The sequence below is a fragment of the Pleurodeles waltl genome, chromosome 12 (assembly GCF_031143425.1).
Source record: "Pleurodeles waltl isolate 20211129_DDA chromosome 12, aPleWal1.hap1.20221129, whole genome shotgun sequence".
Classification (NCBI taxonomy): domain Eukaryota; kingdom Metazoa; phylum Chordata; class Amphibia; order Caudata; family Salamandridae; genus Pleurodeles; species Pleurodeles waltl.
The window spans coordinates 164,771,181-164,843,269 of NC_090451.1; positions in this window are offsets into that span (position 1 = coordinate 164,771,181).

The following is a 72,089-nucleotide window of genomic DNA, read 5'->3' on the forward strand; positions in this document are numbered from 1 at the left end:
TCGCAAGTCACCCTGCAAATGTCACAAACACTCAAGCGCATATTTCACACGCTCAAAGTACTCTGTCAAATCATAAAAGAATTAGGCCCAAGAACATGAGAGTTCTCGATAACGGCGTCGGGAGGCCAGCCCAACCACCGTCTTACTGCCCAGAACAAGGATCTCCAATTGAAGAATTAAAGTCAGATGTCTGGAAGATCAAATAGGCCACTGGGACAGGAACTCATGAAGTAGCTGCTGCTCTGCACCGGGACCTCTGAATAGTGAGCACTTGGAGCTGGGCTGGCTCCTTTTTATAGAGTCTTGGCCCAGCCCACAACCACACCCAGGCATGTTGCAGGGAAAGTCTCTAGAAGGCCCTGGAAAGGGACCACACCCTAACACACTCTGAAAGCCTGCAGCAATACATTGCAAATGAACAGCATTTGTAAGCACATTAAAAATAAGTCTTCAGGATTGAACTCTGCAATGCAAAAGGTTAAACAACAACATATCAGCACAATGCATAAATTACATTGTTTTGAGAGTGCTCCCCTCACCGCCACGCAGCCCCTGTGTGACCGCTGACCGCTGCTCCTTACCTGTGTCCTGTTGCCGCCTTTTTCGCTATCCTCACCTTCTTTTGCCCAGTCTGGTCCTGTTTCTGGGTCCCTGCGCCCAGCGTCTCCCCCTGTTTCCCGCCGCCGTTTCCCGCCGCCGCATCCCATAGCTCCGCCCCCCTCGCTCCCCATTGGCTGCCCCGCTCCCACCTCCCAGCTGCTCCTCCCTCCCTCTCCCACTCTTATGGAGGCCGCGCAGCGGTAGAGAGAGCGACCTCTGACCCTGTTCACCAGGCAGGTCGCTCCCCTCACCGCCACGCAGCCCCTGTGTGACCGCTGCTCCTTACCTGTGTCCTGTTGCTGCCTTTTTCGCTATCCTCACCTTCTTTTGCCCAGTCTGGTCCTGTTTCTGGGTCCCTGCGCCCAGCGTCTCCCCCTGTTTCCCGCCGCCGTTTCCCGCCGCCGCGTCCCGTTGCTCCGCCCCCCTCGCTCCCCATTGGCTCCACCTCCCAGCTGCTCCTCCCTCCCTCTCCCACTTTTATGGAGGCCGCGCAGTGGCCGCGCCGCTGGCTCGCCAAAGGCGTGCCTAAGGCAAGCCCGTCTGCGCCCGTCCGCGCCTGGCCCGCGCCCAGCGCCAGACCCCCTGGCCCCCGCAGAGGCCAGCCCACCCGCAAGACCTACAGCGCCGCCACCCTCCTCGCACTCAACACCGGCCGGATCCCCGGGTGCTGCCGTGCCACCCCAAGACGCACCCACGGACCCTTCACCTGCCAATCCTGCAAGTTCTCCTGCATCCAGACCCGCACCGCGCCCGCCAAACCTAGCACCAGCAGCAACCACCTGAAGTGCATCCTGCTCAACACCCGCTCCATCCACAGACACGCCGTGGAACTCTGGAACTTGCTCGATACCACATCTCCAGACGTCACCTTCCTCACAGAAACCTGGATGAACGCCTCCTCAGCGCCCGACATCGCCATCGCCATCCCGGACGGATACAAGATCACCCGGAGGGACCGCGTCAACCAGACAGGAGGAGGCATCGCCATTGTCCACAAGAACACCATCCGCATCACGACCAACTCCGACGACACCCTCACAGCTGCCGAACATCTCCACTTCCAGATTCACACCGACCCCAAGACCACACTCAGAGGCACCCTCATCTACAGACCCCCAGGACCCCGCACACAATTCAGCGAAGACATCGCAGACTTCATCAGCCCACACACCCTCCCCTCCGCTGACTACATCCTCCTAGGGGACCTCAACTTCCACCTGGAGAACAACAACGACAACAACACCACCACCCTGCTGGACAACCTCGCCAACCTCGGACTCAAGCAACTGGTGAACACCCCCACCCACTACGCCGGACACACGCTTGACCCAGTCTTCTCCTCCAGCAAGTACATCTCCTTCAGCCACTCCACCGGACTCCACTGGACAGACCACAGCTGCGTCCACTTCAGCTTCAGAAAAACCACGACTCACCACCACCCACAACAGGCTCCCCGCAGGAGCTGGAACAAGATCACCACCGACCAGCTCTCCACATCACTGAGCCAGAACCCTCCCGCCAGCTCAGCGGACCCCAACCAAGCAGCCAACAACCTCACACAGTGGATCACCAACTGCGCTGACAACCTCGCACCTCTGAAAACCCATCCCATCAGGCCCAACAGCAAGAAAGCCTCCTGGTTCAACAACGACCTCAAGAACTCCAAGAAGAACTGCCGCACCCTCGAAAAAAGCCTGGCGAAAAAACCCGACTACAGACAACATGACCGCCCTCAAGTACGCCTCCCGCAAACACCACCAGCTGATCCACACCACCAAGAAGACAGCATTCAAAGAACGACTAGACAACAACGAACACAACAGCAAGGAACTCTTCAGCATCGTCAAAGAGCTCTCCAACCCCAGCGCCAGAAACAACGACATCACCCCCTCACAAGACCTCTGCGAATCACTCGCCTCGTTCTTTCACCGCAAGATCGCCGACATACACAACAGCTTCGGCGCACAGACCACGCACCCAACCACCAAACCGACGCCCCCCAACACCACCCTCCGCGCCTGGACCCCGGTCAGCACCGAAGACACCATCCATACGATGAACACCATCCATTCCGGATCACCAAACGACCCATGCCCCCACCACGTCTTCAACAAGGCCGACTCCGTCATCGCACCCCATCTCCGGGACATCATCAATTGCTCCTTCAACACCGCCACCTACCCGGAGAGCTGGAAGCATGCGGAACTCAGCGCCCTCCTGAAGAAACCATCAGCAGACCCCACCGACCTCAAGAACTACCGCCCCATCTCGCTCCTCCCGTTTCCTGCCAAAGTCATTGAGAAGACCGTCAACAGACAGCTTGCCGCCTTCCTCGAGACTAATGGATCCCTCGACCACTCACAGTCCGGCTTCTGAGCCAACCACAGCACCGAGACCGCCCTCATCGCAGCCACTGACGACATCCGAGCCCTGCTCGACAACGGAGAAACAGCGGCCCTCATCCTCCTGGACCTCTCCGCAGCGTTCGACACTGTCTGCCACCGCACCCTAGTGCAGCGCCTCAGCAACATTGGAATTCAAGAGAAGGCACTAGAGTGGATCATCTCGTTCCTCGCCGGAAGAACCCAGAGAGTCCGCCTCCCCCCGTTCAGATCCGAGGCCACCGAAGTCATCTGCGGCGTACCACAAGGATCATCACTCAGCCCCACCCTCTTCAACGTCTACATGAGCCCCCTCGCAGCCATCGCACGCCATCACAACCTCAACATCATCTCCTACGCCGACGACACCCAGCTGATCCTCTCCCTCACCAACGACCCAGCCACCGCCAGAACCAACCTGCACGAAGGGATGAAAGACGTAGCCGAGTGGATGATGAACAGCCGCCTGAAACTGAACTCAGACAAGACGGAAGTCCTCATCCTTGGATCATCACCCTCCGCCTGGGACGACTCCTGGTGGCCCCCTGCCCTGGGCAGCGCACCCAAACCAACGGACCACGCACGCAACCTGGGCTTCATCCTGGACTCCTCCCTCTCGATGACCAGACAAGTCAACGCCGTCTCATCATCATGCTTCAACATCCTACGCATGCTCCGAAAGATCTTCCGATGGATTCCCACCGAAACCAGGAAGACGGTCACCCAGGCACTCGTCACCAGCCGACTGGACTACGGTAACACCCTCTACACCGGAACCACAGCCAAACTACAGAAAAGACTCCAACGCATCCAGAACGCCTCCACACTCCTCATCCTTGACATCCCCCGACACAGCCACATCTCCGGACACCTGAGAGACTTGCACTGGCTCCCCGTCAGCAAGAGAATCACGTTCCGCCTCCTCACCCACGCACACAAGGCCCTCCACGACCTGGGCCCCAGGTACCTCAACAACCGCCTGACCTTCTACACTCCCACCCGCCAGCTACGATCGACCAGCCACGCCCTTGCCGCCGTGCCACGCATTAGAAAAGCCACCATGGGAGGAAGATCCTTCTCCTACCTGGCAGTCAAGACTTGGAACTCCCTCCCCATCCATCTCCGTCTGACCCAAGACCACCTCTCCTTCAGGAAGCAACTCAAGACCTGGCTGTTCGAGCAGTAGCGGTCCCCCCTCCCCCAGAGCCTTGAGACCCTCCGGGTGAGTAGCGCGCTATACAAATTTCTTGATTGATTGATTGACTGGGTTTTTGCATTCTAGTCGCCAATAGAGCGCGCACTGCCCTGGTGTTGACAAGAACTTCATTTTTTGCGTCTTTTGTTTAGTTTATGACTGAATGAGGAAGTGACTTTAATTCCCAGAACACCCTTCGCCTACCTTCTCAACCAATTGCCTCTCACGGACGGCTGCCAATCCGTGCGCAACCCTTCTCACTAACCGACCTATCCCAGCGCGGCTCCAATGACGTCACACTCACACACACTGCGGCTGACAAAGTCTTGCGGCTTGTCTTCCTCACTCTTGATTCACACAAACTAATGCAATATATTGCGAGCACTAACAAAACTCAAATTTGCCGGTTTACTACAGGAAGGGTAACACAATTGCTTCAGAACTTTACAGAGATTTCACTTTAAGCCTCAGCCGCTACTCTGTACTTCACAGATCCCGCACTCGCAAGTAGAATTCGACCCGCAAGTTCTACCCTGGACTTGTCAATGGTTCATCCTAGTGCACTTTAGAACTTACCAAATCTCCATCGAAGTTTGCAGTCACTCACTTTTGACTCAACTCGACTCGTCAACCACGCCCGATTGACCTATTAAACCGCACAAATTACAACATAAACCAAGTGTCTCATACACTTACCAATATACTCCGGAGTCTTAGACCACGCAGGGTCCGTGCATCACCAACAACCACATGGACAATTTTTTAGCACAAAGCGCCACACTCACAGGAAGTTCACCAACGTCCCTACTCTCATATTGCGGAGTACGCACACTCCTACTAAAACATTACCTGGCCTACAATCCTCACAAACCTCAAAATTCACCTGCGGTATGCATAAGCTGCGCAAGCGCGAACCCTACGCCACTCACTCTATCACTAGAATGCCAAGAACATACCCAACTCACTTCGGCAGGCTCCGGGGTCCCGGGAAAGTCATTTGGGACTTAGGGGAACATCATCTCTCCAACTTGCATTATCACGAAACCCAATTCAAACACATAAGCCTTAAGTTAGCGTGAGTCGAAAACTAGCTGTGTAACTCTCTTATTAAAGCATATTTTTCTGTTTCTCCAGTGTGCTGACTTGCAAAAGGCCATGACCCAGCAATTGTTCTTTTCTCCGTTTTATGTAACATTGCTAGTTTTTCTCATCCGCATGATAGCTGCTTATTAGTATAAAGATATACGCTTTGCAACAAAATATGGACACTTTCAAAGACATTCAACCACGGAAAAGAGAACTCTTGACCCGAAGAACGTGCCAGAGAATGAAGTAACCCCAGATGTGCTACCTACGAAAAACGTCAATTATGAAGACCAATCAAAATGTTATGATTTATCGTGAAATGACAAGTGCATTACTTAATGTATAATTTGATAGGTTACAGATAGTGGGGTGTAGTGACTATCCAATAGAATTTTGGGGGAATGTATTATGAAAAAGGGATAAAAACCCATGACACAGGAGACTCGAGAGCACTAGGTAGGGAATGATACTGATTGCATCCAGAAACTCTGTCACTTTGTTTGGTGACTTGAGACTTAATAAAAGCATCCTCACCTTTAGTCGCCCCAATACACTTTCTTCCTTATGAGGGAAGTGTCCGCTACCCTTAGACTAGATATACTGACGGCGATTCAACTGATGTCCTGAAGACGAAGACTGATCCTGTATGCTGACCTATTCCGAGGAGGGTAATTATGCTGCTGCTATTGAAAATTCATCTATTTGCCTTTTCTTTCTAGGTACCAACTGCTGTGTATTTTGGATTAGAGACCTTAGTTAGACGTTTTCCAAATTGATGTTCTAAATTGTTTTGCATGAAGCCCAACATGCTGATGCTAATTAGTGGCTAGATGAGGCATTCACCTTGACTGACGTAACTGACGTGACTGACATGGTGCTATGCTGAACTAAGACATTTATAAGGTTCTATGCATTTTGATTTGTTTATCTTCATATTACTATCTTATGTTTGTGATCTTTGCATTGTTGAAAACTTATCATAGTTGCTGCATTGTGTCTATGCCCTTTTGCTTCTTGGTTTTGAGATTAATACATCTGCTATTAGATTGTAATCAATAGGGAAAAAAATTCACAAAACTTAATAAGGTGTGGTTATTCATGACTGAAAGGTCATGGTTGCGTTAACGGTCTTAACTAATGTCTAAAGTGAAATATATTGTGGTGATATATGTTGATGACATTATTGATATATTGATTGACATATTGATCAGTTACTTCGTCTTACGGTGTCTCACCACTGGGTCCAAAGATTCATCGGCCTAAAACGAGTCCTAAAATGTATAAACTAACATAGAAGGACGCGTTAACAGTACATTATTGATTAATCATTAGTCAATTTCATTAATCATCGTATACATTGGTGGCCTCTCCCCGGGGGCACATTTCAGAGGCACACATTAATTTCCTTCTATCACGTTTTCTATACAGCTTCATTATACATTATTTTGCAAGCTTTTCATGATAATATTGAATATAAAAGCTACACTCCAACAGGGGTCAGGGTAGTTTTAGGGGTAGGTGGGGGGTCGGGGTAGTTTTAGTATTACGGGCTGGTGTGGGGGGTCGGTCAGGGTTGTTTCAGTTTTTAGGGGCAGGGTGGGGGGTCGGGGTAGTTCTCGTTTTAGGGGTGGGGTTGGGGAGTCAGGGTAGTTTTAGTTTTAGGGGTGGGGTGGCGGGTCGGGGTTGTTTTAGTCTTAGGTGTGGAGTACTTCTGGGCGTTAGGGCAGGTGGGGCGTCGCATGCTGGAACCACGCATGCCGTCCCACATATGCCTTTACTAGGCATGCCTTTACAACGAAAAATCGTTGTTAAGGCATGCATGGTAAAGGCCTTCGTGGTAACAACACAGTCGTTGTTACGACCGCGTTGTTTAGGCATGCATGGTTCCAGGATTCGTTGTTCCATCATACATTCATGAATTTTAATAGCTGTAGCAACAAGATAGGGAAACATGGTGTGTGGTTCAGAGTGCACGCAGGTTCAAAACCTTTTAAAAGAGGTTGGTGGGTGTGTCTCCCTTGAAAATAACACTCTTAGGCCCTCATTCTGACCCTGGCGGTCTTTGACCGCCAGGGCGGAGGACCGCGGGAGCACCGCCGACAAGCCGGCGGTGCTTCAATGGGGATTCCGACCGCGGCGGTAAAGCCGCGGTCGGACCGGCACCACTGGCGGGGTCCCGCCAGTGTACCGCGGCCCCATTGAATCCTCCGCGGCGGCGCAGCTTGCTGCACCGCCGCGGGGATTCTGACCCCCCCTACCGCCATCCAGATCCCGGCGGTCGGACCGCCGAGATCCGGATGGCGGTAGGGGGGGTCGCGGGGCCCCTGGGGGCCCCTGCAGTGCCCATGCCACTGGCATGGGCATTGCAGGGGCCCCCGTAAGAGGGCCCCTAAATGTATTTCACTGTCTGCTGCGCAGACAGTGAAATACGCGACGGGTGCAACTGCACCCGTCGCACAGCTTCCACTCCGCCGGCTCGATTCCGAGCCGGCTTCATCGTGGAAGCCTCTTTCCCGCTGGGCTGGCTGGCGGTCTGAAGGAGACCGCCCGCCAGCCCAGCGGGAAAGTCAGAATTACCGCCGCGGTCTTTCGACCGCGGAACGGTAACCTGACGGCGGGACTTTGGCGGGCGGCCTCCGCCGCCCGCCAAGGTCAGAATGAGGGCCTTAATGTGAAACTAAAGAATAAACCCAAAGTCCAAGAGCTTCCTAATGATCTGCAAAATGTGGACATCTGTGGCAAAATGTCATAAAAAAAGAGAGGAGGAAGAACCAGCAGAACTCCAATAGTAGTCCCTTTTGTTAATCCTCCATTAGGGTGCTTAATCACCCTGTGCCTAGCTGCCATGACTACCACTGCAAAACTTTGCAGAAATAGTCCTGATTCACAATTGGGGAAGAGTACACAATTTGATTTAACCAATTAACAAAAAACATCCAACAAGCCAATTCTGTTACCCTTTTTCTTTTTTCTTGGTAATGACCCAAAAAAACAGCCAATGTGTTTCGTTCTTTCTGACTGTGTAACTTCTTCAGGGATGTGAATAGAATAAAGGCAACATGATGTGTATGCTAAAACGTGATTAAAAACAATATATACACAAAATGGTTTTTATATTTCCTACAAAGAAACAAATAAAAATCATTCTAAATTGAATGACACCGCAAATAATCCTTAAGGAGATAAAGTACAATACTTCCTTTATAAACAGATAGTTATTGAAATCTTATTAATCACAGTATAAAACCATGTGGTACATCTGACTCTCATAGAATATACAAATGGGCCAAGCCAACTTTTTTTTTCAACTAAAGAATACCCTGTTTAGCCAAACGTATTCCTGGCTAGCATGTCTCTTGTAATATAAACATTCATTTTAGAATTACAATTATTTAAGAAAAACATACGGAGAGAACATTTGTATTCATCACAGTAATTCAAACCTGTAGAAAGGAAGCTTTCGCCACTACTGGTTCACATGTGCCTGTGCAGTGAGGAGGCAATCCTATACTGCCTAGGATGGACCAGTTCTGTGTGTGTGCGACTGAACCTTGCACTGTCGCTCCTGTCCTCTGTACCTGTACTCGGTATCTGTAATGTGAAAGGCTTGCATTGCCACAGCCCCTACTTTACTTTCCTTGTACCTTAATGAAGTATGTAAAATATTTTTCTTATATGAATGTCAAACAAATGACATTTGCAATGCTTGTTTTCATGAATGGTGCAAATGAAATAGTGCACTTCCATAAAAAGTGATCAGGTTTTTATTTGTTTCACAAATGAAAACAAGCTGCAGCAACATTCAAAATAGGCTAGAGCAGTTAATAAAATGTAAATTTTATGTAATTACTCCTTGAGGCATTCCCGGCCTTTTATCTAGCAGCAATATCCATTTTGGAATTGTATGCCCCTACCTACAAAGCCGAAAAAACATTGACTTTATGATTCCAACCTGGCAATGTGAATACTCAACTGTTTGCTTAACGCTACAATTCCATCTTGAAGAGAATTAACTCCAATTTTGATATTAAAGTAGGAACATGAATTAGGCCCATAGTTTAACAGATTTTATGTACGTAGAAATTTCTAATGCTTTAAATAAACCTCAGCTAAACATCAGATGGGTTTTAACTCCAAAGGTTTTAACCCAAGGCTGACAAAGCTGCATATTGCTCATAAGGCACAGCGTTCCAGAGCTCTTTCAAGCTCTTACAATACTCGTCAAAAATAATACATCCCTCTTTGTTCAGTGGCTGGTGGGTCTAGGCTTTCTTCTATCCCGAAGGGGTTCCTCATAGAGAGGTCAAAATGAGCGAATACAAGCAAGGTCCTGTGCAAATTAAGGTAGGTTTTTCTCAAATTGCCCTTTTTCTCTCTGGGTATGTGAATCCTGCTCCTCCCTCAGTGGGAGAGGATTACTTCAGATGCATGGGTATATCATATTTCTCAAGGACACCAGTTATATTTGTATTCTCCACTAATTCAGCTTGCTCCCCCTTAGACTTTGGTTTTCTAAGTGGTTGGTCAGGTAATGGTTCATGAGCAAGTGAGTGAATAATTGATTAACTTGCCAACAGAGTTGGTTCCTCTGTCATCATAGGGTTTCCACAGTTTGTTTTCTTTCAGGCAGGGCAATGAGGGAGGGAATTGTCAGATCATAAGTATGAAATTAGCAAACAGGTTTGTATCCTAATGCCCTTTCGCAATAAAAGAGATTATTTGCTGGAGGACCACCTTCTTCAGTAGTTGTTTGGCAGCCACACATACAGTTCATTCAGTTATTTTCAATCATAGCAGATTCTTGTTTAACATTGTATGACAGCCTGAGACCACACAGACTCTGTAATGCAGCTTCACAGTCAGTTGCTCTGCGTTGAAGCGACGGTATAGGCCTCAGAGGCTCAACTGCTGATTGCCTAGCTCGTCTGCAGTCTCTTCAAGGGCAGTCATGAGATTGTGAAGCTAGGATAATGCACCTTATTGCGAGCTCCCCAATTGCCCACTCTGAGATGTGTCATTTAGCTTTGTTGAAATTACCCTTGAGAGATGATCTCATGGGCAAAGAAGCATGGGAAGTTGACATATAAAGCAAAGTCTATTTCTCAATATTCAATTGAATGATTTGAAGTTTACTCTGCAGAAGCAGCTTGAAAAAAAGGTTCAAATTGTGTCAATGCCCTTTATCCTTAACACTTGAAATTGAGTGGTTTTGTCAGCATAATGTAGTGTTCTACCGACTATCCACAAGGGTATGGATTCCTTACCTCGGAGCAATGCTGTCAACATTTTATTTCCAAAGTACATAGGCTGTATAGGTGCTGGTGTAAATTTGGTCAGACATTGACCCTACCCTGCGATAAATAACTGGTCAGTTGGTGCATTTATTGCTGCCATTAGGTGCTGCAAATGCCATTGCATGATTGAGCTAGAACTGCCACAATGTATTTAATTCTGAAATGCTAAATTGCACTGATATACTTGATTCTGTAGAATATATTTATGTTGCTTTTATGAGTTATTATTCTAAGGAAGGAGGCACTTACTTTTTAATTATTTTATTTAGTTGTAGGGCTGTCAGCTGGGAAGTAGTCTACAAGAAACATGACTCTTGTATATGGTGTTATGGGCATATTTATTTATCATGATTTTGCATCGCACTTGGGAAATGCACGGGTGTGCAAGGGTGACGCAACACCTAAGTCAGATTTATCAAGCCTTGCAAGGTCACCATTCATGGCAGTGAGTGGCTTGATAAATATGGAGTAACGCAAAGCAATGCAAAACTGCTGACATGCATTATTCTTCACCGGGGAGGTATGCCATGGGTGAAGCGAGGGTGTTTCCATGCATCCACCAATGGATTTTGGCACATCCCGAGATTTACCAACAATGGTAAACATGGGAATGCATCCAAATGCTACACCTTCCCAGGGGAAGCACAACATGGAGAGTTATGTTTATTTCTCCTTTCGTTCCTCTTTCTAAGTGTGCTGCATCCTGCAGCACACTTAGAAAAAGGAAATGCCTCTGAGGATTGTTTTTGTGCAGGAAGGTGCCCCTCCTGCAAAAAAACAATCCATGGTTCAAGGGTGCCGAGATTGGTGCAAGGCAGCACATTGTGCACCAGCATAAGGGAAGGACAGAAATATGCTATACTATGTTAAATACAGTGCATTCCAGCCCTTTCCCTTTCATGCAGTGCAGCAAGGCTTGCTGCAATGTGCTGTGTGAAATAATGATAAATCTGCCACATATTGTGGGGCTGAGGACAGATTGTAGCTTTATGGTACAGTGCCTCAAAAGCAGACCGGTTATCGCAACATTGATGATTTCATGAGGTAGAGATGAAGGACATGTGAGTCAGTAAACAAAAAAATGCTTGCTGTGGCCTTATGACGATCAGGTGCACTGGGCTGAGTATGTGCAGCTCATCATGTTATGGCTCCACAGGCACTATCATGATGAGGTGCATTGGCTCAACACAGAGCTGAGCTCCTGATTTCTTGCGTCTGAGACATCTAAAATTCATACATATAATTCCGAATTTTTCTGAGTTAATGCATGAGTTTCAGACAACAAATCAGAAATGATGAGCAGAAATTGACTCACACAGTTTCATAATTGTTCTGTCTAATGTTTATGCATTAACTCACTTTATTCCTATAGAAATTGCTCTGATGTCTTGGAAGATGAAAGAAAGGCCAAGAACAAATGAGATTGCCAAAATGAAAAGCTACATGTAAAAGGTAACCAGGTTACTAAATTACCATTGCTCCTTTCTTGGGAATTTACAACCCATCTGTCTAATACTCAAAAGGATAACCTCAAATATCCTTGTAGATGAACATATTCACCCCGGCATTCAAATAATCCTGTTGTTAAAGGAGCAGTGAATCACTGCTGTATCCTAGTCCTAATAATCATATGTCTACAAATGGCTCATCTTTCAGACCCAGGCTCTGGATATTTGCACGTCCAAGGCTTTTAGAACAGCATATACTCTTTAGTGGGCTAGTTGATGGCATTATAATGGAAGACCTGACTGGGGCAAATTATATATCAGGCTCCTCCCACCTATCCATGTGCCCCCACTCTTAATGCTCTGAAGTCACTATTGAGTGATTAGTACTCTTCACAACAACTGTAAAATAACCAAATTGACAAATAAGTAAGGTAGCAAATGAAGCATGCATGAGAGGCCGTAAAATGATAAGAGATATCTATTATCAAAATGCATAACACCACAGGAAGATACATTGTGAAAAAGGTGGCAGGAAAATACGGTTTATTACAACATACTACACATTACATTCAAGAATGAGAAAAATCATGTAATATAGTGACCAGTATGAATGCTTGACCAATAGCTTGGTAATGTTTAGATACCGGATACCGTTTTGCAAATCAAAATCAATTAAGGGACAGAGTGAACAGTAGTCAACTCTACAAAGAAAGTTCAAATTAACTACAAAATCTGCAACTGTGACTCATAACATACTCCAAGTGCAAAACATGCAGACATTGTAAGACCATCAAGAGATACATCAGAAGAGGTAAGTGGAAGAAACAGATATGGTAGAAGGTAATAAGAAAAACTGACCTTGTAAAACTATCCAAGAGTGTCCATGTAAAAAGCTATACACACACACTTCACCATAAGCAAAGTCAAATAAACCATATAAGAGCCGTTAACAACAAAAGATTACTTTTATCGCATCTCAAAACACTTTGCAAACTATCATGACTAAAATGAAATACACCTAAAACACTGCAGCTTAAGCACCACATAACATACAACAGGATTCCCTAAACTGCAACACTGAATACACAGGGCAAACTACAGAATTACAACATAACATAACAAAATATTAAAAGGCATCACAATTTATTCATCCACAAAATCAAAAAACAATCTTTCTCCACAACCCATTCAGATTGTAACCAGCTAATCTACACTCAGTGGACATGTAATATTCTATAATCTTCCATGTTGCAAAGTGAGCCCTTTTTTGGTGGCATCGCCCAGGTTTTCATTTTCTTTTTAGACTCACATGCTGGTAATCTTGAACTGTAACACTGGGACACTGTTCTCCAGTGCACAGTGTATGTGCTCTGATCCTTCAAACATTATGAAATTGCCATGAAGCCTGTTTGGCATATTCAATATTCCTATAAAACCATATTATGTGATGCAGAAGTACATCTATGTGCCATCCACTACAGTAGCAGTGACAACATGGCTTCAGGCCTACCCCGTGTGGCAGAATGAACCTTGCTGCACAGACCTGTCACAACCACACTTTTGACAGGTAGGGAAACCTGCTTTAAAATATTAAATAAGTCACACTTAGCAGACTATGCTGTCCACATGGCCGGGTGTGTAATGTTTAAGAGTGAACATGTATGACATTAGAAATGCCATGTCCCCACAACTGCAAGGCTCAAAACGACTTTGTCAGTAGTCAGGCCCTAGCTGGCACATAGAAAAGTCAAAGTACAGATTATAATTGCAAACTATAACTTTTTACCTGTACCAGCTACAGACTACAGTTAGCCTATTCAAAGACTTGTTTAATTCTTAATAAGAATCCAATCTAACAATAAAGGCCCTCATTATAACATTGGTGGTATTGATCGCCTACCGCCATGGCAACAGCAGCCAACATACCGTTGCCGTGTCTACCAGCCGCCCACCCGCATTATGACCGTAGACGGAATTCCGCCAGAAGATGTTGATGTGTGTTGCGGTGTGTGGGTATGTATGTGTGCATGTGTGGGTGGATTTGGGTATGCATGTGTGTATGAGTGTGTATGTGTGCGCATGTGGGTGTGTAAACGTGCAGGGGGAGGCAGGAGTGGGAAGGGGAAGGTGGGGGAGGACTCTGGGGAAGGGGGCAGGGGAGACCCCTATCAGTGCCAGGGAAGGAATTCCCTGGCACTGATAGTGCCTACCGCCATGGTTTTCGTGGCAGTACACTTGCCATGTTGTGAAAGTCATTACAGGACTCTGGGTCATTGTCCGCAATTGCCATTCACTGTGGTGAAATCCTGTTTTTGAGGCTCACAAAAAGCAACACATATGAAAGGTTAGAACAGATTTTAGTTCCAAATAAATCTTTTGTTAGTGGTGTTATACTCACTATGGAAATTCTGGTGAGTACGCAGGTGATTTCACCTTGTAATAAATGCTGAGCCTCTTGTAGGATTTGATGAACCATGTTTTAGATAAAACTATTTCCTTTCGTAATTATCTCATAGAGGTTTACGAAGGTACAGACATGTTTTGTGGCTTGGGCAAAGTTGGCAATTGCATAGGCCCCACTGTCCAATTGCCTCCCTAGTAAAGTGAATGTTCTCTCCATTTGACCTTTGTATATTCTATTGTCTATCTACATCCCTCAACCGCTCTACCTACCTTTACATTTACTTCTGACTCCTTCTGTACCCGTTGCCATCTTACAGACTTTTGTGGTACTAGGCAAGACCTACTTTAACCTTTTTCCGTGACCCTGATGAAGATTAACATATATATTTTTGTGTTGTTTGGCATCATGTCTATTAGTTAGCTGGAACTCGGTTATACAAATTTTAATTTGTTTTGTTACAGGGCCCCTAAAACATATCTTAAGATGACAAAGATTTTTCCTTGCCCTTGTACCTCTGTGAAAACTTGCACTCACCAATCCTCTGGTGCCTTGATTCTCATGTGACCTTGCACGTTTGGAGAATGTGTATTTCAATCTGTAAACACTCGAGTAGTGTGGACAGCTCAGGCCATTCTGTTTCCAAGGAATGGATTTCAACGCATCAATAAAAGAAATAGATGGAAAATCCCACCTGTCTTGCTCTGTATCATCGAAGGTCTCCATGCCCCTCTCAGTGGTTATCATTGCTACAGCTGTTCTTCCCTCTTCCGCCGAATACTGCTTTAATTCCAGCGATGAGCTGGCTCAGCCCTGCCTTCCCGCGGGGCATGTATTCAATCACAGGGATATGTTTACTCTGCTTTGGCAACAGTCTGCTCTGAGACATGTCAGGTCTATTGTTCTCTGGGATAGATTTCCGAAGCGCAGTAAGCCCGTGGAGGTTTCTTGCTCGTCTCTGATCTGCTGAAGGATGCGAATATTTTATGTCCCTTACAGACGGCGGTGTCATTTTCACCTCTCAAGAACGCCGATACATCTTGGTCACATTTCTGAAACTGATCTGATGTCTAAACTAGACCAGTTTTTTCTACGTTCGGTTGGGCACGCCTGCACACAAATCTGGACGAGGCAATCTGCTGATCTCTAACCCCAATATGCACCGTTCGGTATGACATGCGACTCATTAGCCTCTTATAAGTGCTTCTGAGCAGGGTCCTATTTAGCGCCTGTCATCCCTGCTTGTCATCAATGAATCTCATTCACAGCGTGCCCCAAGGTGTCACATTGCTCCTTCATCCAGCATATCACTCTCGCTCTTACAGAGTGGACATGGCTTCCCCTTGATGCGGAGGTGTCACTTCAATTATGAAAAAGTATTTATTGACATTCGGATGGTACAGTTTGCTTCATTTTTTCCTTTCATTATGTTTCAGGAATGAATGATTGAATTGGCTTGCGCTGTCCAGCTCTGTGAACAATCTTGATCACCTATTTTAAACGATTTTCAGTGCAAATAAGGTTAAAGGTAGTATAACTCCTAACAGCAAAAAATGAAGATTTTGTTTAACCACGGAGTTAGTTTCACTTTGAAGGGATGCATGTATGATTGGCATTGAGGAAATGGAAGAGGTGCAACTTAATCAGAACAGAGATAATACAAATATTGTGGTTGAGGATCAACAGAGTGGTTGGATAGTATTGGTGGCAAGGCGGTGGTTCATAAAAAGAAAATTTATATGTAATAAAAATGGAGATCAGTAGACAATGGCGTGGGTTGTGTGTAGGTCAGAGTTTTAGATATGAATGCAGATTAAAGAAAAGGACTTTGTAGCATTGTAAGAAGTAAAATATAAAGTGTACATGATTGCTGACCACGTTTGTGGGACTGTTCTTCTCTCTAATGGGATCAGATCTGAGCTCGCTTCCTGCAGGAAGGATGGTGATGGCGAAACTTACTTTGAGGTGTCTGAGATCTTTCAGAGTCTTAACTGTCTGCTGTCATCTTTAGAACTGTAACATACTGCCCTTTGGCACTTTTATTATTCAAATGTTCTACAAGAGGTTTAGTTTTACTCTTTCACTCGACAGTTCACCACCTTCTTAGATTTATACACCAAGTTCTTTGACTCTAAGGCGCCAGTCATACTAGTACGAGTCTGCTGAACTCAGAGAATTTGGTACTCAAAGTTTGCTTTATATACATCGATCACAGTAACACTGCTACCTGAAGGAGGCCCTTCATTGAAATCTGTTACTTCACTTGCAAGGTAACAAACTGCATTCCTTAGCTGGTCACTGTATGGGCAAACTTTTCATTGCTTAGATGCCCCATCTCCCACCTCCATTAGACTTACCAGGCAGACTTAGGGTTGACTTAGCTAATGTATAAAAGTTGGGTTAGCTGCGTGCTATTGAACGTTTCAAACCGCAGTCACCCTGGGCATAATGGGGTACTGCGAGCCATATCTTTAGTCCTACCTGAGGATGGGGAAAATATATACTACTGCCCACAGGTGACATGACACAACTTCCATGCCACTGATGAACTTCCTGTGCCAACCTAACATGGCTGACTGTAAAGCTAAATAACCCAATTGAGTGTAACTGTTTGTATCTCTTGCTAGCAAGCTAATTAGTCAACAAAAGAGAAAACATCGAGAGAAAAAACAATCATGCAATCATCTTGTCCTTCCTTCAACGTAAACTGTGTCCAGTCAGATTATGGCAATATTAAGGACCTTACTCAAAAGGCAAACCAGTCTAAATGGTGCCTAAAAATAGCTGACCATGAAATCTCCTATTCTGAATTCCTCACATTAAAAGCATAGTATTACTGTCGACAACACCAGAACTGGATAAGCTCACGAAAGTTTCTACATATCCAGTTATAAGGGACTCTATGTAGAAAAAGAGTTCTCAAAGAAGGATGTTAGCCATTCACTAACAAGAATGATAGGTATATTAGACACCAGATTTCAAGAAGGAACATGGCCTTCTTGCTCAGTGGCTTTTTTTAGATCACCCTTCAAATGCTGGTTGGCTATTCTTAGCTCTTACTTTAATTTTCTGTTTTAATATAGATTAAGGGCCTAATAATTTTCATTGAAATATACGCTTAATTTCAATTAAAATTCGCTTCAGGAGTTTTTATTGAACTCTTAGGATGGATCTGAAAAAGAAAAGGTGTCTTGTAGAATGGACTCTTCAGACTGATCTGAGAGCAATTTCAGAGTTCGGACGGGTATGCCCAAAGCCTTGCCAATGCATTCCTATTTGAACTTTTGTTGTCAGCTGGTCACATAGAGTGTCCTGGCTAGGGCATAGTAATGACTGAGGAATCTGCTTCTGCAGGAAATATGGGTTCCTGGCAGAAAATTGCTTGTGTACCTTGCAGTAAACTGAGAACATAATCTTGGATGCCTCTGGGAGCAAGTGGAGTACTGTCAGTGCAGCCGGATGCGGTTCAATTCTTGCAGACTAACATCTGCTTTACTTCCTTTTGTGCTCTCGGTGCAGCCTGTCTGACGTATTTTTTAAACGACTTTTTGAAAGGCCTGTGTACATCATTTACATTAGCGAAGTCAGGTCTTTTCTAATGATTTAGACAGGTACAATCAGTAGGTCATTTGCAGAAGCAGCAATATTTTTTGAGTATTAACTTTTGGAAAGTTACTCAAAAAGAGTCATGATCAGGAATCATATTTCCTGTGATGTGCACTTAAACTACGAAGATATCTGTACTACATACAATTGTCTACTAAAAAGTACGTCTTCTGCTCCACAAGTATGATATGCGACAGCTATGATATTTTTAAATTCAACTTTTTATTGCAAGAATATGGCTGACTTTCTTAAGTACAGCATGTTTTCTTTTTCACTTCATTTTTATCTCCCTGGCATGTGTTTCCAATAAAAATAAAATAACATAACCACCACACCGGCTTGACAAGGCGGGTCCTGCTGACTTTGCCTTTGCTTGTTTGGTTTGTAGTGGCAGTGGGGCCTCGGTATAACCTAGTTTGCAGTGTGGTTCGGAAAGTTATAAACTTAAATGTGCTGTAATAAAGTGCTGATACAAAAATGACTTGTGACATTAATAACAAATGAATGAATATTTTAAAGGTGCATAGAGATGGCCTCTCCATTTAAGCTAACTGATGTAGAGGTGTCGAGATTGGTGAACGCCTGGGCACATATTTTGGCGCTCGCCAACGGCACTGTTTGCGCTATCCACAGGCCTAAAACAAGCCTTGAAATACAACAGCTGTACAAATCCATTACTAGATTTGTTCATAGATGACTCTTTTCCTCAACTTAGGTGACACTGTCCCTTCACTGCTGCTATAAAGGCTTTCGTATCCTGTAAATCTCCAGTATGTCCACAAATGTTTCATTGGCAGAGAAATTATGGTCTTCTATATAAGACAATGCTCTCCCGTTGGACGGATGAACGTCATTACATGCAAAAGCATCAACGCTTTCAATAAAAATGGTTCAAGTGATAAATATGAACATATTATATTCCCTATAATAATTATGTATGCAAAGTGTAATTCAATGTAATGGGGTGTGAAGAATGACCCAGACCCAAGTTCAAAACTATGAAGGCTATATATATATATATATATATATATATATATATATATATATATATATATATATATCAGTTCACAAGGGTTTGCTGTGCGGGGTTCCTGTCATTCTAGCGAGGCCCCCCGTTTGTTGTGGCTTCTTTGCAGTCTCTGGTTGCTACCCTCAGGAAAAGAAAAAGGAGGAACAGGCTTTAGTACTAAGGCAAAAGGAAACTGGAGAGTCATGAACACCACATCCTGGTGTAACATTTGTGTCAAGGACCCACCTGGCCTACATTGATAGAGTGCCTCTTATTGTGACTCTATACTTTGTATCTTGTCCCAGTAATTAGCAAACCATTGGCTTGCTCTCCCCCCCTCACCCATGCGTGCCCCTCAGCCTATTAGTACCATATGGTGCGACCTCCTGAGTATAACTATCCTTCAACTAATGCCAGCTTTCTTCACAGTCAAATTAAATACCACCATGCCACAGTTCACCACAGACAGGTGTTCTCTCTCTCTCTTCATGGCTCACTCTCCTCCTGCGTCTCTGCCTCCGGGTTTGGCCTTAGCTGTGGGCTGCTTCCTCAGTTGCAAAACAGGTTCCGTTGGCGTTCTGAACTCCTCTGGCAGTGTCACAACTGTCTCCTTTCGATGCTTCCTCCCTTGGCTCTCCATGCCTCAGAAGGTGATTGGAGCCACCTGGGGTGTGGCGTCATCAACCGTTAGAATGCTAACCAGCAATCTCATAGTGCCTCTGTGGTACTTGCCAGAGACAGGTTCCAAAGCAGACTTGTCTTTCTTGTCACAATACATCCTCTCCAGTAATGGCCAATTGTGCCATGATGAAAATGCAGCCCTGGAGAGGTTATCAGCATTGTCTTGCGGCTTCCCAGGAAGATGCTGTATCTGGAAAGAGAAAGGTTGGAAGGCTTAGAACCTCCAAAGTACTCTAGAATTGGTATGTTTTTTACCAGCAAGTCAAACCAGAGATACATGGTCCATTAGTAAAAGAAAAAGACAACCCAACAAATAGTATTAGAAGGCTTCCATGGCCCACTTGATGGCTACACACTCTGTCTCAATGGTAGGGTAATGAATTCATGTGGCAACAGTTTGCGGCTGATATACACAATGTGGTAGAGACAACTGGAGTAATGTGGCTGTGAAAGAAGAGGTCTGAGTCTTCTATCAGAGGCATCCATCTAAAGTACAAATTGCAGGGAGAAATGGAGAAAGAACAATACTGATTCCCTACATAAAGAGTCCTGTAACCACTCAAAGCTGTATTGTTGTGCAGCTGTCCATTCAGTTTTCTTATTGGGCCTGTCTTTTCCTAGTAAATCAGTCAAGGGGGCCCCAATTACAGAACATTGGGGTATGGATCAGTGAGAATACCCAAATAGTCCAAGAATGAATCTAACACCTTTTTTATCAGTGGGTCAGGGTAAGTCTTTGATTACTCTGACTTTATCTATTTGGGGGCTGATTTTTGGCTCCTGTGCATGATAACCAATGTAGGGGATAGAAATAGTGGCCAGGGTGTATTTCTTTGGATTCGCTGTAAGGCCTTCTTTCCTAAGAGTCGTAAGGACTGCCTCTTAGTGGGTGATATGCTGTTCTCAGGATGAACTGTAAATGTAAATGATGATGTTGTCAAGGTATGCTGCTGTCTAACCCCTGTTAGGACCTACGAGCACATCCATCAGTCTTTGAAATGTTGCCAGAGCCTCATGTAGGCCAAATGGTGGAACTTTAAACAAGTACAAAAATGAGGGAGTAGAAAAAAGATATTTTTCTACCTGGCGTTTGGGGCCAATGAGATCTGCCAATACTTCTTTGTGAGATCAAGGGTGGTGAGACAAGAAGCAGTGCCTAGGATGTCTGTTGGTTTGTCCACCCTTGGCATGGCATAGGTGTCAAATTTAGATAGGCCATTCAAGTGTTGAAATTCAATGCCAAATCTAATTGACCCATTCAGATTTAGAAACAGGACCACTGGCAAACACCATGCACTGTTAGATGGCTCAATAATTCCTTCTTTTATCATGGTGGTTATTTCCTCTTCTACAGCCTTTCATCTGGTTTCAGGTATTCTATATGGTCTCAACCGGGCCATTTGGTTACCTTCTATGATGATGCAATGTTGAACCATGGAGGTCCGACGAGGCTTGTGTGAAAATACATCTCTGTATCAGTCTACCAGGGTTTTGAGTAGCTCCCTTTGTTGTGCATCTAAATTGGGGCTGAGGGAAACTATTCCATCGCTATTGGTTGATTCTTCAGGAACAAAAGGTATCTTCAACGGTTGTGAACTTGTCACTAATAGAGCTGTGTGAGCCTCTCCACCCTGATTGTTGTCCTCCTCCCATTTTTTAGAAGATTGATATGGTAGATTTGCCCTTTCTCTGGACAGTGGGGAATTGTTAACTTGTAGGTCACTAGAGTGACTTGGGCAACAATGACATATGGTTACTTGCCATGTTGCTAGTAACTTGTTGTTTGAGGAGGGCAAGAGTACTAGAGCTTTCCCTCTTACTACTAACTTCCTGAGTTTACTCTTTCGATCAGTCTCACTTTTCTATTTGTCTTGAAACTTCTCCATATTGTGGCAGACGTCTTCTCAGACTGTATGTACTTTGTGCAGCATATTCCAGTAAGCTTAAGCCCACTTTCTCTTCTTCCTCTCACCTTTCCGCTGCCATGTCTAATAGGGTTCTTGGTTACCTGCCAAACACCAGTTCAAAAGTATTATATACAGCCAGTAGAGGTTTGAGTATGAATACATATGGCATGCAATACCAGAGGCAATTTTCTGTCCCAGTTCCTCCCCGTTTCCAATACCAGTTTCTTCAAATTGGTCTTGATGGCACAATTATATAGCTCTACAAGACTGTCTGTTTGAGGATGATAGACGGAGGTCCTGATTTGTTTGATCCCTAATATCTGACAGACCAGGCCTTTAGTTTCGACATGAAGGGGTTTGCTTGGTCAGTGAGAAGTTATTTACTGAATCTCACCCATTCAAAGACTTCGATCATAGCCTGTGCTACTGCCGTTGTTGTCATTCTGGACTGAGGGATTGCCTCAGGATATCTTGTGGTGTAATCTACCAATACTAAAATGTACTGATATCCCTTTATGGAGTATACTAGGACCTACCAAGTTCATGCCAACCCTTGTGAAGGGAACATCAATAATAGGTAGTGGATGCAGGGGAGTTTTTGCTGCGGGGGGGTTAACAAGCTGCCACCAATCAGAAGCCACACAGAAGTGGTGTGTTAGAAATGGGGTCTTTGGTTGGCAGCCAGGTTACCCCCTCTCCAAGCAAGGACCTTCACCCTAGTCAGGGTAAGTCATACACAATCCAAATTATCCTGTGCCCACCCTCTGGTAGCTTGGCATGGAGCAGTCAGGCTTAACTTAGAAGGCAATGTGTAAAGTATGTGTGCAATAAATCATGCAATAACACAGTAGAACACCACAAAAATACACCACACAGTGTTTAGAAAACTATATCATATTTATGTGGTAAAATGCAGGTCAAAACGATTAATATGCAATAATAATATGTTGAGATATCACTGAAAAAATGATATAAAGTGTCTTTAGTCTCTTAAAAGCAACAAATGTCTCCTGGAAGCAAAAAGTACCTGGTTTGCTTTAAAAATCTCTGCAAGGAACTGCAGAGGAGAAGATGCGTGGAAAACAGGGAGGTGTGCATCGATTTCTCGGACCGCACGCAACGAAGCGGCGTTTATTTTCGACGCAGGGAAGGCTTTGCGATGATTTCCGGCTCTCGGTCTTGGATCCTCTTCAGGTTGTGGGGTTTTCGGATTCCCCAGGGACGATGCATTAAAATCCGGCGCTTACCAAACAAAGTCACAGGGGCTGCGTCGATCCGGTGGGTGTTGTGTGGAAACTTCTACCGCACAGGAGTCGCTGCATCGATTCCCCTCTGGAAGTCGGAATGCATCGATCTGGCTCGGCTTTGTGTCAATCCAGTGGGCCGTGCATCAAATTTCCAGTTGCTGGCGCTTCATCGATCTTCTCCTTGCGAAGTTGGGCTGCGTCGTTCCGGTTCGGTGTGCGGTGAATTTTTCACCACAATGCAGGCTGTGTGTCATTTTCTACAGGATGTGCATCGATTTCAGCCACACAGGGAGTTCTTCTTGCAGGAATGAAGTGTTTTTGGTCCTGAGACTTCAGGGATCAAGAGGCATGCTCTATCCAAGCCCTTGCAGAGCACTTCTCAGCACAGCCAGAGAGCAGCAAGGCAGCAGGGCAACAGTAAGGTAGCAGTCCTTCTCAGAAAGTCAGGTGAGTCCTTTGGGCAGCCAGGCAGTTCTTCTTGACAGGTTGCAGGCTCTGGTTTAGGTTCTTCTCCAGGAAGTGTCTGAGTTGGTAGGGGCAGAGGCCGTGTTTAAATATCCAAATGTGCCTTTGAAGTGGGGGAGACTTCAAAGAGTGGCTTAGAAGTGCACAAGTTCCCCCTTCAGTTCAAGCCTGTCTGCCAGGGTCCCAGTAGGAGGTGTGGCAGTCCTTTGTGTGAGGGCAGTCTACTGTCCTTTGACATGTATGTGTCATGCCCTCCACCCTCCCAGCCCAGGAAGACCCATTCAATATGCAGATGTATGCAAGTGAAGCTGAGCATCCTATGTTTGGGGTTTGTCTGAGTGATTGCACAAGGAATCTGTCAACTGAACCTAGCCAGACGTGGATGGTAAGGCACAGAAGGATTTAAGTGCAGAGAAATGCTCACTTTCTAAAAGTGGCATTCCTAAAATAGTAATAGTAAATCCAAGTTCACCAGTCAGCAGGATTTTGTATTACCATTCTGGCCATACTAAATATGACCTTCCCACTCCTTTCAGATCAGAAGCTACCACTCAAACAGTATATGAGGGTAGCCCTAATGTTAGCCTATGAAAGGAGCAGGACTCACAGCAGTGCAAAACGAATTTAGGAGTTTTACACTACTAGGACACGTAAACTACACAGGCACATGTCCTGCCTTTGGTCTACACAGCACCCTGCCCTATGGGTTACCTATGGCCTACCTTAGGGGTGATTTATATATAGAAAAAGGGGAGATTTAGGCTTGGCAAGTACTTTTAAATGCCAAGTCGAATTGGCAGTGAAACTGCAAACACAGGCCTTGCAATGGTAAGCCTGAGACATGGTTAAGGGGCTACTTAAGTGGGTGGCACAAGCAGTCCTGGAGGCCCACTAGTAGCATTTAATCTACAGGCCCTAGGCACAGATAGTGCACATTACTAGGGACGTATAAGTAAATTAAATAAGCCAGTTCGGTATGATCCAATGTCATCATGTTTAAGGGGGAGAGCATATGCACTTTAGCTTTGGTTAGCAGTGGTAAAGTGCGCAGAGTCCTAAAACCAACAAAAAGAGTGTCCAAAAAGTGGAGGGAGACAGGCAAAATGTTAGGGGTGACCACCCTAAGACTGTACAGTCTAACATGGGGGTTATCTGAAAAGACTCATGGCCAATAAAACGCCCTCAGTAGGTATTCCCCTGTTTTGTCCCATCTGTAATGTTCACACCCAGCCTGACAGTTGACCAAATTCCAGACGTGCTGTGTTAAAGGAAGAGGAACAACCTAATGGGATACCACCTCACCCTGTTTCTTTAATCTCTTATATAATGGACCCTTGATTGATATAAAAATAATGTCCTACCTGGCCTTCCTCATCTGTAAGTGCTGAAGCCCAGGCTTGTTTTAGATTGGCGTCCTTCCTCTAACCTGCTCTGAAGTTACGTTGCTCCCCTTCTGTAGAAGCTGTAGGTGAAGACACAAATGGTGTGTTAGAATCTCCACCAACACATACAACTTTTTCCTTCTCTGTTTCTCACTGCGACTCAATCGCACCTTACACTTACCCCCCATAATAGGTTAATTCTAGTAAGATGCCTCCCTCAACCACGGTAAGTACTGTTCCTGACTTCCCATACAAGATAACAGAAAAGGAAAATCCTCATAATCTGTCCCTACAATAATTTCCTCTACTAGGTGAGGAATTACGCCTGCTCTCAGTATCTCTTCCTGTGCTTCCTGTGCCAATTGACGGACACCTCCGCTACAGGATATGGCTTACTGTTCCCGTGTACATAGGTAATCATAACTGTTTCACCATTTTTCCATTGTTGTGCTTGCACCCTTTTAGTGTTCAGAACCAAGTGATGGCAACCAGAACAGACTAGGATTACCGCTGGTTCCTCATTCACTTGGACTGTCAGCCAATATTTGACTGGACTTTCCCCAGCCCACAAGCCTGAACCCGGGGTACACCCAATACCCATGCGTTCGGCAGGTTGTATTTGCTGGGCACAATTGCATGCAATATGTCCCCAATCAGCACACTAGAAACATTACTGTCCTTGCCCTACCTCTTTTCCCAGCAGCTGGCATGCAGATATGTATTCTGTTGTAATCTTTGATGGGGGTTTTGGAATTGAGTGGCTTCGCTAGGGATGTGTCATGGGAGTAGAAACCCAGGGCTGGCTAACCCTAAAATCCGGGGACCTATGGAAAGCACAATCCAGGTCTATAGCCCCTGAAACTGTTCAATTTGTCTTATCCGTGCCTGAGTGCCTGCGGGAAGGGCATCCAGGAATTGTTCCCTGAGAATTGTATCCAAATTTACCCATTGTGGACCTGGTTGGCTTCAGCCATCAGTTCCCCAAGTCCTGGATTCTGTAGAATTGGGCCCAGTGATTGTCCTGGATTCCATTTCTCAATGCATAATTTCACACAGTAACATTCACAGTCAAAACCCAACCTCTCCAATATAATCCTATAAATATCTAGATAGGGGATGGTACCAGCAGGACTAGCAGCATCTCAATACCTACCCCAACAAAAGAGGGCCAACATAGTGACCCCATTGTTGTGGGGGCCAGGCGGCGAAAGTAGAAACCCTCTCAAAATTAGTGAAAAAAAGTTGTGGTCTTACACTGTCTGATATTTTTGTAGTACTGAGCTAGGCACATTAGGATGTACCTTCATGCTGGCAATCGTATCTGTTAGTCTTTATATAACCGTGTCTTGTATCACCTAATTGTCTACAATAACTGTGGCCTAGGATTTAATTGCTGTCCGTTGGGTGTCTTTTGACTGTTCTTACACTACAAGTTGTAGATGACGCTGTCCTTCACCCAGTTGCTTGATCATCTACTCCATGGTTATTGACTGAGTCATCTTCACTGCTGGTTAGGTAAAATACTGGATTTCACTTCTGACACCACTGTAACAGGACGTGACGAATGACCCAGACCCAAGTTTAGAAGAATGAAATCTTTATTGGGTATACATCAGTTTACATCAGTGTACAAGGGTTTGCTGTGAGTGGTTCTTGTCGTCCTAGTGATGTTCTCCCATCTTTTGTGGCTTGTTTGCAGTCTCTGGATGGCTACCCTCGGGGAAATAAAACAAGGGAACATGCCTCAGTACTCGGGCAAAAAGAAACTGGGGAGTCACCAGCACCACATCCTGGAGTAACGTTTGTTTCAAGGGCCCATGTGGCCTACAATGATAGAGTGCCTCTTATTGTGACCCTGAACCTTTGGATCGCATTGCAGTAATTAGCCAGATGCCTTGCTTTTCAACCTCACCCATGTGCTCCACTCAGATTATTAGTACTTTATGGTGCAGTCTCCTAAGTGTAAAGATCCTTCAACAGATCAACTTTCCTCACAGTCCTATAAAATACCCCTGTGCCATACTCCACCACAGACAGGTGCGGAAGCTCTCCTGCATTACTTGCCTGAGGCCGAAACTCTGTTTCAGAACTGTGGTAGCCCTGTCCACCCTTTTACCGGGTTGCTCTGGGCTCCTGGATCCTTAGCTGGGTGGTCTCTCTCTCTCTCTCTCTCTCTCTCTCTCTCTCTCTCTTTCTCTCTCGCTCTCTCTCTCTCTCCATGTTTCTCACTCTCCTACTGCATCTCTGCCTCCAGATTTGGCCTCATCCTGTGGACTGCTTCCTTGGTTGCAAAACAGGCTCTGTCTGCACCCTAAAGAGCTCTGCCAATCTGGGCATATTCCTCTTGCAACTCTCTCCTCTCAACACTCCCTCCAAGTGGGTCTATGTACTCCGACGTTTTGGTGTGCACTCCATCCTTCGACTCCCCACACCTCATAAGGTCATTGGAGCCACCTGGGGGTATGGCCCCATCAATCACTTCAACATTAACCAGTGTTCTTGTAGTGTCCCCGGGGTCCCTGAAAGAGACGGGTTGCCTAGCAGACTTGTCTTTCTTGTCACACTCAAGTACAAATCTATTTTGCATACATTTCAGAGCTAACCTTTGACTCTATCAGCATACTACTTCTAATTTTGTCATGATAAAGTTTATAAACTAAGGGCCACATGTATCAAGCTTTAATCCAGTCGCCAATGACCCGATTTAGAGAGTCAGCCCTTTGGCGACCCGGAAGAATTTTGGCATGTATCAAGCCAAAACTGCAATTCAGTAGCAAGTTACCAAATCACAGTTTTGGTTTGCTACCAAATACAGATTTGATATTTAGAAGGGGCATACCTTCCAAATAAAGGCACAGAATACTATGGGCCTGATTCTAACTTTGGAGGACGGTGTTAAACCGTCCCAAAAGTGGCGGATATACCACCTACCGTATTACGAGTCCATTATATCCTATGGAACTCGTAATACGGTAGGTGGTATATCCGCCACTTTTGGGACGGTTTAACACCGTCCTCCAAAGTTAGAATCAGGCCCTATGTCTTAATGTTTTGCAACTGAATTCTGGTTGCAAAACATTTAAGGACAGATTTACAAAGGGACAGGTTTGTGATTACCGAATAGCAAATTGTAGTGATTTGCTTTTTTGCAATCACAAACACCAATGTACAAAAGTGTGCTTTACACTTTCTGTGATTTCCAGTGGATCACAAATAGACTTACCTCATTAATATTTATAAGGTATGTCTTGCTTTGTGACCCATTGGGAGTTGCAAAAATCACTGGGATGGTGGCCGGTTGGGGTCATCAGACCACGATGTCTGTTATTGCTTTTCAGTAAAACAATTTTTTTAAATGCAGCCTGTTTTCCATAAAAGGTAAAAGGGATGCATTTCAAAAAGTTTAAAAAAAAACGTTTTTCTTCTTTTCATTTTTAAAACATTCTAAAAGGGGAAAGGGTCCCTTGGGGACCACATCCCATTTGCAAATGATTTACCATCCACTTGAAGAAGGTGGCAAAATGCGAATGTTTTGCAACCACATTTCAGTTGCAAAGAATTCACACATGCCATTGTGATTCGGTATTAGGAATGGATGCCCTAAACACACCCCTTCTACATCTAGCCCTAATACTTTACTGACAATAGAAGTGTAGTGGTAATGCATTCACCTTCATGATCCCTTCCCGTTTGAGAATATAAATAATGATAGTTTTTAAGAGCAGGCAGTAGTCCCACGGACCACTACTTACTCTTAAAAAATGAAAGTGCAATTTCTTTTTTAAACACATTCCTTCTACATTTAACCTAAACGGGCTGCATTAAAAAGAAAGATTACTTTATTTAAAAGCAATCACAGACAAGGCTGTCTGGTGACCTTAACAGGCCACCATCCGTGAGATGGCTGTGATTCCTAATGTGTCGCAAATTGCGACCTACCTTATGAATACGCATGAGGTAGGTCTATTTGTGACCAGCTAGGAATCACTAATGAAACTCAAAAGAGTTTCATAAGTTACGAATACCAATTTCCTGATTGCAATTCAGAAAGAATCACAATTAGGAAATCGATGTTCCTAATGTTACTACATTTGGCCCATAGACTATTATTATGAGTGGTCAGAGGATGCTGTGATCATTATTCCAACTTTTGAAATCTTATTTCACGGTGAGGCAATTTATTAAGTGCAAAAATTAACTCCTATGAAAAGGTTTTCCCTTTAAAATGGAGCGTACTATGCAGTTTTAAAAGTTGCTAACAAAAATCCATATGTACCCGTATTTAGCAGGCATTTCACCCCAACAAAATTTGTCTGGATTCACTTACTGAAATTTGCCTAGGGAAAATAGTGGGGGATGTTGTAATTACTGTAAAACCTGTAATTCCAAACTCTGTGCCAACAGGCGTTTGGACAGGGGTCAGAAAAGAGCAGGCAATTAAGTATGAGGGCCATATAGTTTAGATGCCTCTAAGTGCTCATGGGTCCATCAGCTGCCCTAGCCATTTGGCACTGAAAGAGTATTCAAAAACACTGCTTGTTGTCAACTATGCAGTAAAATTAGGGTTTCTTTCAGCAGGGTTTAAAATCTCATTATCATCTGATGCTCTGATATCCTCTTTAAACATTAAGCTTCATACTGTTGTGTAGCCATTTTGGTTATAGCTCCATGTATGTTATTTTAGCACACTAGGCCTGCCTCTATGCACTTTAACCTAGATATATTTTATTCAGCTTTCTTTATTATTTTAAAAATAGCCACATTTGCTGTCTTGTTTTATTTCTCTCTATCTTGCTGTTCTTTGCCAAGGCCAGCAGTGCGTTCTTTAACAAGACATTTCTTTCACTCTGTGCTTCTCTCAAGGCTGCAGTAAGATAGGTTGCCGGTAAACATGGTAACGCTTTGTCTCTGGTATTCATAGAAAGATACACATCCATCAGTCTGCTATAGATTATGTTTTTCAGGATGTTTGTGAATCAGTTTCACTAGGAAATACTTATGTTTTAACTTAGGGATCATTATCATTTAAGCCAATGTAAACTTAAACATGAGTATGTCAGTCAAAGTGTGGAATCTCTGAAATATATATAACTATCACTAGCAAGTTTTAGGTTTAGAAGAGTGATGCAAGCAAGACATGCTTTAACTAAGACTACAGCTAAAGTGGCTAAGATTAATGTGACTGAGACACTTGTCAATAATGCCAAAGTGACCAAGACCAAGGTGACAAAGATGATTAAAATCTAGGTTAGTAAGACCAAGGTGGCTAAGAATTTGCTACTCATGCCAAGATGAGTCACACCAATATGACTAACATAAAGGTGACGAATGCACGAGTGACCAACACCAAAGTGAGTAACAGAAAGGTCACAAATACAAAGGTGACAAACACAAAGGTGATTAAAACAGAGATGACTGAAACTAATGTGACTAATACAAGTTGTCTAGTACCAAGGTGAGTGTAAGAAATCGGTTGCTGGTTGAGTGACTGGTTGAGTGAGTGTGAGCCCTTCTCAAGCAACAGCCACAGTCCTTGTCTGGGAACCATAAAAGTCTCTAAATTAACCTGTGTGTAACCCTCGGCATTGGCATGAAAGCAGTCAGGCTTAACTTCGAGGCAATGTGTAAAGTATTTATGCAGTACTCAAACCGTAATAAAGTGAAAGCACAACACAAGAAAAACCCCAAAACAATTTAGAAAAATAGAGTGCATATTAATAAATAAGATCCAATCAGCAGAACCAAAGATTTGAATTTTTAATATTTTAAGTGAAATAGCAATAAGAAGCAGCTGGTTATCTGGTTATGCTAGTCCTGCGGAAAGTCACAAGTTCAGGCTGATCACAGTGAAGTTCAAGTCAGGTCCAGGGACCAAGTTAATCTTGTTGAAAAGTTACTTTCTCAAGTGTAGCATAAAAAGGTCTGTTCGGACGGAAAAGGCGGCTGTATGGTAGGAGACCTGCACCTCTGCCCTGAGAGCACAACTGTACTGTTGTCTGGATCCTGAATAGTGACTTTTTTGTCATAGGTGAACAGGGATCATGCATGTGTGCAGGCTTGTCTTAGGGATTGTGATCTTTTTGGACTGGGAGGGTTGTCCAAAACATTACCCTCAAAGTGGTGGAAGGCTACCACCTTCACCAGGAATTAAATAGCATGAGCGCGGTGGTGGCAGCCTAGCTTGTAGTGATCAGTAGTGGGGAACAGTGCCCTTTTACTCTGTGTCACTGGAGTGTGGCCTACAGTCTCACTCACCTTTTAAAAAGTGTCACTGCTGCGTGCTTAATTCACTCTTGGCCTACATCCGGTAAATGTGGAGTGCTTCATAGTACAGGAGTAGTGAGTCTGTGTTAGTTGTATGTGTGCCTGGAAGGGTAACAGTACATCGATGGAGCACTACTGTGTAGTACATGTTTGGTTACATGTACTGGGTGTATGGATGCCTGAGAGGAATGCAGTACATGAGAGATGTAGTGTTGTGTGGTGCGTGCCCAGGAACAGCATGTGCTGAGTGTAGATGTGCTTGCGTGAAGTATAAAACATGAAAGGTGAAGTTATGTGCAGCGTGCACATATTGAATGTTTGTGCTGGCAGAGTGTGTGTTTGCTTAGAGCGTAACCTAATTAAATATAGAAAGGTTTTAGTGCTGCACAGTGCACACAGATTGAGTCTGTGTGTTGGATGCAGGGGTACATGTAAGGGTACAATGCATGTTGGAACAGTTCTGGACTGAACGTGTCCTGTAAAAGTAGTGACTGTGCCTACAATGGTAAACACTATGGAGGATCCAGGGTTCCATTTTGGGAAGCCCAAGCCTGCCTCGTAAAGACATGAGGAGGAGAGGAATTCCCCAGAAAGATTTGTGTATTGCTGCATTCCTATGAGCTGGATGAGGACACACTGGAGGCAAAGACAAGACTCCCTTTATATGTCAAAGGATTACTTTTTGCTTCAGTGATAGATCACAAGGATTGGGCCTAGACACAGATCAGGAAAGGAGATGGGGCTGATAATGGGATTATAAAGAATAGCATGGGGGTCTGGGATTAACCGTTTGGTGCACATATCACTGTGACTGACATCCAGGTATAATTTCTGGCCACACCCATACATTGGGTTGAATGTAATCAGCTTTGGAGTCATACCAGATGTGACTGACCTCTTTCATGAAGGAAGATGAAAAGGAGAAGTGCCCACTTCAAAAGAAACATAACCCCCAAATAAAACTTCAAAGACCCAGACCCTAAAGTACATAAAAAGGGGATGTTGAGACCACAAAAAGGTGCCATCTGGCAAGCATGTGAGAATGGGGATATCTGCAAGAATTCTGCCTTTGACCAGGACTTGGGTCCAAGGCCTACTAATCTCGCTGCTGGGTAAGGGGACATGACCCAACCAAGACTACCTGCCCTGGAGACTGGAGCACCAGCACGTGTCTGCTTGCCAAGACCAGTGTGCCCTGTGAGGAAGACGAGAGCACTGGGAAGGAGTGAAGTCCAGTGGGGAACATTACCATGACTACTGTGAGACGTGTGAGGATTCTGCCCAGCGCCGATCAGGCTGTAGCCCATGTGCAAGTCTGTTTTTGGTGACCCCATATGCTAGAAGAGGGCTGCAGTAGACTGTGCCAAGTGTTGAGTGCTGTATGGAGGACGTTGAGCTCATACTGACTCACTGCAGTGACCCTGAATGCCAGATGGAGCTATGGGTGACTTAACGGGCCAGATCAAGAGACTTTTGACCTCTGGGTATAGTGCGATTGCGCCGTATAGTGAGCAAATCGGAAAACCTATATGACAGAAGGGGCTGCCATTATCACTTTGAATAGAGTTCGGGCCATCACCTAAGACCGAAGGAAAACTGGTGTGACCAGTGGGTCGAACCTGCACATCATAATCTGCACCTGAGGAAGTCCCTGAGATTCACTGAGACACTGCTGAGGACATCGCACCCTTGTTGCCGCTCTAGTCGGAAGCTGAAGTATCACACCAGCACCCCTCTCTGATAAGTAGAAGAGCACCTTACCTTTTGTGTCTGTTGAGTGGGAGCAGCTCCAATCACTGGAAACCAGCCTGCAGCAATACCCAATGGGAAGAGACTATGCTGCCAGGTTGTGCCCTGTCCATATTGAGTGATCCAACTTGGCTGTAGAACCTACAGACTTGGGGACGCCGAAAGAGAGTGCACTTGCTGTACCAGTGAACACTGTGACACAGCACCAGAGTGGGTAAGACTGACACCAGGTCTTTGGTTCCCCAGGGATTCACTGCTGAAGGTGCTGCTGCACCATATACATGTTTGTTTGAAGAGTTAAAAGGGATGTCTTGTGTATGACCTAATAGTTTTCATGTCCTAATATGGGGACTAGCCCTGAACAAAGGAGTAGGGGATAGGGAGTGACCTAACAACTACTACATCCCCTAGATCCCCGACCTCACAGGAGAAACTGGTATTGCATTTGAGTGTTGCTTCTCTTTGCCTGTGTCAAATTAGAAATAAAATACTATTTTTTCTTATAAAAAAAGTATTTGGCTGCACATTGATTTATTGTTAATATTGTTTGCATTTTGAGTTATGAGTCATATTCACTGACCGGTCACTACATCCCCCTTAGGAAGCACTAACTTCTCTGCCACAACTACCACTGAGAGTCAAGTGCAGAAATGGTACTTAGCCTAGTTGAGCAGGATTCATAGTAGGTGGGGCCCGGGACATCAGGAGTAAAAGGCCTCATTGTTGGTCCCAGAAGCCCCTGAATTCCCCAAAGCCATCTGAAAGGGGTTATGACAAGTTCTGTTCACATTGAAGGAGACCCAGAGGAGGAGGCTTTTGGCACAAAAAGCAGGTCAAACTCAGTGGACGCTTGTTGCTGTAGTGTGAAGATCCAGCCATCGCTGGATGTTCATTGTGGTTGATTGTTGCGGATGATCGCTGTTGATGCGAAGTGCAGGTCTCACATTGCCAGTCGCCGCAAACAGTCACTGTCGGTGAAAATGACAGTTCCAGCTGGAGATTAATGTTGACATTCATTGCAGGAAGAATATTCTCAACACGAAAAGGTCACTTTGTGGTCATGAAAAGTCCAAACTTGAGGAGAGGTTCACACTAATATCCGCCAAGGGTCTATGTCCGGGAGGGGGGCACATATTGGGGACACAGGGGCCAGATACAGGGACCAGGCTAGGTCCGGTAAGAATTGTGTTAGAAATGGGGTGTCTAGTTAGCAGAGGTATACACCCTTGTCCAAATAGGAACCACAGTCCTAGTCAGGGTAAGTCACACACAATCCAAATTATTCTCTGCCCACCCTCTGGTAGCTTGGCACTGAACAGTCAGGCTTAACTTAGAAGGCAATGTGTAAAGTATTTGTGCAATAAAGCATACAGTAACACAGTGAAACACCACAAAAATACACCACACAGGTTTAGAAAAATAGATAATAATTATCTGAATAAAATAAGGTAAGTACGACAAAGATCCAATAAGCACATGTTGAAATATCACTTTTAAAAGGCTTAAAAGAGTCTCAATCCTTAGAAATAAACATTCGTCTCTTTGTTGCACACAGTACCTGGTATGCATCAAAAATAACGATGCGCAGGGACCGCAGAGGAATAAATGTATGGAAAAATAAGGTGTTTCATCGAATTTTCCAGCGCAACACAGACATTGCATTTTTTCTACGCTGCAAGAGGTTTGCATAATTTTTTGGCATGCATTCTTGATTCTTCACTGCGGTGCAGGGATAATTTGATGCCCAGGGACAATGCAGTGAAAATCCTTGATGTTTTGGAAGAAGGCATGGGTGCTGCTTTGATCTGGTAGGTGATGCATCAATTTTTCCGTCGCAAGGCAGGCAATGCATTGAATTTCTAGTCAGAACGTTTGGGCTGCGCCGTTCCGGTTGGCTGTGCAGCGATTTCTTAGTCACAATGCAGGCTTTGCATAATTTTTGGCAGGTGAGGCATCGATTTTCAATGCACAAGGAGTCTCCTGAAGAGATGAAGGCCCTCATTCTGACCCTGGCGGTCGGCGGAGAGATGGCGGTCGGACCGCGAACAGACCGGCGGTATTAAAAATGGCATTCTGACCGCGGCGGTCCCCGCCGCGACCGACCGCTACTTCTCCACTCCGACCGCCACGGCGGTCATGACCGCGGGGCTGGAGTTTGCGCACTCCGGCCCGGCGGTCGTCCCAAGACCGCCAAGGGTATTATGACCCTGCCTACCGCTGCGGTTTCTTGCGGGCGGGAACCGCCGTGCGAACCATGGCGGTAAGCACTATCGGGGCCAGGGAATTCCTTCCCTGGCACTGATAGGGGTCTCCCCCACCCCCCACTACCCACCCGAGTCCTCCCCCCACACCCTCCACCCCCCTGCCACCCCCCAGAGGTGGTACGAACCCCCTCCCCACCCCCACCCCGACATGCACATACATGTACCCCGACATGCACACACCCCCAACATGCACATATACACACCCCCTACACACACATACACAACGGGGACACATACCCGCACACATACATGCCGACATGCGCACCTGCCGAACAGCACACATTACCCATAGACACAGCAGCACCCCCCGCCCGCATACACGCACTCACACACCCCCTCTACACACTCACACGCACACCCCCATGCACGCCCACATCACACAACACCCCCCCACCCCCTCCCCTCACGGACGATCAACTTACCTTGTGCGTTGGTCCTCCGGGAGGCGACGGGAGCCATAGGGACGTGACCGCCAACAGAAGACCGCCAACAGAAGACCGCCACACAGAAAGGTGGGTCGTAATTCTGTGGGCGGTGTTCTGCTGGCGTGGCGGTGGAGGTTGACCAGTCTCCACTTTCCCGCCGACCGCCAGTGTGGCTGCTGGCGGTTTTCCGGCGGAACGCTCCCAGCGGTCAGAATGCGCACAGCGGCACACCGCCGCGGTCGGCGGTCTTCACCGCGGCGGTAACTCAGCGGTCTTGCGAAAAGACCGCCAAGGTCAGAATGAGGGCCGAAGTCTTTTTAGCCCTGAGACTTCAGAAAACGGGAGCCAAGCTCAATCCAAGCCCTTGGAGAACACTTTTGGGGAAGGCAGAATCCTTCTGAGCACAGTTAAAGGCCAGCAGGGCAGCAGGGCAACAGCAAGGCACCAGTCCTTCTCAGAAAAGCAGTCCAGCTGCGTCCTTTGGACAGCCAGGCAGTTCTTGTTGACAGGGTGCAGGTGTAGGTCCAGAAGGGTCTGAGTTGGTGGGGTCAGAGACCCAGTTTATATACCAAAAAATGCCTTTGAAGTGGGGAGACTTCAAAGAGTGGTTTGGAAGTGCCTAAGTTCCCCTTTCAGTTCAGTCCTGTCTGTCAGGGTCCCAGTAGGGGGTTTGGCAGTCCATTGTGTGAGGGCAGGGTACTGGCCTTTGAAATGTAAATGTCAGCCCCTCCACCCTTCCAACCCAGAAAGACCCGTTCAATATGCAGATGAGTGCAGCTGTGACTGAGTGTCCTGTGTTTGTGGTTGTCTGGATGAAATGCACAAGAGAGATGTCAACCAGCCCAAACTTTGATTGGAGACAGGCTGTAAGGTACAGGTGTATTTAAGTGCAGAGAAATGCTCACTTTCTAAAAGGGACATTACTAAAATAGTGATATAAAATCCAACCTCAACAATAAACCGGATTTTCTATTACCATTCTGGCCATACTAAATATGACCCAGTTACCCCTTTCAGATCAGAATCTACCACTCAAAAATTATATGAGGGCAGTCCTAATGCTAGTCTATGAAAGGAGCATGCCTCACAGTAGTGGAAAATGAATTTAGGAGTTTTTTACTACCAGGACATATAAAACACATATGTACATGTCCTGCCTTTAACATATATAGCACCCTGCCCTATGGGTTACTTAGGATCTATCTTCGGGGTGACTTATATGTAGAAAAAGGGCAGTTTATGGCTTGGCAAAAACTTTTAAATGCCAAGTTGAAGTGGCAGTGGAACTGCACACACAGGCCTTGCAATGGCATGGCTGAGACATGGTTAAGGGGCTACTTATGTGGGTGGCACAATCAGTTCTGCAGGCCCACTAGTACTATTTAATTTACAGACTCTCTGCACATGTAGTGCGCTTTACTAAGGACTTATAAGTAAATCAAATATGCCAATTGAGGATAAACTATGGTTACTATGTTTAAGAGCATATGCACTTTAGCACTGGTTTGCAGTGTAAAGTGTGCAGAGTCCTAGAACCAGAAAAACTGTGTCAAACAAATGGAGGGAGGCAGGCAAAAAGTGGGAGATGACAACCCTAAAGCTGTCAGGTCTAACTAATTGCATCTTATATCCATGATGTGGGTCATTGTGCTGCACTGTTCCGATTCTGAGAAGCGAAGAAGTGTCCTGCATTGAGTTGTGATGCGCTGCATCAGTTCTGATGAGAAACAGCGAAGGCTAAGATGCGAACTCCACATCGACCCATGCGACACTGCGTCTGTTCTGATTAGGACCTGTGAGGGTGGCAATGGATTACATCACAAAGCATCAGTCCTGATGGGGACCACAGCTGAGCTGTCAAAGCAACTTTATCCCCACTTCAAATCGTCCAGAAATGTAGAGACTTGAGTGTTATGACTCACAGCAGTCAGAGTCCAGGGACAGTGTTCAAAATGGTTGGAGGAGTTCTGCCCCTGAGGCTCTGATAAGGAGGCCAGTCAACTAGCCGTTGGAGTCACTCTGGTAGTTCTGGGTTGAAGGTACAGGTTGATTCCTTACAAAGGCAGAAGGGCAGGAGGGCAGCAGGGCAGCAGAGCAACAGGGCAGAAGAGTAGCCCTTCTTGCAGCACAGCAGGAGAGCAGTCATTCTTCTGAGTCTGCCACAGGTCCAGAAGGAATCTGATATTTATACTTGATGCCCACTTTGAAGTGCCGCCCTGTCATTGCCTCAGTCTGTCTGGAGCAAAGCAGTCTAGGGTGAATCCTTTGTATGTGAGCTGATCCAGTGTCTTTGAAGTACAAGTATGGTAGGTGGCAGCTTCACCCCCTTATCAATTCAGAAATGGCCCATCCTGCCACCACCCAGACCCTCTGTTGTGATGCTGTCTGGGAGGAGTACACAGAGACCAACTGCAAGCTACACCTAGTCATGTGACTCAGAAACAGGCTTCAGGCACCAAATGATTAGAAGAAGAAAATGACAACTTTCTAAAAGTGTAATTTTCTGAATTGTTTCCTAAAATCTGATTTTGCCACTAAAGAGAATTTTAAATTACAATATTCCTCAGACGTCATACTTGACTTTCCTAATTGTTCCTAATCAAATGTTAGCACACATTAAACGTAATAAGGTAACCCAATGTTATCCTATGGAAGAGGTAGGCAGTTGGGAAAATTAAATATGTGTCAGTTTTTTACTAGCGGACATGCAAAACCTAAAAGTACATGTCCAGCTTTTTAATTACAATGCACCCTGCCGTACGGTCTGTCCACGGCCTATAGTATTGGTGACATATGTAATAAAAAGATAGTTTAAGGTTTGGTAAGGGGGTTATTTTGCCAAATCGAATTTGGCAGGCAAGAGACATGTCTCAAGGGGGAACTTAAATGGATGGCACAATAAATCATGCGGTCCACTAGTAGCATTGAAATGACATGTCCTCAGTATATTGCATATCAGTTTACTAGGGACTTAGAAGTAAATTCAATATGCTAGTCAGATGTATGCCAATTTTACCATGTTTTAGGGAGTGAGCACAAGCACTTTGGCACTGGTTGGCAGTGATACAGTGCACTGAGTCCTAATTCCAACAAAAATAGGAGGGATGAAGGCAAAAGGTTTGGGGCAAGACCAACCTAAGGCTGACAGATCTAACCTCCAGGCAGATGGAAACTCCTAAAAAGGTCCCAGAAACTTTAGACAGATGCTGGAAATTGGTTTATTATTACCTACAGCTAGTAATAATACCACAAACAAGGTCCAGTCAAAGTCTCAATAAATAAATCCTTGCTCAACCTTTAGAAGCATGGCTGATGAGTATTCAAGTTTAACTTAGGAGACAGGTGTGTAAAGCATTTAATATCGGCAAAACATTAAGGGGCATATTTATACTCCGTTTGCGCCGGAATTGCGTCGTTATTTTTGACGCAATTTTGACGCAAAACTAATTCCATATTTATACTTTGGCGTTAGACGCGTCTAGCGCCAAAGTCCATGGAATTTGCGTAATTGTTTAGCGTGGACACCTACTTTGCGTTAATGATATGAAAGGTAGGCGTTCCCGTCTAAAAAATTGACTCCGAGGCATGTGCGCCGTATTTACACTCCCAGGCAAAATTCACGCCCGGGAGTGGGCGGGTCAAAAAAAATGACGTACGCCCGCTTTTGCGCCGTTTTTTAGCACCTGGAAAAGGCAGGCGTTAAGGGACCTGTGGGCTCGGAAGGAGCCCAGAGGTGCCCTCCCATGCCCCCAGGGACACCCCCTGTCACCCTTGCCCACCCCAGGAGGACACCCAAGGGTGGAGGGACCCATCCCAGGGACATTAAGGTAAGTTCCGGTAAGTATATATATATTTTTTTTTGTGGCATAGGGGGGCCTGATTTGTGCCCCCCTACATGCCTCTATGGGGGTTGGGAATCGAAAAAAATGGCGCAAATCGGGTTGAGGCGAAAAATTTGCCTCAGCCTGACTTGCCCCATTTTTTGACGCCCAAGCTCCATATCCCCCTACGCCGGCGCTGCCTGGTGTACGTTGTTTTTTCCACGCACACCAGGCAGCGCCGGCTAACGTCATTGATTAAATACGGCGCCCGCATGGTGCTTCAGAATGGCGTTAGCCGGCGCAAATTTTTTTGACGCAAAACTGAGTTTGTGCAGTTTTGCGTCAAAAAGTATAAATATGGCCCTAAATACATAGGATACACAATAATTTACCAACCAGAAGAGGCTGCTGTAGGGCTGTTTTGAGAAACTTCAGAAAAGTAAGTTCTAAAACTGCTTTTCTTCAATAGTTCTAATACATCTAACCTTGGAAAGTTGTTGGATTTATTGTAACTATTGATACTTTGAATCACTGTTCCAGATCACTCCTGTCAAAGTTAGATTTCATTAAAGATTAATAAAGGCTTCCAATGTTAGCCTATGCAGCTAACCGTGCTACAATGGGGAAAATGAAAAGAGCAGTTTTCCCTCACCAGGGCATATAAAACATATATTATAATATTCCTCCTTTTAATTACAAGGTACCCTACCCTTGGGGCACCTAGGGTGGACCTTACGGGTGACTTATTTGTAATTAAAGGGTAGTTTTAGATTTTGGAAGTACTTTTAATTCCATAGTTGAATTTGAACATACTTTTATTTGATAAGCATCCTGCAAGGCAGTGCTGACTTTAAAATAATAGCAGACTCTACCACAGTGCACTCTTAAGTGCCTTAAATCCACTGGGGTCCCTAAACCTGCATGCCCTACCGTATTCTAGGGACAACAGGCAGGTTGTTCGAACCAATTTGAACTATGCTAATTACCATATAACTTTTGAACAGAGCCCTGGGCTGGTTAGCAGAGCCCAGGGCACAATTAGAGTCAGTAACCACCAGTATCAGTCAAAATGGGGGGTTCAGGTCAAAAAGGACAAACTTTCTCACAGCAGCATTCTAATATCTTTTAAAAAGTGACATTTTCAAAATTGTTATCTAAAATCTGACTTCAGCATCAAAGAGGATTCTGAATTACAATGCATTTTGATGTAAGCATAATTATCTATGTGCTCCCAATCTGATATTAGCACTTAACTAGAATAAGAGAACCCAGTGGAAATCAATGGGAGAGATAGCCTTAAAGAAGTGTGAAAAGACATTAGGAGTTTTTCAGTACCAGGACTTGAAAAACATAAACCCACATGTCCTACTTTTTAAATACTGTGCACCTTGCCATAGGAGCAGTTAGGGCCTACCATAGGGTGACTTACATGCATTAAAGCGAAGGTTTAGACATGGCAAAAGGTTTATTTTGCCAGGTTGAAATGGCAGTTTAAAACTGCACTACAGGCTGCAGTGACAGGCCTATAGGCATGGTTTACAAGACTACTTTTGCCAGTGGCACATTGAGTGCTGCAGCCCACTAGTAGCATTTCATTTACAGGCCCTGGGTACATGTAGTATCATGTTTTAGGTATTTACAAGTAAATTAAAGGTACCATTTGGGGGTAGGCCAGTTGTTACTATGTTTTCAGAGAAGAACACGGGCACTTTAACACCAGTTAGTTACACAAAAGTGCACAGATGACTGAAAGCCAACAAAAACGAGTGCAGTAAAGGAAGGCAGAGCAAGGCAAAAGTCCGGGGCGAATCCACAGAAAGGGTCAGGTCTGGTAGTCAGTAAGTTCCAGGCAAGACAAAGGTAGCTAAAATCAATCAGTTTTACATCTGTGGACAACTTCTTAATCATCTTCCAGGGGAGATGGAAGAGCAGACACTCTTTATGGAATGGAATCAAAAGATAAAGAATGACTGATTGTCTAGAGCAGAATTTGGTGTAGGAAACAAAATCAATATTTGCTCTTGTTTATTCACAGTGTTTCAACTTACTGTTTCCAATAAACACTGAGGTGTATGTTTTCCCGAGCTTCTGCTTGGCACAAATTGCAATTTTGCATCAGTGTTTGAAATGTATCATTTTCAGTGCTTTTCCTTTGGGAATGTCGGCCACGTGTAGATCGTAAGCATTTTAATGCGGTACATCATGTGTAAAACCAAATGACAACATCACTTTACTTCAGCAAATATATTGCGTAGTGTACAGGTGCGTGGCTAAGCAGACACACATAAACTGTAGTCAATCCTTGCCGGGTGCGGGAGCGGGCTGGAAAGTCGGACTTGCATCATAAATGTGCCTTAAATATTAATGTTACACCTGCATAACTCACACACAGAACCATTATGAACTCTTGCTTCGATGCATTTCTTCCGGGAACACAAGGAAAATAATTGTTAAAGAGAAATTAAAAAGGGTCAAATATATTTTTCAAAACAGCATGTTGATGTACTTTCCAAATCTCTGTCTCTCTTCTGTTCTATTTGGCCTTTATTTGTCTTTCAATGTATTACTACCTTGTATTGTCTTGCTGAATAGCAATTGCAAGCAATGAAAGATTAAGGCCCATATTTATACTTTTTTAGCGCCGCATTTGCGTCAGAAATTAAGTAAATGCGGCGCTAAAAATGTATAAATATGAGCCTAAGAGTCCTTGAAACCGCTGCAACCGAGATATTTTTTCTGCTAAAAAGGTTCGGTGGAAAATCCTGTTGCAGAAAGATTTTCCAAAAAAAACATGTAAAATCCTCTTCAGTGAAAATATTATCGTTCTGAAATGTTTGTCTTCAGAGAAAAATTTCCAGCAGTTGAATTGATGCAAACATCACAAACCTGCAATTTTGTAATCTTCAAATGTTGTCACCTTCGCGCCAATAAAGGAAACCATTTTGATTGAACAGCTCCCACCCTCATGGCTTTTATTGTAGGATAAGGATGTGCAAATTATAGATACCGCACAGGCAGCGTTTAATTAAAATCAACACTACCATGTCCCGTGCAGGAGAACTTGGTGCGATTTTCTGCCTCTTCAAGTACACCCGTTTCACTCCCAGGCCAGATTAGGGATTCCCGGATCCGACCTACAAAAACAGCTTGATTTCATTATTGACACTGTTTAGAGCATGAAGGAGCTCATCAAAAGTGTGCTGGTAAGAGGGCTTCCACTGAATATTATCAGATGGTCTACAGTAGAGGTGGATGATTTGTCCATTACCAGGACTGTGCTCCCCCAACCACTATCCAGAGTAAATAATTTCCTTCTGCCATTCAGTACACATGTGTAATTGCAAAAACTCAGTTGATGTAAGGATACCTGACTCTCGCTCCACTAAAGGGCAGGCAGTCTGGCACTTTCAGGTAGCATAAAACTCCAAGTTGCATGTATGGTAGCCGAAGTAGAGCTGATGAGGCCATTGGTTCTTTGTGCTGATATAGGCCACCATCCACCATGTCACCATGTCAACTCACCTCCATTTCAGGGTGTCTCTATGAAAAGGACTAAGAGGTGTCTGAAGGCCCATACAAAAAGAGAAGCTTGTGACAGACTCTGGGTTAGTATAATAGAAGCGGCAGCAAACGGCCAGACAAGGAGATTTTGGTTGCTAGCGACAGAAAGATGTGGGTCAAGAGTCAGTCTTTATCCACGGTCGTTGATGAAGCTAGCTGGATTGTCTTTATCTTGGGTCGGCCATGATGGAATTCGAATTTCGGTAGTAAAACAAGATGCACTTAACTGGAGTAGAATATTATTCCTGGTTTTTAAAAGTTGTTACAAAACTAGAAAAATTCCCCCTTCCTGTAAGGGAAGTATTACAGTTCCATTATTCAAGAAGAGTGATTGAAAATGTCCAGGAAACTACCATCAGATTGCCCTTTTTGATGTGGTGCGCAAAGTGTTTTTGAAATGTTTACTAACCCAGATAAGCGAGTGGGCAGAGGAAAGCAAATTATTCCTATGGAGCAAATTGGTTTTAGGAGAAAGCATGGAACTACTGATAACATGCGGCCCTACAGGTGATTAAAGAACAATGGCCCTCATTACAACCCTGGTGGTAAATCCCGCTTACCGCCGTGCTGACGGCCGTCAAGATACCTTGACCCAGGCGGAAATCCGCTACAGGTTTTATGACCCACATCTTGTAATCCGCCACAATACAGACTCCCACACAAGTCCACCACACCAAAGGTCAGTGATAAACTGGCGAAAGCAAAACCTACACCGTCATGCCAACAGGAATACGCCCACACTATCATGACCCACTAATCAACGCAGCGTTCATTCAACCACGGTAATCCATTGGCGGTACACACGCCGCGCTCAAAATACACACACATTTACAAAACACAACCACATTAAACAATTCAAAATACACACACCTGATACACACACCACACCCACACATTCACACCACAATCAAACACACACCCACATTACCCACAACCCCTAACAACTAAATTTTTTCAAAAAGCAGAGAGAGAGAGAATAGCAAACACAACACCAGCATCCAGAGGCAGACAACACCATCACTCATACAACATCCACGCACCTCAAAGAACACACCCCAACACAACACATCACAAAGCGCAACAAACATCACCTCACACATCACCCACACCACATTATGGCACCTCAAAGAGACCCCAGGTTTTCTGAGGAGGAGCTCAGGGTCATGGTGGAGGAAATTATCCGGGTAGAGCCACAGCTATTCAGATCACAGGTGCAGCAGACCTCCATTGCAAGGAAGGTGGAGCTATGGCGGAGAATTGTCAACAGGGTCAACGCAGTGGGACAGCATCTAAGAACATGGGATGACTTCAAGAAGAGGTGGAACGACCTATGGGGGAAGGGACGTTCCATGGTATCAAGACACCAGGTAGCCGTACAGAGGACTGGCGGTGGACCCCCACCTCCCCCCCACAACTAACAACATGGGAGGAGCAAGTCTTGGTGATCATGCATCCTGAGGGCCTCCCAGGAGTAGCAGGAGAACTGGACTCTGGTAAGGCAAATATTTACTATCATATCCCCCGCACCCTACCTGCATGCCATCACAAACTCCTACCCCTACCCTCACACCCATCACCCCAACACCTCACAGATAACCCACTATCACAACCCACACATCCCAAAACCAAGCCCTGCATGTCACACCAATGCATGGTCACCCATTACCAAAGCATGTCCAGTAGAGAGAGTCACCCAGGCCCCAAAATCACCAATCACACAAGGGCCAAGACAATAATGCAAGCACAGGAGTAGAGGGTAACTCACCCATTGCACAAGGTGGCACACACAGATACAATAACAATGCATTTACACCCCAACAGGATCCCTACCCAACGTCACCGGACAGGAGGTACCAGCCATATCCAGTCCCCCCACAGAAGAGGCCCACAGTGACGACAGCAGCTCTGCATGCCTGGATCAAGATGACCAGCCGGCCCATCAGGAACCTCTGGACAGTCGGTTCCCCTGCCACAGTCCCAAACCACCACTAAACCTCCCCCCTCAAGAAACACCACCACAGCACCCACCCAGCGGGCCCATCCCTCTGTCCCCAGGACATGTCAATCAGCAGTGTGTCCACCACTACAGGGATCCCAGGCAACCCCACTAACCCAAGACAATCAGGGACCTGGGGTCAGTGGCAGTGGGCACACGGTTCTACAGCACAACAGGGAAGCTGGGAGGACTGCTGTGCGACCGGGGGACAACAGGCCCAGGGAACCCACTCTCCACGAGGCACTCTCCAACATCATGGGAGCATACCACCATTCCCAGGAGACCATGAGCACGGTACTGGACAAGTTTCAGGAGACCCAGCGGCTGCAGGAGGAACAGTACTTGGGAGGACTTGAAGTCCATTAACACCACCCTGGTCACCATTGCAGGGGTGCTGGCAGACATGGCCAACACCTTGAGAGAGACAGTGGCACAACAACGGGCCCCTGACACTAGCCTGAATGATGAACAGCACTCCATGTCCGCCGGCGCTAGTGGACAGGAGGTACCGCCACAGGAACAACAGGCCACCAGCACCCCACCCACTGCAGCAGGAGAACCACCCTGCAAACGGTCCCTGAGATCCAGGCACAAGACAGAGAACATTGCCAAGACCCCCGCCAAGAAATAAGACTATCCTGATTGTCACCCTTCTGTCTCACTATATCACCCTGACAACCTTGAACTGCCATTATTCCACTTCCTGTGCCCCCTTGGACAATGCACCTGTGATAGAAAGAGACTGGACTGCACCATGGACATTCCTCCACCATCACCCCAGCCCATTGCACATACCCCTCCACTGAATAGCACTTCAATAAACACCCTTGAATCACAAAATGATCTGGAGTCAGTCTGTTCTTTCACAAGTGTGTGATTACAACCTCTCTGACAAATATCAATGTCAATGTTCATTTTCACATACCGATGTTTGACAGTTGTTGGGCAGCAGTAAACATAGCAGAAGGCAGAAAGTGGAACCCAGATCTGTGAAATGGAAAAGCAAAGTGAACTGTCAGGGTCCATACACAGAGCTAAAAAGGCAGAATCATGGAATGTCCTACAGTAGTATGATATGAGAGGAGCAGTGCCAGTCACTTACCTTTGGCCCAATGGAAGTATTGCATGATGATGTTGTTTCGGTTGTCTATATCTTCTTATTCTGCCTCCTCTTCTTCACTGTCCACAGGCTCCAAAGCTGCCACAAGACCAACATCAGGCCCATCCTCCTGCAGAAAAGGCACCTGGCATTGCAAAGCCAGGTTGTGCAACATACAGCATGCCACGATGATCTGGCACACCTTCTTCGGTGAGTAGCATAGGGAGCCACCTGTCAGATGGAGGCACAGGAACCTGGCCTTCAGGAGGCTGAAGGTCCGCTCTATTATCCTCCTAGTTCGCCCATGTGCCTCATTGTAGCATTCCTCTGCCCTTGTCCTGGGATTCCTCACTGGAGTCTGTAGCCATGACAGGTTGGGGTAACCAGAGTCATCTGCAAATATCGAGGGGTATCTGTTAGACACACACCAACCCTTAGGGACTTTCCCATACCCAGACACCTATTCAAGCTGTGTGGGGACCTTGGGCTCACCTATTAGCCACACACAGTGCTTCTGGAGTTGCCCCATCACATAAGGGATGTTGCTATTCCTCAAAATGTAAGTGTCATGCACTGAGCCTGGATATTTGGCATTCACATGGGAGATGTACTGGTCTGCCAAACATACCATCTGCACATTCATGGAATTGTAGCTTTTGCGGTTTCTTTACATCTGTTCATTCCTGCGGGGTGGGACAAATGCCACATGTGTACCATCAATAGCACCAAAGTTGGGGATATATCCCAGGGCATTGAAGTCACCTTTCACTGTGGGCAAATCCTCCACCTGAGGGAAAACGATGTAACTGCGCATGTGTTTCAACGGGCAGGTAACACTCTGAACAACACGTAGAGAACATTGGCTGTGACATCCCTCTTGCCATGGCCACTGTTGTTTGAAAGGAACCACTGGCCAGGAAATGGAGCACTGACAGGACCTGCACTAGAAGGGGGATACCTGTGGCATGGCAGAAAGCTGATATCAGGTCTGGCTCCAACTGGGCACACAGTTTATGGATTGTGGCACTATCAAGTCTGTAGGTGATAATGATGTGTCTGTCTTCCATTGTCGACAGGTCCACCTGGGGTCTGTATATCGGAGGATGACGCCATCTCATAATCTGCCCCAGCAGAAGTGCCCTATGGAGGAGAAGGGAGAGCAGAGGGTCATACACCACATAGCTTGCACAAGGGTGTTTTGCACTATTGTGATGTAATCGGTGTGTGGCACTGTCTGTCCGTATTACTGGCCAAAAGTGCTGTGACGCAGTTAGTTGGCCTGCCATGTGGCCCCCTGAAATGGTGGCTGCCTGACCTGTAAGGATGAACAAGGGGAAATGAGGTAACTGCGCTAGCATTGTGCAGCGTCACAATAGGCGGACGGAGACCGCAGCGCAATTAAGCATTGGTTATCATTGGGCCCTATGGGTTCCAGGAGCCAGTGACGATGTACGCTGCGGTGACGGTATGCACCACTGCGGACGTAACCACCTTTTTCTTTCTGTTCACTCACTTGATACCTGACCTTCAACACGAGAGGACCTACACTGCAAGTGCTGCTGTAACCTGAGTCTGGAAGCGACAATGGCTACAGTGTCTGGGGAAAGGGCCCCTGTCTTCACCGCGGAGGAGTTGGACAACCTGGTGGCTGGGGTCCTACCCCAGTACACGCTACTCTACGGTCCTCCAGACAAACAGGTGAGTACACTGTGAGCATGATGGATAGGACATGAATGTATGGAGTGGTGTGGATGGAAGATACATGTGGTGGGGGGCTGTGGCCAGCATGTGAGGATGGTCAGTGTATGTGTTTCGGGGCATGGTTGGGAAGTGAGAATAACCCGACGGGGAGTAAAATCCATTCTCAATTCACTTTTCCTCTAGGTCAGCGCCCACCAGAAGAAGGGTATTTGGCATGGCATTGCCAAGGAAGTGCGAACCCTGGGGGTCTACCATAGACGGAGCACCCACTGCCGCAAAAGATGGGAGGACCTGCGCTGCTGGACCAAGAAGGTGGCGGAGGCCCAGCTGGGGATGGCCTCCCAACGTGGAAGGGGTACCTGTTGCACCTGATGTACCAGATCCTGGTGGTGTCATATCGTGAGTTGGATTGGCACTTGAGAGCATCACAGCAGCCACAAGGGGGTGAGTACAGTGTCATTCAGCTGACTCTGCGCACTTTATGAGGTGTCTGGGTGGGGGAAATGGGCTGTGGGTTCCCCTAGGCCAGGGCAAACTTGCTAGGGTAGGTCCCTTGTTAGGCAGGCTCTGTTGCACTCCAACCCCAAAAGTGGTAGTGGCCATCTGCACCTAGTCAGGCTCCTGTGGGTTCCATGTGTGCAACAAATGGGCTTAGGCACAGTCCACCATGGGCAGGTGATTTTCCTAAGACTGTTAGTGCATGCCCTAGTGCATAGGGCTGCTCCCTGTGTGTTCTGTCCACCAACGGTAGTGTTGTTGCTGACATTGACCATGTGTCTCCTCTGTCTTTCCCCCCCTTTTTTTTGTCACCCTGTCGTTGTATGCATTAGCATCATCTGGCAGAGGAGCAGTGACACCGGAGCAGGAGGGAGCTGCAACCCACATGGCCCAGGAGGGTGAATGTACAGAGGCTGAAGGCATCAGTGGGACGGAGGGTGAGGGGAGCCCCACAACAGTGACAGGAGACACCAGTGACAGCGACTCCTCCTCTGATCGGATCTCCCTTGCGGTGGCGGGCACCTCAGTGCCCACTGCAACAACAGGTTCAGCCACCACCCCCCTACCAGCACCGCCCTCCCAGCAGCTCCTCACTGTGTTTCCAGTGTGTCACGGTGTCCTTTCCTCTGGATCTGCACGTCGCTGAACAAAAGGCCCACTTTCCGGCGTCACCAACTCAGAAAGCTATTTTAGCACAGAGTTATGATAAAGCCTGTCGGGGGGAAAGGAATTAGAGTGGGGAACAGCAGGGAGAGAGATCTGAAAAGTAAAGGTTAGAGCAAATATGCATTTACTCATTCATAGAAATGTAACTCATCAATAGACTCTTGACTAAATGTGTCTCCGAGATATCAGATGGAGATCTCTTTTGAAATGAGGGCAAAGCCCCTTCTTTGATACATGGAACAAGAGTAAACTACGACCTCAGAATCAAGAGATGGCAAGAACTTTGAACTATGATTATACACAGAATATCAATCCTGTAACATCTATGTATTCACAACATAAACCTTTGATCATGACTTAGAAAATCTCAAAGAATTAAATATGCTTTTCACATCTTAAGCTTTTTAAAGAACAATGAAAACTATGATTTGTTTATCTCCAGAAATACTTTCACGTTCACAACAATAAATGTCAAAAAGTTTTACTCATTGACCTTGAAGCGCTTTACTCAATAATACCAGGAAGCGCTTTTACTCAAGTAGCTTGAATCACTTAGACTGTTGTGCCAAGAACCTTTTACTCCTGTGAATTGAAGCGCTTTGATTGTCATGCCAAAAGTGCTTTAAACCTGAGGACTGAAGCGCTTGAATTGCTATGCCAAGAGCACTTTACATCTGTGAACTGAAATGCTTTGAATTGTTGTGTCAAGAGCGCTACATCTGTGAACTGAAGCACCTGAATTGTTATGCCAAGAGCGCCTTACATCTGTGAACTGAAGCGCTTTGAATTGTTGTGAAAAAGAGCGCTTTACATCTGTGAACGGAAATGCTTTGAATTGCTGTGCACAAAAGTGCTTTATATCTGTGAACTGAAACGCTTTGAATTGCTTGTGCAAAAGAGCACTTTACATCTGTGAACGGAAACGCTTTCAATTGCTGTGCACAAAAGCGCTTTACATCTGAGAACTGAAACACTATGAACTGCTTGTGCAAAAGATCACTTTACATCTGTGAACGGAAATGTTTTGAATTGCTGTGCACAAAAGCGCTTTACATCTGTGAACTGAAACACTTTGAATTGCTTGTGCAAAAAGACCTTTAAATCTGTGAACAGAAACGCTTTGAATTGCTGTGCACAAAGCGCTTTACATCTGCAAACTGAAATGCTTTGAATTACTGTGCAAAAGAGCACTTTACATCTGTGCTCTGAAATACCTTTGATCGTTGACCCAAGACCGCAGTACTCTAGAAACTAGAAAACGCTTTGCTCGTTATGCTAAGGGGCGCTTTACCTTTTGGAAGTAATGACTTCTTCCAAACTTGGATTCAGCAAGGCCTTACCGCTACGAGTACAACCTACTCATTTTTTAATGCACCATGGAAACAAGGATTTTTTGGTTAGACAACACTTTGCCATTCAGGAACTCTGTTCTTCTCCAGAGAAACCCCCACGAGGTCTGGCTGCATCAAAGTCTTCAAAATAGTGAGCAACGTGCTTGGGTGTAGCTGGGCTTTATAGGCCTGCCACACCCCAAGATGGCTGCTGCCTCTAAAACATGGGAATTGTAATCCCTTCATAGAATAGCACTGATAAGTGCATCTTGTCCACCAATGTCCTGAACCTGCAGTTCTATGAGCTTTGCCACAGGGCAGACAACGCTGATGGTCACCTTTGGAACAAGAGGGGATGACAAGTGGTGAGCATAAAGCACCGCAGAGTCACGCAGCGGAGTTTCAGACGAGACCTGGACCGCGCCTGGCCTTATTCCTGACATTACACCCCTCTCCCAAGTGCGGTCCAGAACCTGGTTTATCAGGATGGAGGAGGTGAAATCGTCGCAACAAATGGGTGCATGGACCTGTCTTGCAGGTTTCCAAGAGTCCTTTTCCTGTCCGTATCCTTTCCAGGACACCAAGGCCCTCATCACAACCCTGGCGGTCAGTGTTAAAGCAACGGTAATACCGCAAACAGGCCGGCGGAAAAAAAAATAGGATTACAACCGTGGTGGAAACCACCAACATAGACAGCCAATTTAACACTCCGACTGCCACGGTGGTACAAACAAACAGCGCGGCAGACACCGCCAACAGACAGGCGGAAGACAGTGTACCGCCCACCCTATCACAAGATGCCTATCCACCACCTTTTCAGTGGCGGAACCAACGCAAACAAAAACACGGAGGAAACAGTACACAGAACAGAAAACACTCACCTCTCCACACCCCACAAGGAACCAGGACGCCATGGAGCCTGAATTGCAGATACTGCCAATGCTGGACTTCCTTCTCTTCTATCAGGAGCACCAACGACGGCGACAATGACCACGGTGAGTACTGCACCTACAACACAGGAGAGGGGGGAAGGAAAAGAGAGTGACAGACACATGCAACACTCAACACCACCACCCACAACATCATACACACAAATACATGCAGCAACAGTACACATACACCCCCCCACCCCCTGGAAGAATGCAAGGACAAAATGAATTGATTTGAACGAATGTAATCATGTGAAATCTCATTATCAAAGTTCAAAATCCAGTAAACACAATTATGTACATCAACTACACAAGTCCGGATGGTGCACCAATCATTGTCCATGGACCACTGGGCCCAAAATGCATGGGCGAAGCCCACAAATGATACCTGACTAGAAACGGAGAAAACACTGCAGGGGCATCAGATCGAAATGAAACAGGCACTTCAGGGGGAGGGGCAGTGGGCCACCTCAGCCAGATGAGCGCACGACGCCACTGCTGCATGAGGGGGCTCCATGCTCATTGATGTATCCTGGGGAGTGCAAAGCCACAGTCTCTCAAGTCTCTCCAGTGAATGGGTTGCCCACTGCTTTATCCTGGGGAGTACAAAGACACAGTCTCTCAAGTCTCTCCAGTGGGTGGGTTGCCCAATGCTTTATCCTGGGGAGTGCAAAGCCACAGTCTCTCAAGTCTCTCCAGTGGGTGGTTTGCCCACTGCTTTATCCTGGTGAGTGCAAAGCCACAGTCCCTCAAGTCTCTCCAGTGGGTGGGTTGCCCACTGCTTTATCCTGGGGAGTGCAAAGCAACAGTCTCTCAAGTCTCTCCAGTAGGTGGGTTGCCCACTGCTTTATCCTGGGGAGTGCAAAGCCACAGTCTCTCAAGTAGATGCCTTTCTCCACTGGTTTTGGAGGGGGCTTTGTGCTCAGAGTGCTTCATCCTGCCAAGGACTGAGGTAGTGGATGTAACTCTCCACTGGTTCTGGAGGGGGCTTTGTGTCCAGAGTGCTTCATCCTGCCAAGGACTGAGGCAGTGGATGTGATACGCCACTGCTTCTGGAGGGGGCTTCGTGCTCAGAGTGCTTCATCCTGCCAAGGACTGAGGTAGTGGATGTATCTCTCCACTGGTTCAGGAGGGGGCTTTGTGCCCAGAGTGCTTCATCCTGCCAAGGACTGAGGTAGTGGATGTGATACTCCACTGGTTCTGGACGGGGCTCCAGCCCAGAGTGCTTCATCCTGCAGTGTGGCCGGTACAATTCCCTCACCTGGGTGTGTGTGCCACGAGATTGCCGAGGTACAGGTAGCATGATACACCATGGAGGCTGCGACATACCCCACACTGCTGCAGCTTTGCATTCCACCTGCAGGTGACAACTGTGATGACAGTAATGCTTCATGGAAGCTGCCCAGGGTCCTGGAACTCACCACCAGCCTCGGACAACTGACCACTGGGGATGGTAGGCATGTCTGCGGTGGTGCCACTGTCCGAGGATGTCGCGGGGCAGCTGGCGGTGCTTGCGGCGGTGTCAGTCGTGGCAGTGCTTGCAGCGGTGTCAGTCGTGGCGGTGCTGGCTGTGGGGTCCGTTGTGGCGGTGCTGGCTGCGGGGTCTGTGGCGGTGGTGCTGGCGGCGGGGTCTGTGGCGGCTGTGCATATGTCAGCACCTGCTGAGGGAGAAAGGTGGATGTCTCCTGCAGCCTCGGGCGGCTGCCCACCGGACAAGAGGCTGGGGACTGTCACAGCGGCTGTAGATGTGCCGGAGGCGGTGCAGGTGGCGGTGCAGGTGGCAGTGCAGGTGGCGGTGTTCGCGGCCATACAGGTTGGCATGGACGTGGACAGAAGGTGTGACACTGGTTCCTCAGTCGGTGCCACCATGCCCTCTCCTGACCTGCCCTTCAGTTTTTGGCCCTTCCCCACCTTTGATGGTGGCGCAGTTGTCTTGCCACTATCCCCTTTCGTTTTCACTGACCCCTTCGTGGCAGGTGTTTTCGGCTTCTCCCTCTGGGATGTGGGCACCTTTTTAACCTTGGCAGGTGGCGGAATGTCCTTGCCCTCACTCCGTGGTACACTGGCAGCCCTGATGGTTGGCGCACTCCATGACCCCACAGTTGCTAGCACCACTGTGCCTGGGGATGTGATGGCTGAGGTGCTGGGCTGGGACCTGGAAAGCCTGGCCCTAGGGAAAGGACGGTGGGGGGGAGGTGTAGGGAAGAGGTCAATGTTAGCCAGGAAAGGTTTTTAGACACACTGGGACGGGTAGATGGAGGGGGTTTGAGAGTGGAGGAAGAGGTAGTGGTTGTAGGTGGTGTACGTCTGCTGAATTTGGTTGAAGGTGCATGGGCTGGAGGCTGTTGTGAGGTGGATGGCTGTTGGGTGGGTGCGTGCCTGTGTTTGTGTAATTTGGTTGTAGGACTCACTGACACACTGGGAGAGAAAACTGGGGATGTGTGCATAGTAGTGGGGGTGGTGAGTGCACGTGAGCGGTGTGTGGTGATGGGCGTGCTGGTGATGGAGGTAGTGGCTGAGGATGTAGTGCATGCAGGTGTGAGTGGAGACGAAACTGGGAGGGAGACGTGGAGGAGGGGGACACAGTGGAGGAAGTGGATGTTGGTATGTGTGCATGGGTATGATGCTTGTGTTTGTGCCTGTGGGATGTGTGGTGCTTATGTTTGCCTGAGCCACTCTTGTGTGTTGATGTGTGTGCATGCTGGTCTGATGGTGTGCTTGGGATAGGCTGAGGTACAGGGGATTGGGTCTGGATGGAGGAGGTTGGAGGGGGGAGGCTGGACACAGGGACAATGGCTGCCATCAGTGCTGAGGCCAGAGCCTGAAATGCACTCTGTTGGGCTGCAGGGCCAGAATGAATGCCCTCCAGGTATGCATTTGTTTGTTGCAAATGCCTCTCAACACCCTGGATGGCATTCAGAATGGTAGACTGCCCAACAGTCAGGAGGTCAATAGCCTCCTCACTGAGGCCAGCAGGGCTGACTGGGGCAGGGCCTGATGTGCCTGGGGCAAAGGAGATAACCACCCTCCTGGGTGAGCGGGCACGGGACACACGCTGAGGGGCTGCTGGGAGGGCGGTGCTGGTAGTGGGGGTGGCAGCTGTGCCTGTTGATGCGGAGGGCACAGAGGGGCCCGCCACTGCAAGGGAGCTCCCATCAGAGGAGGAGTCGCTGTCGCTGGTCTCTGCTCCTGTCCCCGCCGTGAAGCTCCCCTCGCCCTCCATCCCACTGGTGGATTCAGACTCTGTTGCTTCACTCTCCAGGGCCAAGTGGGATGCAGCTCCCTCCTGCTTCGGTGCCAATGCTCCTCTGCCTGGTGATGCTATTGCACACAAGAACAGGGAGACATCAAAAAGGGGGTGGAAAACAGACGAAAGACATGTTCAGTGCATGCAACACCACTACCGTTGGCGGACAAAACAGACAGTGAGCAGCCCTCTGCAATACACCATGCACTTATGGTTCCTAGATTAATCACATGGCCATGGGGTACGAGGCCTAAGCCCAATTGCTGCACACCTGGAAGTCACAGGAGCCTGAGTAGGTGTAGATGGCTCTAACCACTAGTTGGGTTGGGGTGCCACATAGCCTGCCTCGCAAGGGACCTTGCCTACCAAGATCGCCCTGGCCTAGGGGAACCGACTGCCCACCTCCCCTGCCCAGACACATCTTAATGCGTGCAAAGTCAGCTGAATGAGAGTGTACTCACCCCCTTGTGGCTGCTGTGATGCCCTCAAGAGCCCATCCAACTCCAGATATGCTACAGCCAGGATCCAGAACATCAGGGGGTTCATGGTGCGAAAGGGCACCCCTTCCACGTTGGGTGGCCATTCCCAGCTGGGCCTCCGCTGTCTTCTTGCTCCAGCAGCGCAGGTCCTTCCATCTTTTACAGCCGTGGGTGCTCCGTCTGTGGTGGACCCCCAGGGTCCGGACGTCCTTCGCGATGGCACGGCAAAAACCCTTCTTCTGGTGGGCGCTGAACTAGAGGAATGGTACAGGTGGAAAGGACATTACTTACCCGTCCGGACCATCATAATCATTGCCCCCTGCTCCCACCCTTGCCCTGACATACATACACTCACCATCCGCACATGCAGGCCTCAGCCCCCCATGTATCTTCCACCCACACCACCCAAAACAGGCATTGACCATGCAGCATGCTCACAGTGTACTCACCTGTTTGTCTGGAGGAGTGTACAGTTGCGTGTACTGGCAAAGGACCCCATCCACTAGTTTCTCAAACTCCTTCAAAGTGAAGGCAGGGGCCCTTTCCCCAGATACATGAGCCATCGTCTCTTCCAGACTAAGGTCACAGCAGCACTTGCAGTGTAGGTCCTCTCCTGTTGAAGGTCAAATATCAAGTGATTGAACAGACAGAAAATGGCGGTCATGTCCGCAACGGTGCATACCGTCACCGCCGGCGTACATCGTCATTGGCTCCTCGGACCCATAGGGCCCAATGTTAACCAATGCAGAATTGCACTGCGGTCACCGTGACGGTGTAGAACACCAGCGCAGTTACCTTACATTCCCTTGTCCCACCTTACAGGTCAGGCAGCCATCATTTCAGGGGGCCACATGGCATTAATAATAACTGCGTCACACCTATGTAGGCCTCGAATACTCACAGGCACAGGCACATTGCATATTAATACATTTGTGCAAATGACTTTTTGGGATCCCTCTGTGTTGGCTGACTCTCTGCTCGCTGTTCTCCTCCATAGGGCACGTCTGCTGGGGCAGGTGATGAGATGGCGGCATCCTCCGGTGTACATACCGCTGGTGGACCTGCCGACAATGGAAGAGAGACACATACTAGTCACATACAGACTTGATCGTGCAACAATCCAGGAACTGTGTGCCCAGTTGGAGCCAGACCTGATGTCAGCTAGCCGCCATTCCACAGGGATACCCCCTCTAGTGCAGGTCCTGTCAGAACTCCATTTCCTTGCAAGTGGTTCCTTTCAAACAACAGTGGCCATTGCATCAGGGATGTCCCAGCCAATGTTCTCTAACGTGTTGTCCAGAGTGTTGTCTGCCCTGCTGGAACACATGCACTGCTACATCGTGTTCCCTCAGGTGGAGGATTTGCCTACAGTGAAATGTGACTTCTATGCCCTGGGACATATCCCCAGCATCATTGGTGCCATTGATGGGACACATGTGGCATTGGTACCCCCCCGCAGGAGTGAACACGTGTACAGAAACCGGAACAGCTATCATTCTATGAATGTGCAGATGGTGTGTTTGGCAGACCAGTACATCTCCCATGTGAATGCCAAGTTTCCTGGCTCAGTGCATGACGCTTACATTTTGAGGAATAGCAGCATCCCTTATGTGATGGGGCAACTCCAGAGGCACTGTGTGTGGCTAATAGGTGAGGCCAAGGACCCAATACAGTGTGAATAGGTGTCTGGGTATGGGATTGTCCCTAAGGGTTAGTGTGTGTCTAACAGTTGTCCCTCGACATTTGCAGGTGACTCTGGTTACCCCAACCTGTCACGGCTACTGACACCAGTGAGGAATCCCAGGACAAGGGCAGAGGAACGCTACAATGAGGCACATGGGGGCGAACTAGGAGGGTGATCGAATGAACCTTCGGCCTCCTGAAGGCCAGATTTCGGTGCCTCCATATGACAGGTGGTTCTCTTTACTACTCACCAAAGAAGGTGTGCCAGATAATCGTGGCCTGCTGTATGCTGCACAACCTTGCTTTGCGACGGCAGGAGCCTTTTCTGCAGGAGGATGGTCCAGCTGGTGGTCTTGTGGAAGTTGTGGAGCCTGTGGACAGTGAAGAAGAGGAGGCAGAAGAGGAGGATATCGACAACCGAAACAAAATAATCATGCAATACTTCCAGTGAGACACAGGTAAGACGATATCACTGCCTCCCACATCTCATACAATTTCAGGAGCTAGCATAAGTCTGTCTTTTTCACTCAGTGTATGGACCCGGACTTGTCACTTTGCCTTTCCATTTCACAGATGTGGGTCCCACTTTGTGCCCTCTGCTATATTTCCTCCAGGTCTACAGCTGTGTTACATCGGTATGTGAACAAGTAAATTGACATTGCTATATTCCATGGGTATTGCAATTACACGTTTGTGAAAGCACAGACTGACTCCAGATTGTTTTGTGATTGAAGTGTGTTTATTTCTGTGCTAATAAGTGGAGGGGGTTGTAAAATGGGCTGGGGGGATGGTGGAGGAATGTCCATGGCAGAGTCCAGTCTATTTGTTTCACAGGTGCATTGTCCAAAGGGGCATAGGAAGTGGAGCAATGGCAGTTGAAGGATGGACAGGGTGACATAGTGGGACAGAAGGGTGACATTCAGGGGGGTCTCATATCCTGGCGGGGGTCTTGGCAATGTTCTCTGTCTTGTTCCTGGATCTCAGGGACTGTTTGCAGGGTGTTTCTCCATCTGCAGGGGGTGGGATGCTGGTGTCGTGTTCCTGTGGCGGTGCCTCCTGTCCACTAGCGCCAGCAGAGGTGAAGGGCTGTTCATTGTCCAGTCCAGTGTCACGGGCCCCTTGTTGTGCCACTGTGTCCCTCCTGGTGTTGACAGCACCCCTACAATGGTGACCAGGGTGTTGTTAATGGACTTCAAGTCCTCCATGATCCCAAGGTAGTGTTCTTCCTGCAGCCGCTGGGTCTCCTGAAACTTGGCCAGTACCGTTGCCATTGTTTCCTGGGAATGATGGTAAACTCCCATGATGTTGGAGAGTGCCTCGTGGAGAGTGGGTTCCCTGGGCCTGTCCTCCCTATGTCGCACAGCAGTCCTCCCAGCTTCCCTGTTTTCCTGTGCCTCTGTCCCCTGAACAGTGTGCCCACTGCCAATGCCCCCAGGTCCCTGATCGTCCTGTGTTAGTGGGGTTGCCTGGGTTCCCTGTAGTGCTGGACACACTGCTGATTGACGTGTCCTGGGGACAGAGGGATGGGCCCGCTGGGTGAGTGCCTTGTTGGTGTTTCCTGCGGGGGAGGCTCTGTGGTGGCTTGTGCCAGTGTCAGGAGAACCGACTGTCCTGAGGTCCCTGATGGGCTGGGCTGGTCATCTTGATCCAGTTGTGCAGAGCTGCTGTCATCACTGTGGGTGTCTTCTGTGGGGGGACTGAATATGTCGGGCACCTCCTGTCCGGTGATGTTGGGTAGGGGTCCTGTAGGGGTGTAAAGGCATGATTATTGCATATTTGTGTGCCATCATGTGCAATGGGTCAGTGACCCTGTACTCCAGTGCTTGCATTCTTGGCTTGGTCCTTGTGTGATAATTGGTTTGGGGTCTGTGTGGGTATCTGTAGTGGACATGCTTTGGATGATGGGTGTCCATGCTTTGGTGCTGCATGCAGGGCTTGGTATTGGGATGGCTGGGTTGCGTTAGTGGGGCATATGTGAGGTGTTGGAGTGATGGGGGTGAGGGTGAGGGCGTGGGTATGTGATGGCATGCAGGTGGGGTGGGGCATATGGTAATTAAGATTTGCCTTACTAGACTCCAGTCCTCGTGCTACTCCTGCGAGGCCCTCAGAATGCAATATTGCTGAGACTTGCTCCTCCTATGTTGTTAGTTGTGGGGGAGGAGGTGGGGGTCCACTACCAGTCCTCTGTACTGCAATCTGGTGTCTTGAGGACACAGAACGCACCTTCCCCGTAGGTCATTCCACCTCTTCCTGACGTCATCCCATGTTCTTGGATGCTGCCCCACCGCATTGACCCTGTCGACGATTTTCTTCCATAGCTCCATCTTCCTTGCAATGGACGTCTGCTGCACCTGTGATCCGAATAGCTGTGGCTCTACCCGGACGATTTCCTCCACCATGACCCTGAGCTCCTCCTCAGAGAACCTGGGGTGTCGTTGAGGTGCCATGATGTGGTGTGGGTGATGTGTGAGGTGGTGTGTGTTGTGATGTGTGAGGGGATGTGTTGGTGTGTGTTGTTTGAGGTGCATCGATGTTGTGTAAGTGATGGTGTTGAGTGTCTGTGGATGCTGGTTTTGTTTTAGGAAGTGTCTCTCTCTGGCCTGCTTTCAAATTTCTGGTAGTAAGGGTTTGTGGGTAATGTTGGTGTGTGTTTTATAGTGTTGTGAGATTGTGGGTGTGGTGTGTATGTGTATCAGGTGTGTGTATTTCGAATTGTCCAATGTGGTTGTGTTTTGTATATGTGTGTGTATTTTGAGCTCGGCGGTGTGTACCACCAATGGATTACCGTGGTTGAAAGACCGCTGCGTTGATTCGTGGGTCGTGATAGTGTGGGCGTATACCTGTTGGCGTGACGTTGGAGGTTTTGTTATCACCAGTTTATCACTGACCTTTGGTGTGGTAGACTTGTGTGGGTGTCTGTTTTATGGCGGATTCCGAGCTGTGGGTCGTAATAGCTGTAGTGGAATCCCGCGGCCGCAGCTGTATGTTGGCGGTCTCCTGCACGGCGGTAAGCTGCATTTACTGCCAGGGTTGTAATGAGGGCCCAAGTACCAAAGGGAAGACCCCCTATATTTAGAGTCTAGAATAGATCGTACCTCATACTCCCAATGACCTTGAACTAATAGAGGAGCAGGTTGTGTGACGCTTGAGGGCGAAGCTGGTTTAAGAAGCGAAGTGTGGAACACTGGATGAATTTTCAAAGACAATGGTAATTTTAGCTTATATGTTACTAGGTTTACTTGTCATATTACTTCATAGGGCCCTATAAATTTTGGATGAAACATATATATTTTTTTAATACAAAGTTTTTTGTGGATAACCAAACTCTATCTTTGATTGTCTATTGAGGACCAGGCAGGTGTTTTTTGTCATATTGCATTTTATATTTTTTCTTTGCTTGACAAAGATTTGTTTGTAATTGTGCATGTGTCTTTTTCATGTGTGTTAGCATGTCCTTGACTGCTGGAGTGGTTTGAGTAGATGCAAGTAACGTAACTGGGAAAATGTGCGGATGATGCACATATAAACTATAGAAAGGAGTTGAGTTTATTGAAGAGTGGTGAGAGTTATTATAAGCCAGTTCTGCAAGCCACAAAAGATCCAGCCAGGTTGTAGGAGACTTTGTTGCGTAACATCGTAAATAGTGTTTCAAAGTTTGGTTTATTCTCTCTGTTTGACTATCCGTTTGTGGATGATAACTAGTAGATAAAGTCAAATCAGTTTGTAGAGCCTTGCACAATTGTTGCCAAAAACCTACAGAAAATTGAGTTTCTCTATCAGAGAGGATAACTCTTGGAAGACCGTGAAGCCAAACTATATTTTTTAAAATGATAGTCGCTTAGGTGTCGGAAGTTGGGAGTCCTTTACAGGCAATGAAATGAGCATACTTGGTAAGACTGTTTACTACCACTAGAATGGTTGTAAATTGTTTTATTTGAGGAAGACCAGTAATAAAATCCATAGAAATATGTTCCCATGGATGATTGGGAATGGGTAGAGGTATCAATAGACCTTTGGGCTTGCTATGTTCGCTTTTGTATCTTGCACATACTTCACATGATTGTAGCATTTGCTTAAGGTTGTGAATGAATGTAGGCCACCAAAAATACTTTTTCATTAGTTCTATTGTTTTTTGAGGACCTGGTTGACCTGCCAGAGGATGCTTGTGTAACCAATGAAAAGCTGTCCCTCTTAACTCTTCAATAGGCAGGAATACTCGAGATTCATGTAGAGGTAAGCCTTGTTGAATAGACCTCTTGATGTCGTTTTGTAACCACTCTTGCCACCTAGTGATGTGAAAATGATTACGAACGAGATCAAAACATTTCTCGGCAGCTACTAAACACAACACTTTTGAAGGCGTTATAATAGGCATGGGTTTTTGTTCAGTAGGTGTGATTGAAGAATCTTGTCTAGATAATGCATCGGCCTTACGATTCTCTATTCCTGGTCTAAAAGTCACTTTGAAATCAAATTCTGCAAAGAAGAGCATCCATTTTAGTTGTCTTGGAGTTAGTAGCCTGGCAGAACTCCTAAATTGTAAATTTCTATGATCAGAATATACAGTTATGGTGTGTTTCGCTCCCAACAGATAATGTCTCGATTCTTTAAAGGCATTACGAATTGCTAGTAAATCTTTTTCTGCTATGGTGTAATTCTGTTCTGCTTCATTCAATTTTCTTGATGCATATGCTATGGGGTGCAATTGTCCAGTTTCTCGATGACGTTGAGAAAGGATGGCCCCAATGGCAACTTCAGATGCATCAGCTTCCACGATGAATGGTTCTTCCACATTAGGGTGAGCTAGAATGGGAACGGTAGTAAAGGCCTTTTTTAAATCTTGAAATGCTTTCTCGGTCTCTGGGGACCGGTTGAAAACAGACTTTTTTCTTAGCAACTTGGTGGTTGGGGCCACCTTTTGAGAGCAGTGATGGATGAAGCGTCAATAAAAATTTGCAAAACCCCCAAAATATTGAACATCACACATTTGATTTTGGTGCAGGCCATTCGGCTACAGCATGAATTTTTCTTTCAGTCATTTGCATGCCGTCAGGTGTTGGAATGACTCCTAGAAATTCAACTTCTTTGGTATGGAATTCACATTTACTTAGCTTACAAAACAAATTATGTTTTTGCAGAGTTTTTAACACTTTTTTAACATGTTCTTCATGTATATCTTCAGAGTTTAAATAAATTAAAATATCATCAATGTAAACAATGACAAAGATGTCTAGATATTCTCTCAGAACATCGTTTAGGAAATATTGAAAGGCTGCTGGGGCATTACACAGACCAAACGGCATCACTAGATACTCAATGAGGACATAACGAGTCTTTAAAGCTGTTTTCCACTCATCTCCCGCTCAAATTCAAACTGGGTGATAAGCACCTCGTAAGTCAAGTTTAGCATAGATGACGGAGGATTTTACCTGGTCTAACAAGACTGGTATGAGAGGTAGCGGATATTTATTTTTAACTGTGATCTTATTTATCACTCTAAAGTCAATACAAAGCCTCAAATCACTATTTACTTTAGGTACTAAAAATAGTGGAGAAGCCCCTTGAGATCGTGATGGCCGAATTAGCTTGTTGGCAAATCATTGATCAAGGTATTCTCGTAGGACTTGATTTTCTTTCTCTGATAGTGCATAGATCCTCCAATTTGGTATATTGGCGCCAGGTACAAGATCGATCTGACAATCGTACGGCCTATGAGGTGGTAATGAACTTGCTTTCTTTTCACTGAAAACATTGGTATATTCAGAATACTGTAATGGTAAATCAATTTCCTTCTCAACTGCAGTAGCTATGGAGTGTTGAAGATTTCCTTCTTTGTTTCGTCTTGCTTGAAAACATTTCTTTGCACAAGAAGAAGAAGAAAAACGCAAAACCTGGTTGCGCCAGTCTATGCATGAATTATATAACATTAACCACGGCATTCCTAAGATAAAACCATATTGAGGTGCTTGGATTATATCAAAGCAAATTATCACTTAGTGGGTCTGATTCTCCTCTTCTTTGCAAATCATATGTATTCGTGAGGTTTGTTTAGTAACGGGGCCTCCTGCCAACTTACTTCCATCAACTGCATACACAACTTCTGGAACCTTTTTCTTGACACTGGGTATATGCAGGTCTAGTGCAGTTTGTTGGTCCACAAAATGTCCTGTTGCCCCTGGATCAATTAGGACTTGAACATTACGTCTTTTTCCCCACACAGTCATTTGTACTAAGATTCGCAAATGTTTGACATAGTGATCAATTTGCCCAAAAGGTCCCTTTAATTTTTTCCTGGGCACTTTAGTTTTTCTGTGAATTTTCCAAAACAACCGCTATCTTTTTCTTTGTCACAACTGTTGGATCAATTTTGCCTTTGGGTTTCTTTGGCACTCTTTTACAAAATTACCCTTTTTCCCACAATACAGACACTGACCATTTTTTCGTTGCATGTCTTTCTCCACTTTAGTCAGTGGTGGGCAAACAGTTCCGATATCCATCGGTTCTATCATAGAATCTGAAGACAATTGAGAGTGTCTAGATCTTTCCATTCGCTAGTTTGTTTTTTCCCATTTTTTCCTTGCTCCTTTTCTTTCAGAAAGTCTGTGATCTATTCGTAGGATTAGATTAATTAAATCAGTACAAGTTTCTGGTTGTGGTTCAACTTGGGCCAATACATCTTTTAGTTTGTCTTTTTGGCCTTGATGAAATACTGCTGACCTTTCTTCCTCAGGCCAAATGGTTTCCACCACTAACCGACTGAAGTGTGACAAATACGTTATCAGGTCTTTATTTCCTTGATGTAATTCTAGTAACTCTTTGTCTGCAGTCATAGTGATTGCGCGTCTGTCAAAAACCTTTATGAATTCTTCTACAAAATGACGCCAGTTATATAAAAGAGGACTGTCTAATCGGACTAATGGCACCGCCCAAGTAGCTGCATCACTATTCAGATATGATATAAGAAATGCAATTCTAGATTGTGTGTCCAGAAAAGCACTATGCCGACACGTAAAATGTAATTCCACCTGTGTCAGAAAAATTTGAACCTTATTGGGGTCCCCAGAAAACATCTCTGGTGCAGCTAAAGGAATCTGTGTCCGCACATTAACAGCTATGTTAGTAGATGCTGGAGGTGTGGGACAATACTCAGATTCAGAACCATCTACCTTACACTGTAACTGAGTTACTTTATTCACTAAATCAGCTGTGACATTTTTTGAGTCTGTCAAATCCCTTTGCATCTGAGTGACTACTTGCATAAGGGTATCTAGGGTGGCCATTTTGCGCAGCTCCCGTACAGACCAAGGGGAAAGTATAAAACTTGTGGGCTCACTATTCTGTCACGGTGTCCTTTCCTCAGGATCTGCACGTCGCTGAACAAAAGGCCCACCTTAGGGCGTCACCAACTCAGAAAGCTATTATAGCACAGAGTTATGATGAAGCCAGTCGGGGGAATGGAATTAGGGTAGGGAACAGCAGGGAGAGAGATCTGAAAAGTAAATGTTAGAACAAATATGCATTTACTCATTCATAGAAATGTAACTCATCAATAGACTCTTGACTAAATGCGTCTCCGAGATATCAGATGGAGACCTCTTTTGAAATGAGGGCAAAGCCCCTTCTTTGATACATGGAACAAGAGTAAACTATGACCTCAGAATCAAGAGATGGCAAGAACTTTGAACTATGATTATACACAGAATATCAATCCCGTAACATCTATGTATTCACAACATAAACCTTTGATCATGACTTAGAAAATCTCAAAGAATTAAATATGCTTTTCACATCTTAAGCTTTTCAAAGAACAATGAAAACTATGATTTGTTTATCTCCAGAAATACTTCCACATTCACAACAATAAATGGCAAAAAGTTTTACTCATTGACCTTGAAGCGCTTTACTCAATAATACAAGGAAGTGCTTTTACTCAAGTAGCCTGAATCACTGTGTTGTGCCAAGAACCTTTTACTCCTGTGAATTGAAGCACTTTGATTGTCGTGCCAAGAGTGCTTTAAACATGAGGACTGAAGCACTTGAATTTCTATGCCAAGAGCACTTTACATCTGTGAACTGAAACGCTTTGAATTGTTGTGCCAAGAGCGCTACATCTGTGAACTGAAGCACCTGAATTGTTATGCGAAGAGCGCCTTACATCTGTGAACTGAAGCACTTTGAATTGTTGTGCCAAAGAGCGCTTTACATCTGTGAATGGAAACGATTTGAATTGCTGTGCACAAAAGCGCTTTACATCTGTGAACTGAAATGCTTTGAATTGCTTGTGCAAAAGAGCGCTTTACATCTGTGAACGGAAACACTTTGATTTGCTGTGCACAAAAGCGCTTTACATCAGTGAACTGAAACGCTTTGAATTGCTTGTGCAAAAGAGTGCTTTACATCTGTGAACGGAAACGCTTTGAATTGCTGTGCACAAAAGCGCTTTACGTCTGTGAACTGAAACACTTTGTATTGCTTGTGCAAAGAGCGCTTTACATCTGTGAACGAAAACACTTTGAATTGCTGTGCACAAAAGCGCTTTACATCTTCAAAGTGAAAGGCTTTGAATTACTGTGCAAAAGAGAGCTTTACATCTGTGCTCTGAAATACCTTTGATTGTTGAGCCAAGGCCGCTGTACTCTAGAAACTAGAAAACGCTTTGCTTGTTATACTAAGGGTCGCTTTACCTTTTGGAAGTAATGACTTCCTCCAAACTTGGATTCAGCAAGGCCTTACGCTACGAGTATGACCTACTCGTTTTTTTATGCACCATGGAAACAAGGATTCTTTGGTTAGACGACAATTTGCCATTCAGGAACTCTGTTCTTCTCCAGAGAAACCCCCACGAGGTCAGGCTGCGTCAAAGTCTTCAAAATAGTGATCAACATGCTTGGGTGTGGCTGGCCTTTATAGGCCTGCCACACCCCAAGATGGCTGCTGCCTCTAAAAACATGGGAATTGTAGTCCCTCCATAGAATAGCACTGATGAGTGCATTTTGTCCACCAATGTCCTGAACCTGCAGCTCTATGAGCTTTGCCACAGGGCAGATGACGCTGATGGTCACCTTTGGAACAAGAGGGGATGGATGACAAATGGTGTGCATAAAGCGCTGCAGAGTCGCGCAGCGGAGTTTCAGGCAAGACCTGGACCGCGCCTGGCCTTATTCCTGACACCGTGCCCGCTCACCCAGGCGGGTGGGCATCTCCTTCACCCCAGGCACCTCAGGCCCTGCCCCAGTCAGCCCTGCTGCCCTCAGTGAAGAGGCTATTGACCTCCTGAGATCCCTCACTGTTGGACAGTCAACCATTCTGAATGCCATCCAGGGTGTCGAGAGTCAATTGCAACAAACAAATGCATACCTGGAGGGCATTCATTCTGGTGTGGCGGCCCAACAGAGGGCATTTCAGGCTCTTGCCTCAGCACTGATGGCAGCCATTGTCCCAGTGCCCAGCCTCCCCCCTCCTACTTCCACTATCCAGACCCAATCCCCTGTACCTCAGCCTATCCCAAGCACACCATCAGACCAGCATGCACACTCATCAACACACAAAAGTGGCTCAGGCAAACATAAGCACCACACATCCCACAGGCCCTCACACAAGCAACATTCCCATGCAGACACACCAACATCCCTAGCCTCCACCTTGTCCCCCTCCTCGACGTTCTCCACCTCCCTCCCAGTCTCATCTCCACTCACACCTGCATGCACTACATCCTCAGCCACTACCTCCATCACCAGCACGCCCATCACCACACACAGCTCACGTGCAATCACCACCCCCACTACCATGCACACGTCCCCTGTGTCCTCTCCCAGTGTGTCTGTGAGCCCTCCTCCCAAAGTACAAAAACGCAGGCACACACCCACTCAACAGCCATCCACCTCACAACAGCCTCCAGTCCCTGCACTCTCACCCAAACTCGGCAGACGTACACCCCCTAAAACCACTAACTCTTCCTCCACTCCCAAAACCCCTCCATCTTCCCATCCCAGTGTGTCTAAAAAACTTTTGCTAGCTTCCATTGACCTCTACCATACACCTCCCCTCCCTGTCATTCCCCCAAGTCCAGGATGTCCAGATCCCAGCCCAGCATCTCAGCCACAAAATCCTCGAGCACTTTAGTCCCTGCAAGTCCGGGAACATCGAAGGCGGCACCCATCAGGGCTGCCCATGTGCCACCTAGTGAGGCCAAGGATCACCCTATTCCGCCACCTGCCAAAGTGAAGAAAGGGCCCACATGCAGTAGGGAAAAGCCGCACCAACCACCCAGGAAGGCCTCATCCAAGACAAAAGGCAACAGTGCCAAGGTCCCAGCAGCTACTTCCAAGGTGGGGAAGGGACACAAGGCCAAAGCGAAGTCAGCTCAGGGCACGGAGCCTCTGGGTGAGGGACTAGTGTCACCCCTACTGCAAGACAGAACAGCAACCTGTACGACAGTGGCCACCGCCACAACCACCGCAACCTGCACCGCCACCTGCACCACCACCTGCACATCTGCTGCCTCTGCCACAGTCCCCAACATCATCCCCAGTAGGCACCTGTCCGAGACTGCAGGAGATGTCCTTGTGTCTCCCTCCACAGGTGCTGACACCTGCACCAACGGCAGCATCTCCGCCGCAGACACAGCCGCAGCCACCGCCACCTGCCCAGCGACGTGCCCAGCAAGTGCCACCACAGCGGGCATCAGCAGCATCCCCAGTGGGCAGCCGTCTGAGGGCGCGGGAGACGTCCTGGACCCTGCACACACTACATGAGGCACCACAACCAGCACTGGCAGTACCAGCAGTTGGCAGGCTAACTTGCCACAGGGTGTAGTGTGTCCCTGCCTCCATGGAATAGCATGCTACCTGTTCCCAGGAAATCTCGAGGCTCAGACACCCATGTGAGGGAATGGGAACTGCCACACCCCAGGTGCAGCACTCTGCCACAAAGCCCCTCCAGAACCAGTGGAGAACAGCATCCACTACCCCAGTCCTTGGCAGGAAGAAGCACTCTGGGCACAAAGCCCCATCCAGAACCAGTGGAGAACAACATCCACTCACCCAGTCCTTGGCAGGATGAAGCACTCTGGGCACAAAGCACCCTCCAGAACCAATGGAGAACAGTATCCACTACCCCAGTCCTTCGCAGGATAAAGCACTCTGGACACAAATCCCCCCCCAGAACCAGTGGAGATATAAATCCACTCACCCTCTGTTTTTTCAGGATGATGCACACTGGGCATAAAGCCCCCTCCAGAACCAGTGGAGAGGCCATCCACTAGAGAGACTGTGGCTTTGCATTTACATTTCTAAAGTAAGATCATGTGCTTTCATGGGAAGAAGAAACCTAAATACGTTAACTTTACATTGTTTCTGGAAGTACACAATTTAGAAATTTAGAAATCTCACACCTTTCTGGGGAAGATAATATGTGGGAATGTTAGTGATAAGGCCCACATTGAAAACGACCTGAGCAAGGCCCTGTCTCAAACTAAAGGCTTCGGGGCTCTATGTAGGGTGACTGGTAGGAAACACTTTATCCATCTTCTAGAGGCTTATCAAGCAAAATTTCAGGCACTTCTGCTCTATGGATTGCAGCAGATTGGAGAAACTAGGTGGAGGTTCTTATATAGGACGGAAAGATGAGTCATCAGAAATGTAACTTCTATTAGTTCAGCAACCCTGGTGGCAGCCTTAAGGTTGGAAATAAGGTTGAGAAATGTGTTTTTGGAAGGTCTGGCGGGATGGTACGCTGGGTTGCCAGCTTTGCGAGGAGCGAAGATAACACCTTAGGGTCTCTTGTAAAGAAAAACATTTTTTTTGTTGCTCACAAGGAAAATTTTACAGTTTGTAGAAACCTTTCTTATGCCATAGGTGTGTTTCCATTTAGTTATAATCTTGTAGTCACTCTTTCACAAGCGCAATTAAAAGCCAGCTTAAAGAAGGCCACTTAGTCCTTAAACTTTTGTCTAGACAGGGAGACCTGCTTAACAAGAAGGGGCTTTCAGTTTAGAATAGATTCTATTATTGTAAAAAAAAGTGCAACTGTACATCACCTGAATAAGCTGCACAGGGTGAGTCACTTTTGGTTTCTATTGTGGCAGGGGTTCCTCCCACTTAACGGCCTTTTGGCCAAATGGTATAGTGTCTCAGCTGTATGTAATCTCTGTCGAAATGGCCTCCAAGACTTGAACCATGTTCTCATTGTCTGTCCTGCTGCTGCTATTTCATCGTAAATGACTGAGCCCCATATGTAATAAGTTATCTCTACACTCTGTGTCAGAGGCACTACAGTCCCTTTATGCCATTTGATGATGTTAATAGCGCAGGACTGCTTGAAGCGGGATGAAGTCAGCCTAATGCATTGGTGATTGCTGCTCTGGATGATTTGACCCATCCTTTGTCCCCTGACCTGCCCTCAGTAAGGCTGCTCTCTTTCCCCCCTTGATGCTGGCAGTCATTATAATGTGGGCTGATGCAGGACTGCTTGTAGCACCTGCTTGCGCCTGTTGCACTTCTTCATGGGCTACCATCCCCCTCCCGAGCCAAACTAATTTGTGGCCATAGCACTGTATATTGCGGCCCTGGAAGGATAGGCTGGTTCACTGGTATCTTTGTCACTCAGCCATTGGGTGGCCTCCACCCCACATCACAAGACAAACTCCTCAAACTGCTTGCTTTTCCAGAACCTCATCATCTTTGGATCCGCTGGCCAAACTTCCTTTCGTGCCCCTCCCGCCCCACCTTCATGTCCTGCAGGCTCCATGCTCCAATAGACTCCTCAAGAGTAAGTAGCAGATGTTTGTGATGCAGTTCTGGCTCAATATTGAGATTGATGTTGACCATTTTATGGCTTTTTGATGGCAACAGGGATCACATGGATCTGTTGCCAATACGCTATTTTGGGGGTCTCCTTTCCCCATTATCGACATGAGAACCTCATCCTCAAGATGGTAGTTTCATTTCTGCAAGTGAACTGGCATAGGACCTGTTGCATGTTGGTCCACAGACAGTAAAGAAGGACTCTGTGTAACTAGCCTGGTCAATTGAAAGAAAAGAAGAAATCTTCGCCTCATTGCCTCTGGAACACCTTCCTTGAAAGACACTTGGACTGATCCCTCTGAACTTTGATTCATCTTTATCTGTTAGTCTGCCACTCATGATCCTGATTTTTTTAGAGGAGTTTAGCATTCACCCCAATTCAATGAAAGAAAAGAAAGTCTCCTGGTGACATGCTGATACTGTGATGTAAAGAAGAACTCCTGGCTTCAGAGCTTGGAATGATTGTTCTTATTATAATGCAACTGAGCTGCTCACTTTAATATAGACAGCCTGGTTCACTGCCACACCTGTTCCTACCACTTGACCCCCGCCCCTGTCAGCACTCTCACATGTGAGTGGAATTTTCTACTCATTGATATTCATAAACCTCTGCTAATATGGAAGCCAACCCACAGAACGAGTATGGGCAACATCCGTAACTCAGAGATATTTACGGTTACTAATCAGCCTCCCTCATAAATCTGTCGGCGACCATATCTACCACCCAAACTTCCAATTTGCTCGAAATGACCTCCCAACAGCATATGATGCCCATCACAGTTGCGCCTATTAAACCTCTTCCTAGCCCTCATCCTATCATCACGTCCAGCATTCCTTCTCCTAGCCCTCCTCTGCCAGCAATCTCCCTGATTACTTCCCCACCACCATTGATCCTTCAAGGCTGCAGGACAGCCTACTTCCTTAACAGCTCATACCTCCTCCATCCCTATGCCACACTATTTTCCAATCCGTAATGATGATCTCTCTTCCCTTAAGGACAAACTCGCTGACCTTAATCAAGAACTTCGGTTGGTCAAAGCCAGCCTTCAGAGCCTCATATACATTACCTCAAAGCTCAAGAAGCAATAGAGTCTTCACTTAACCTCTTGGGCCAGCGGAACCCCACACACAAAACAATATACTCTACTCTCAAGGGGTCAACCTAGCTTCTCCTACCATGATTCATTGATAAGCGAGAAGTCACCAAACTTCCTTGAGAGATCCTGAACCCACTTCAATCCTACCTCCAGGCCCTGGAGAGTCACAGAACACCAATCTTCCCTCCCTTCTGCTATCTTATACCAACCTACATAAGTACTCAACATGCTCAGCAGTTACCATCCAGACTATTCCCTCCAACCCGCACAGAGAACCAAGTCTCAGCTATAGACACATGAACAAGTTAAATCTCCTAGAAGTCCCCATTACACACCATGAAACATTAATTACCAAATCTTAGATCCCATTAATTACAGATTGGGTTAAAACACACAGCTTGGATTGCTGATCTCAGTCTTGCCCAAGACCTTGGCTTCCTTATCTTAACCGAAACATAGCTCAATGATTCCTCCCCACCCTGCTCCACGCTCACCCTAAAACTATCACAAACGCTTCTTATGCCCTCATGAGAATACCTAGGTATCAAAATATTTAACAATGACAAGCTTGTGTGCATACTTCCTCAATTTACCATCTCCTGTGTAATAAGCTACCTTTCATTGAACAAATGATGAAGACTATATCCTACAGCTCAAACCAACACACCAAACAGATCTCCCTTGGGGATTCTAATATCCATTGGAATGACTTAATTGACCCCATTCTGAACACCTTCAAGGCCTTCCTTATGGACCGCAACCTGACCTAGTAATGCAATGGCCAAACACACAACAGAGGCTCCACCTTTGATCTAATCATCGCTAAGGATAATGCTATACACCTTAAATCCATTACCCCCTGTGACTGGTGTGACCACTACCTAATCTTTCTTATCCTGGAAAAGGTGTCTTCTAGAAAGGGTCAGCCTCTTAAACCCAGACAATGGTCTGGAGACCTAATAAAAATGAATCCTACTGTTCTATCTATTATTAGTAATGACATCATACCTCCTCCCACAAACATGACAAATCTGAATGATCTTACTGAACATTACATTCAATCCATGTCAGACATAATAGACATGATTGCTCCGAAGTAGCCTAAAAGAATACCAGTAGACATTCCAAACCCAGGTTCAATGGCATCTAAATGAGGAAAGATGCAATCTAAAAGTTGCTGAAGGATCATGGAGAATCTCTCCATTGGGCTCCAACCTCAAGCAATTGAGGTCATTAAGAAGTTCCTGCATCTGTAGGTCAAAAGCAGAATACTTTAAGGTGGAACTAGATAATGACAAAAACAGACCCAAAAAACTATCTGAAATCATCAAACAACAAGCGTCCTCCCATTTGAAACACCACTCGGTAGACACCAAGACACTTCCAAACAGCAGTGAGTTCTCTGCCTGCTTCATTGATAAGACAAGGAGGATCAAATTGGATTTGCAACTCGCTTCCCAACATCTGCTCAGCCACGAACAGCCCAGTCTAGTCCTGGTGCAGCTCCTGGACAGTTCCCTTCGTAATGGATATGGTACAAAAAATAAGGCTACATGGTCTTCATCCAAAATCTCTGACGAAATCGACATATTCACAATAATGACATCAATAAAACCCTCTAACCACTTTAATGATCCTCTGCGCACTAAGTTTGTCAAAGAGCTTAGATCTTTCAGACTCCCCTTATTGATAAATATAGTCAATGATTCTCTCTCTCAAGGCATGGTTCCTTATTTTCTAGAGACTGGACAGGTCCCCCCAATTAAAAAAAACA